Here is a 71,885-nt window from a genome sequence, read left to right on the forward strand (position 1 = left end):
CACTTTTAGAGGTTGGTACTCCCGCAAACTAGTATTTGGAGCCAGTGGATGCCCTCCCAGTTATCAGGGCACTTCTTCTAAGCAGGAGAAGACAACATGGGCAATGCTCAGGTCTCCCACCCATTTACACGAGAGCGGTGTTTCTGAAGAATAATGACCAAGGAAAATAAATCAGGATCTGTCCAACTGCCCTTTTTTAGAAGGCATTTGTGTTATTCGCCATTCAAGCGTGAAATTGAATTTATCCTTTCCCCCAAGGGTACATTGCAGCCATCCCACAGAGAGACCCTGGAGCTCTTGGGACACCAGATGTGCTGTGCTCAACCTACTCCGAAGTACCCTCTTCCTACACTCCTCATCCTGACTTTCTGGCTTGGATAGCTGGGGTGATGGGTTTGTGCTTTCACGGGGGTGTGCAGTTTGCTGGCTGGGACTATGACCCCAAAAGGGACCTGTCTTGCTTCTGTGTCCCTGCGGGTGTGCATCCCAGCTCAGTCCTCACAATTCACCCCAGCCCTGGGGTACCTGGGGGTCTGTGCTGCTCAAAGCTCACGTTCCCATCTGTGGGACAGGCACGGCGAACTTCAGAGGCAGTACATGTCACCCAAGTCTGTGCGGAGGGGGTTTTTGTGGTATTCACAGACCGTTTCATGTGTCAATGTGAGAGGAGCGTAATTACCAGCTGAGAAACTGCAGGAAATAAGCCAAGGTTGAGCGAACGAAATGGAAAATAAAGAGAAGTGCAGAGGACACACACATTTTAAAACTATTACGGAGGTATGCATTCACGTGCTCATGGGAGCCTGGGAATATATAAGAGCTCATGACTGCGAAGGAATGAATTCAAGGACCGGTCTATGGGGAGTATTTTTTTTTCCTGTGACTTCAAACTTCTCTCCGAGCTCGCAGAGTTTTAGTCAGCTGGCATGCAACAGAGGTACGACTTCCCCAAGGAAACTCTTCCTCGGCTCGCACTGGAAAGGCTGCTGGGAGAGTCCGGGAGGCAGAAGGCTGCAGGCAGAGGCGAAACCACCTCCTCCTCCTCCTCCTCCTCTTCCTCCTCCTCCTCCAGCCACAGAGCAGGTACGTGGAGCAGCGCGTGAAGCCAGCTGGAAAGTTGAGCCGGGTGCCTTTCGGCTGCGGGAGAGACGCGGGCTTCGGTGGCTTAGGGCAGCAGACTTTAAAAATATCGCAGATGAGGAAGGTACTGTATAAATAAAATGGGCTGTGTTTATGAATAGGCTGAGGAACTGGCTAAGCACACTGTGTAAATGGCTCTATCCACACAGCTGTATATTTAATCCATTGGGGACTTGCGCTGCAGAGAGTTAGACCCTTTAAGTTAAGGAGGCACTGCTTAGTTTATAACAATACAGTTGTCATACTCCTGCTTTGTTTTTATTCTCCGCGTTAGCAGCGACAGAAGATGGGGAGATATTTTTTTTTTTTTCTTTCTTCATAGGACTTTAGTCTATTTATGGTGTTACTGCATTGTAGCGCTCCGAACCAGGAATGCTGCAGAGATCAGCATCGTGTGCTGATTAAATGCCACTCACCCAGCTCTCCGACACTGCGTCCTATAACAGCCTTGGGCAAATCACACCGTCCCGGGGTGACATGAAATGCTGCTTAGCTCGTCTGCTCCTCTTCCTATCGGTGCTGTCATTGGGCTCTCCCTGTTGGAGCACGAGGTGCAGGATGGCAGGGCTGTTTTTCTGCTCTGAAGATCCCGACAGCTTGAATGTCACCTTGGGTGAACGGGGACTTACAGAGAGTAGCTGCTTTGCTGCATCTGGGCTGTTATTACGAGGAATTGATGGTTAGACAATGTTTGGAAATGAAGAAGTTCTAGAAAATCCTGGTTTATATAAAAGTCATAGAAAATATTCTGAAGACAAACTCAGTTGTATTTTTGATTAAAGTACACATATGTTTCCTGTAAATAGAAGCCAAAGTTTTGGCTTTCCACAACAGTGGAAATTTTATTTATTTATTTATTTTTTACTAAGATGTAGTCTTTTCAGATTTAAAATCGTCTTGTTATTCTAAAATGCTGAAATTATTTGGTTTTAATAGCAAAATAAATATCATTCATCTCTCTTTAAAGCAGATAGTTACAGCTCAGTGACTAGATCAGTGCTTGGCCTTTTATTAATACAATGATGAATGAATTCACAGGGGGGTATCAGTACCATGCAAGTCAAATATATCAGAAGTAATTTTCCTCACTTTATTTTATCTCCTGTTGGACCCTATAAATTCAGTATGTCTTTTTCTCGAAGACTGACTCCACTGTCATTAAAAGAAAAATTGCTGAATTAAAAACTGATTTCTCTCTCTCTTTGCTGTGCTTAAATTAAGGCTTGTGAGAAAAAGTTCTGTTTGGGTTCCTGGATTTCAGTTTCTCCAGGAATTTTGTTCCCCAGGGAAAGAATTTCACATTTGAATACTTTCACCTTCAAGTGCCGGTTCGTTTCACTTTTTGTAGATGGAAGTGTTTGCATTTTCCCACCTTCTGCTGTCCCTTTGCCCAACCCCTCTCTTCCAAGAATCTCTGGACTGAAGGGTTTCATGCAATTCTCATTCACTTTCATTTAGTCTCCTGGAGAGAGAAATAAAACTGAAGATGAATGAAGAGGGGGAACTGGTTAAACCCCGTGTGAATTTGCTGTCTGATTGAAGGCTGATGTTCCCCTGAAAATTTTTGGTGGGCAAATGCTGTTGGCTGCCTGACCTGATCAAGGCACACACAGAGAGAGGAAAGTGTGGGAGAGAACAAGGGCAGGCAGCAGCTTCAAAAGCCAGGGGAAAAGACATGATTTAAGTCTTGCAGGTGATGAAGGAGACTTGATTTGTGGACTTGGCTCTGGGGAGACGGGAGGTCGAATGCAGATGGCACCAGCGAGCTGAAGCAGGAGACACTTCTCCTGGAGATGTTGTAGGGTCTCAGGAACTGGAGCTATGCCTTCTTCTCAAAGGCTGTGGCTGAGGTTGGCATGGGCTATTTATTTTTTAATAGGGGTAATATTTATGTTGCCCCCAGCTCCCAAGTGGGATGAATCACCGGGGAGCTATTCCAGCCGAAGGGAGCAAGATTTGTCCGACTCCTGCCCTTGTAGTTCAGACCCACTTTCTAAGGCGGGAGTTTGTTTTGTTTACTTCTCTGGAGAGTTTGATTCATGCGGCTTGACACAGGACTCAACCCAAAAGCAGTGCCTTAGAAAGCAGCAGCGTTCTGGATGGACAGACTCCAAAGGGTCTGGGAGTTCAAGACACATAATCGTCAAGACATATTCTTGTTTATCTGAAACCCTTGGGAACCTGCAACAAATTACGGACGGGCTCATGAGAGCCAAAAGACTGGGATTTGCTTTTCCTTCCCACTCTGGGCCATGCTGGGAAGAGGCTTTGGAGGAGAGGAATGGTCCAAAGAGGCCCCCATCAGATCTCCATGTTGGAGCCCTATTCCCCGAGCCACATAGCCAGCTTTGGCTGATGTTGGGTCAAATCCAGTTGACATCTGGAAGCCGAGCAGGCAGCAATTTGTGAGGAGAACATAAGGAAATCAGGAATGGCCCAGTTTCACAGTCACAGGTGCAAAGCCTTGGGCACCAGTGGGATGGGACAGCGCTTATAATCTTGTGCAGGAGGGCAAAAGAGCTTGATTTTCCAATCTGTTCAATGGAGATGACCCAATCCATCTGATACAGGTGACTATTGTTCTGCAGACATGACTACCAAGCACATATTGAAAATGGGAAGTCAACCAGACTTCAGGCTCTGAAATTATTTGTTTTCGGATCTCCTTTAGGAAAGGGGGCAGAGAGAATAAGGACACAGCAGATAATTTACAGAGTGGTTGGTGTGCCTCTAAGGCTGTGGTTTTAATGAAACAAAGCCCTGGGCAACAGAATCAGTGCATGCCCTTCCCTCCTGCTTTGGCATTTGTTTCTGTCCAGGCTGATCTTCACAGTTCGGATGGCACAGCTGCTTGGCCACTCAGTAAATCAGTCCAAGGAACAGAGCCAGCTTTTTAAAAAAGCATCACAAAACCCAAAAAATCTGCTATTTTCCAAGCTTCGCAAAGTGATCTGAATATCCAGGTGTAGGAGAATGGGATACTGCAGCCATCCAGGACACTCTTTGTTGCTGGCTTATTTGTATTCCATCTCCAAATCCCAATCAAATCGAAATACGCTCTTTCCAAAAGTAAAGAAAGGGATTATTTTTTCTTAAAGATCTCAAATATTTGAGGTTTTTCATTGTAAAAGTGGTTGAATGCTGCTGAGGAGGCAAGGGGTGCCCAGGGGTGCCCAGGGCCAGGCCCAGAGGCCCCGGGCCCAGCCTGGAGCCCAGGAGGTGCCCTCTGCCCCTCAGGAAGCACTGCTGGGCTGGGCGGGTGCCGGAGCCCTGGCACAGGCTGCCCAGAGAGGGGCTGGGGGCTCCTCCTTGGGGATCTCCAGCAGCCGCCTGGACGTGGGGCTGGGCCCCCTGCTCGGGGTGGCCCTGCTGGAGCAGGGCTGGCACCACAGGGACCCGCAGCTGCCCCACACCACCAGCCATTCCAGGATCCTGTGACAACGGAATGTGATCAAAAGTGGTCCATGGAGAGCCCAGCCAAGAGGAACCTGCCCAGGATGGTGACAACCTCACTGGCAAAAAGTTCTGCTCAGAGCTAAACCTGAATTTTTCTATCCATCGCACCCAATCATGCCCTTTCCCACCCACACGCTCACCACCACCTCTTCATAGCCTTTACACCTCCCCATGCAAAGCAAAGAAGATGATAAGAACCCAGCTCTGTTGTATTATTTCAGCCACAGGAAAAGTGCATTGCAACAGTCCAGGCTCCGGCACTTGGGAGGCAGGAATGGGGAAATCTCTGTTAAAGCAGGTTTTCTAGAAGCAGGTCTTAATTAGGCAAAGGAATTGTGGAAACCAGCAATTAGACAGCTGCTCCAGCCCTAGAGGGCAGCACAAAATAATAAATAAAAAAGCAGAGCTCACAGGCAATCTGAAATCATCTTCTGCACGACAAAAGCGTCCCTTTTGCAATGGGAATTTTTACAAGCACGACTGAGCACAGTGTACTTACTGCCAGAAATTTGGAGATGTCCAGATGCTTGGACCTGTCTGCCTTTACCAAACTCCCTAATTCCTGCCTTGTGCCAGGGAAACCCCTGAAAAGCCTTTAAGTCAGGTGTGTTGTAGCTGGCTCTGAACCCTGCCCTGCCATCAGAGCATAGCACACCGAGCAGTGGGGCTGCCACTAAGAGAAGGAGATACGTCTTCCAGGACAGGTTTCAAGATGACAGGCTTCACGTTTAACAGCCGTGATTTTTAAACCTTTAACCCACAAGCTCTTGTTTCCCTAAAGATGCAGAACACAGTTTAGGTGCAGGGGTAGGAGGCTGCAACCCCTCAGGAATGCAACTCGCAGACACAAAACCCTAAAGTAAACATGCCGCCCGCACCGCGCACGCAGCTAAGCAATGGCATCGGCAATGATAAGTCACTTATTCCCCGGGGCCTGATCCCGACAGCTTCTCTGGCAAAAATCCCCCCGTTTCTCAACGCCTGCGAGGACCTCAGGATGCCGCACAGTAGCTGACTCCGCTCCGAGTGCACAGCGGTGGCTAGGACCCAGCAAGAGCCCGGAGAGGAGTCCGGAGGAAGACGAGCAACTTAATTTAAAGCAGACACTGTCCCAAACAAGGTTGTTTCCCTGAAAATGCCTTCGGTCTGAAGTTACGAGTAAACCTCTTGGTGTCCTGAATGGGTGAACATGAAGCTGAAGAATAATTACCTTGGTACCAGGACTGAATTGCTGTTGGAGGGCTGGCTATGGTTTTTAAAGACATGACAAGCAGCATATGGGGATACGAGAAAACCTTTAAACAAGGTAAATGTGGGATATTCACTTTTTTTTAACCCTGAGGGCTCTAACATGGCAGCAAAGTGTCTTGTGTAAAAAAGCATCGGACGGCAGGGAGTTCGGTTTGTGCTTTGTGTCTTCTCTCATATTTTTCTCGTATTTCTCCTCTTTGGCACAGGAGAACATCGCTGTTAATTGCCTAAGCAGTAACAAAAAATATATTTCGGGGAGATTTAGAAGGTGCTGCTGTTTTTAGCTATTAACAGGCTTAGTGTTGTAAAAGAGATGGAGGCATATGTTGCTCTGCAGTGGGAAATGGACAAACTGTGATTAAATCCTAGCTCTTCCCTGCTTTTCAAATGTGTTTTGGGGGCAAATCACTGCCTTTGCCCTCCCATCTGTTAAATGGGTGTGCTGAACCTTTAACTCTGCACCGGGTGAGGGTGGTGAACAGCTGAGACCTGCAAAGAGAGCAGAGCCAAGGGGTACACAGCTCTGTGTCATGCTCTGTGGGCTGAGGAGGGTCTAAAGGAGAAAACCTGGGTAAGAAAAGGGCTCCTCAGCTGGACAGACAAACAATGAAAACCACGTTGGGAAGGGAATCTCCATGAGCATGGCTGTGGTGCTGTACCACGAGGAGCGGCTTAACCTCCTCTGGACTCGGTCCATGTGGTTTCATATTTGGAGGGAGACAGCACCAAGTCCTGGAGCTTGGGGGCTCCAGGGTGACAGCCACCTTAGGAACACCTTGAAGGACACCATCCTCACTTGCTACAGCTCTGTCTCCCATAGCAAGACTTTAAATCATGTTCTTGTGCTCAAATGCATCCATTTCCCATTTGCTTTTTAAATTTATAGCTTAGGAAGTTTCAAAACATGTTAAGACCCTGGGTTGCGTCGGGATCATCATTTAGGATGAAAAGGGATGACTTTTAGCAGTATGACAAGAAGAGTGCAGACTGCATGGGACACACGCTGTCCAGCAGGGTGGTGCCCTGTTGTGGGTAATATCCATGGAGATTTCATCGCTTAATTCATCAGACCTAAACAGAAATAATTTCCATTTGAAGGCTCTGAGTAAAGTCCGGTAATACGCACATCATCGGTATGAATGTCTTTTCTCAGTTTCAGCAAACCAGTACCCAAACAACAAACATAATTTTCTCCCCTAACCCCCCAGGCTACTCCCCTTGCACAGAGTCCCCAAGCAACCAACCTCAGAAACCTGGGCAATGAGAAAGAGAGGGGGAATGTCAGAGAAATTATAGATGTTGGTATCATCAATTCCTTATTCCATTGGGTGATTTTGGAGTATTTTGCAAACAGTAATTTAAAAGGTTGAGAATGAGCATCTTTGGTCTTGTTTTAGAGGTGAAGAACAGGGTTCTGATCCTGCTGCAGAACCCCAAAGACAAACTCCAAGCTCTTTCACCTTGGGCTCCCGGGTCATTATCTGTCACTGGTCATCTCTCTAAACTGGAAGGAATATGCAATCTGAAAATAAAGCATAAATTAAAGGTCTAGACTTCTCCAGTTTCTCCCTTCCTAGTACACACCTCTTTTCTCTGGCGGGGAGGAGGAGGGATGTGCATTGCTTCACTCAGAAGTTTATAGAAACATGCCCAACTATGACACGGTGCTGTAACCTCAGGGGAAATCAGCAGAGGGTGTGAGCATCCTGCTCATCAGGTCTTGGTGAGCATCTCCTGGGCTGAACTGGATGTCCTGGGGTGGCAGAGGCTGACCTGGTGGAACCCCCAGGAGACTTTATCTCATAGAGAACCCGTTGGCGTTCCTGTTCGGCAGCTGCCAGTGCCGGCGATCAGCTGCATCCCTCAAACAGTGACTAAGCGGAGGGATCTCCACCAGCTGGGAGTGATCCCATCTCCTTCCAGCCTCATGATGCTCTGTGGGTGGAAGCCGCTGAGTAACGGTACGTGGACGCCGTCTTTCGGCGCATGGGAGAATGAAATTGGGAAAACACTTTGGCCTTGCTGGATGCAGGTTTGCTCCTAGAAAGGTTTAGGAGCAGGGCTAGAGAAGCACTGCTGCATGGCTTCCAGCTGGGAGCTGGTGAGTGTCTCACTGGCTCAGGACATGGGCAGGACCAGCTTCGATCTGCCTGCAAGAGGTTGTACAAATACAGAAAAATTTGGCATTTTTGCAACAAATGGTGAGAGAAAGAGGTGATATCTGGAGCTCACATCAGTGGTGAATACAGCGTTGATAAAATCTATTCATTTTAAATGAAATACAGCCTATAATTTCTCAATTTGCAAAGCAGAACTGCAACCACTTTGCCAGGGTCTGGGAGTCTGAGTCCCTGCCAGATTTCTTTGGTTTGTCTTTGCCAGCTCCAGCTGCACAGAGCTGTGCTTTGCATAACCTAAGCATTATGTTGCTAATTCTTTTCTCTCTGGAAGCATCGTATATTAAAAAGTAAATGACTCTTCAAGATTCTTGGGGCTGAACCTTAGTGGCTCATACTACTTGTTTGTAGCCTGAGACATACAGGTCTCCATCTCTTCCTGAAAAACTCTTTAATTTCTGAATTAGCTGGTGTGATGCTGAAGTCTCATGTTTGAACTCAGAGATTTCATTAGGGACCATTGACATCTCAGGCCAGACCTCTCAGAACTCATTAGTGTCCTTCTAGAAACGTGCTGTCAGGAACGCTTTCCCTTGGCCCTGTTTCCATTTTTCTCCCATTGCCCACTTAATTCCTTTTACTGTTATTTCTATGCTCTTTTCTGGAGTGCGTTCAAAGCAGTTAAACTCTGATGAATCCTTTGTTTCATGCAAATTTTGTGTCTGTCTCTCTTTAAGGCATCGGCTTTCAAATGTATTTAAAAGCCTGCCCATACCTGGGACGTGTAAAATGGAAGACTAACATTTGGACAAAAAGGTCTCACTCCATTATTTATTTAAACTGTTTATATTAACACAACAAATCTGGATGCACGGTGACTAATGAGTGTGTAAAAGCTCTCTGACAGTGCTGGGATAAGAGGAGTGGAAACTGTTGTGGATGGAAATGGAAACTGTTCCCAAATCTTGTTTCTGATTGGCACCCCTTCACTTCCATCACGCCTTGGCACCCAAAACTCCAGCCCAATTAAAAGCACCTGAGCTGCCTCTCTGGGGAGAGACAGGTGTCTCTAGGAGGTCACTTGGTCTTTCTCCATGTAATCAGTCACTCTGCCCAGCTTGGGCATCTGTATTTCTGTGGGTGACCTGGGTATCATCAAGCTGAAATCACATCAGGGCAATCCTATGAGATTCCGTGGATCTTCCTTTCATGTCCTTGTGTAGATCTCTCTTTTTCCCACTTGGCTCAAAGAGACGCAAATGTACATTTGTGGAATGTGCAAAATGTAGGCTCAAAGATGGGTTATTTTATTGTGATGCATGAGTGCCTTCCCGTGTTGGGTGACGTTCTGGTGCCAGCTGTCACATGCATGCACGAGATGACTGTGGGGTCGTGTCTGACACCTAACAGAGTTACTTTTCCCTGCAGAACCATGAAACTGTACATCGTCTTCCTCCTGGCAGTGGTGAACAGAGGGATCTCTAACTATCGGCCTGCAGAGGGGATGCCCTGTGAAACGGTAAGGATGCCTCCCTGCCCGGCACCATGAGGTCCTGGTGAGGTTGGGACCCCGTAGTCAGAGGCACTGAACAAATAATGATGCTTTCTGTGAAGGGTCCTCCCCCAAAGACCAGTTGGCAGAGGTGGGCTTTGCTGGGTTAATGAATGCTCTGCAGGCTGTTCTTGTTCTTGTTCCCTTCCTCACTGTGGCGACAGCACATAAAGAGAAAAAAGGGAAGGGTCATTGTCTCTATTTTGTTCTATGGAGGAGCTGGTTGAAAGAAATGTGATCTGATTTCCCCAAGGCTGAACAGGGATCCTATGACTGAGACAGAGAGGAACTTAGACCTCAGATCTACTCCTTTATACCAGGCCTGAGTTCTTTGTACTTTAAATAAAGCTTCTTCTGAGAAACACATCTATAGCAGCTTTTGTAATAATGGTGAGTCTGACCTCTGCCCTGACACAGCATTGCTGCCAGGGGTGTTGCACCTGACTTCTGCTGGAGCTAAAAAAAGGTGACAAAGCCTCTGGCTCTTGTACAAAATTTGCTCCTTGGATTTTTGCAAGCACCTGGTGCAATATTATAAATGTTATTCATAGCTGAACTTGCTCCTTTCCCTATTCAAGTGCTGCTGACAGTAACAGGCCATTTAAAAATACTTATCTTCCTTCTCTTTTTTTTTTTCTTTTTTTTTTTTTTTTTTTAATGTTGACGCTGTTTAGTACAAATCCTTGAGAATTTCCAAAATAGGGAAAAAAAAATAATTTGCGAGCTGTACACATCTCCCTTATGGGACTCATTCCATTCCTGCCCACCCTGCTGTATTGCTGCACTTCCTGAATTCCAGAGAAATTAAGACCTAGTATATATAAAAAGATCTTGGGAAGGTGACTGGATAGCTCAATTCATTGGCTGTCAAGGGGAGACTGATGAAACCACTGTAAACATGACGACTTGGGTCCCATGTATCATAGTCACATGAATGCCGGGCGAGACATGCAATAATCCGAGCAGATTTCGCCCCATCCCATTTCTTGATGGGTCACAGATCAGGCTGATTGCTGAGAAGTAAACACATGCTTGTTTCCACCACTCCACTGTAAACTGCTTCCAGCAGGCCCATTGCGCAGGCCAAAAACCCCAGGCTGTACGCAACGAGGCTGGGATAAATTCGGCCCCAACTGAAAACACGCTGCAGCTGGGGGCTGGGATGCTCATCTGGTATAAATTAACAGCTCAGCATCGCTAAAGTCAGTAGGGTTTTGCTAGTCCTCATTTGCTGAGCGTTTGGTCCAATGGAAGGAGGAGGGTGTAAATCCAAACACATTTCCACGCAGCTTAAAGAAGCTGCTGGGTTAGTTGATGGGTCCACTGGGACTCCTACTTAGTTCACAGGATGATTTTTCATCACAGCCTCGCTGTTTTACACGTTACTTTCCCTCTGGTGTCACCTTTAAATTAACAAAGGCTCAGAAATGGAAACTTTCATCCCAGGTCTGCTGGAAGTGGCACGGGTGAGAAACCTGTACCCTTTGTTGCTGGTGTCCTTGTTGGTGAACTAGTCTTGTAGAAGAGGTTTTAGGGGGTAAAATGTCCCTACTGGGCTCTGACACCAAAGTGAGCTGCACCAACTAAACAAGTCATTACCTATTTACTGAGCCAGGGCAACTGCTGGCCAACTGTTTGCAAGACAAGAAGGCACATGCAAGGGAAAGGTTTTCAGAAAATTGTACAATACCTTGTGTCAAGGTCATTCAAGAATATATGCATAATGCTTATCCTGGGTCAGTCCATATGAGATACCTGGGGAAATTACTCAGACTTTATTGCACAGCCAAGCCTCCACCTGGGCAGCTCTTCTAGTGAACGGACACGGAAACCTTGCAAGTGCAAGCTCTCCCCAGGTATCTCCAGCCCAAATTCTTTGGTTCATAAAACTGCTGATATGGGAGAAGAAGGGCTTGGATCCAGCTGCTTTGTTTGCAGAGCTGTTAGTAAGGTGGGTGACAACTTCCACCCAGTGCTGAGCTGGGAAGAACTGGAGGCAGAATTCAGACGATGCTCGGCTTTTGAGTTGTTGGGTCGTATTTCCACCAGCACCTGAATGGAGCCAGACACATTATGAACCAAATGCTCCTGCCAACGGTCTTTAATCAAACCGGTGACAGCACTGATCGAGCTGATGAGGTGGGAACATGAGACCAGCAAAAACTTCGTTTCCAGCCTCAGGCTGCCAGCCCATTGAGCTGTGGGGGGAGAAGCAGAGATGCATACACAAACAAATGCTGTTTGCTCAGTCCCACTGAGAAGTGCTTCATCTTCCCTTCCTGGTGCTGATGAGAACGAAATTCATGCAGTTTGAGCCTGGAGGGAGAAAAGATGGTGCAGAACAGACTCGATAAGAAATTCAGCGATTATCAAAACAGTCAGTGAAAAGGAATGAAAGTTATAAAAAAAATGGGAAGGGAAATGTTGTGGGAACAAATGACAGACAGTGGGAGGTATGGATTTTATCAGACTCTTTTATCGCTGGGAGGGTTTGGTGCACGCAGGCTGAAGGCCCAATCCTGCAAGATACGTGGTGGATTGGGACTGACCTCTCTTTCATGAACTTCAATAGAAATGGGCCAACTGGTGCTGATGGGTGTTGGACCAGGCTTCTGCTATGGTGCAGGGTGCTCAGAGGTAGCAGAGGGAGCTCAGTGCTTCTTGAGATCTGGCTCGAGGTGTGGGAAGAGACCTGGCATCTGCCTTGGGATGCAGAGGCTGCTTCTTTTTCACTCTGGATGTGTGCATCTTTTTGGCTTCTCCCTCTTCCACAAACGGAACAAGAAGACAAGTCCTTATCCATTCTATGGGGCTCTGGGCTTAGCCCAGCTCTGTATGTGTTTTAGCTCAAAATGAGCAGTTTGACACTGGTTTTGCAGGCAAGAAATAATGGCTGGAAGAAGTCAGAATATTCCCTTCTCTCTTTTTCTAATTTGTTTATTTTTGGGAGATCTGAAAGAGATGGTTAGAAAAAAAAAAAAGAAAGAAAAAAAAAAAGCGTGGGTTCAACTTTTAATAAGCCATTTATTTCAGCTCTTTGGGAAACTGTGGAGCTGCCTGGGTATATCTAGAGTTTAGATGAGCGCTAATATTTTTCTGTCACATTTTTATGTGCTTTCAAAAACTCACATGATGCAAACGAGAGTTACAAAATGCTATCACCCCACTTCTCACAAACAGACCTGCCACTTCATTCACCTAGAAGTTCATATGAAGCAGATGGTTTATAATATATATATTTTATTTTAATGTTTCTGCAATGTCTGAAAAGCTAATACAAAGCTTTGCGTCATGGAATCCGGATTCTGCTTCTTTGCAAAAGTTAAGATTCAGCCAATTTTTTTCTCCCTTTTCTTTCTGATCTTTCTGCAAACAGTACATGACCCGGTCACCCATATACATTCATAACAAGAGTTTCCCTTCAGTAAATTAAGTGCTGCCTAAGCCTTTCACATTCCACGTCTTCCTGCTGCTGTAAGTTCTTCCTAACAACAAAATACAGCTTGACATTTATGCAAGGATGATTATCTTGATGTTTCCAGTGTTTCTTATGAACACACACTCCAAATTTTGCTTTGGACACAGACTCAGTCCAAGCTGCAATTAAACAGACATGCATCGAGGAGACAAATTTGATAAATAGATGAGTTTTTCTTCATCCTAGTGCTTAGAAGTGGACAGAAAAAGTGTGACCCTCATTTTACATCACAGCCTTTTCCCCCTCAAAAGCTGGCTTTATATGATATGTCTTCTCTGTTGCACTGGGAATGTCTTGTATGGATGGCATAGGGGGATGGATCATATGGATGGAGCACAAATCATGTGAGAAGATGGGAAATGCTGCCTTGGGAAAAGGATAAATATAGATGGTAAAAGCAGGAAGAGTTTAGAGGTTTGCATCAGAAGTGTTTGAGTAGTTGAATGACACATTTGGTTGAGGATGCATTGCTTACCTCTGCCATGGCTAAAGGAAGGCACAATCAAATACCTGAGAGGTGTGACTAATGAGGAGAGATCCCATGGTTTGTAGTATAGGATCCTTATCTTTCCAGGTCCCTGCTTTGGGAACTACACTGCCGACAGAGAGGAGCCCTTCAAAGCACTTGTTACTATTGCAAGTAGAGTTTGCAGAATCTAATTGAGTGATTTAGGAGGAAGCTGAGAAAAGCAAATATCAGGAAAAAAGAGTGTTTGATTGCAATGGAAAGAGGGGAAACACCTTCACCTGGGACTATTAAAATAAGCTTGGGAGAAAGGTATAAAAAGGAGAATGTATAGTAGGTGTCACATGCAGTTAGCAGATACAACTCTACTGGTCTTTAAAAAGAAATGAGTGCTAGCTGTTTTAGCTGTAAAGAAGCATTAGGAGGGCTGTGCTTGCTGTCTGAATGCTCAAAAAAAATAATAATATGATCAGTGTTTCAGGAGAAGGATCTGATTGACTGCTGAATGTTATTTTCTTTACATTTAATGCAAATATATTTTTCCTTTGTCAGGTGACAACCTCTTTTCTCTCTTCCTTTTTCTGGCAGACAAACTTGCAGGCATTTTGCCACAACAAAGACCTTCGCCAAATCCCTCATGAGTTCCACCCGAACGTAAACAAAATAGATCTGTCTGGAAATCTGATACAAAGGATCCCTGAAATGCCATTACCCTTCTATACTTCTCTCCAGTGCCTGGATTTAAGCTCTAACCAGATAAGCTTCATCGTGCCTGGAGTCTTTGCACACATGACAAGTTTGCTGGAAATAAATTTAGCTAACAACCACTTATACGAGCTCGCTCAGAATGGGACAGAAGGGATCGGACTTTTACCAAAGGTGGAAATACTGGACTTGTCTCACAACAGCCTCTACAACGGGATGGCCGAGTATTTCATAAAGCAGGCTCCAGCACTGCGGTATCTTTCCCTGGCAGACAACAGTATTATAATGATATCACACAAGATGTTTCAGGGTTCTCCTGGTCTTGTGGAGATAGACCTTCAGAGCAATATCATCATGGAAATAGAGGAAGGTGCTTTTGAGACTCTAGTGAATCTTTCCAAACTCAATCTCTCCATGAATTCAATTACTTGCATCTCTGATTTCAACCTCAGGCAGTTGGAGATACTCGACCTTAGCAGAAATAGCATCGAGTCCTTCCACACCACAGAGTCAGATGATGAGTATAGCTTAAGAATTTTGGATCTGAGTGAAAACAAACTGCTTCGCTTCCCTGTCTTCCCCCTGGTGAACAAGCTGGTAACTCTGAATTTATCAAAGAATTTAATTCAGCTCAGTGCTGAATCCTCTCATAATAAAATGGACTATATGGAGAATGACTGGCTAGATGCCTCTTTTCTTCTTCTTGATCAGAAGCAAAGTAGAAACAAAAGTTCTCTTAATTTATCCCAACTTGTGTATTTAGACTTAAGCTATAATGAAATCAAATCAATTCCAAATGAATTCTTTGAATCAATGTTGTCCCTTCACACCCTTAATCTCAGTAAAAACTGTCTTCAGGCTTTTGCAGTAACTTATGACAGTACGTTGAGCTCCCTAACCGTCCTTGACTTGAGCTACAACTCTTTGCAGAACCTTCTCCTGGACGCTGGCACGCTGTCGAATTTGAGGGAGCTTTACATTCAAAACAACCATCTTCAGACCCTGCAATTTGATATCTTCTCAAGCCTTCCTAGCCTCAAACTGCTTAATCTACAGAGCAACAATATCAGTCTTTGCAGCATGTACTCAGGATTAGCTAAGCAAAGACTTGCCGGGGAGGAAAGTGGTTGTGTGTCATTTGTTGATTCTCCTGCTCTTCAGTACTTGTACCTCGCTGATAACATGCTGAGCATCCTGCCAGCGTACACTTTCTACAAGACTTCTCTGATTGCTTTGGATATCTCCATGAACCCGGGCCTGAAAATTGAAGTTAAAGCACTATCAGGACTGGAACGGTCTCTTGAATACTTGCATTTACATGGCAATAGCCTGATAGAATTAAATATTGACTTGCCTTGTTTCAGTCACCTGAAACATTTAAACCTCTCTGAAAATCAGCTGAATTGGCTGCCTAGGTGGGGTAGCGACTCTCCACTGGAAGTTCTGGACCTACGGAACAATAGGTTTAGTTCATTACAGAACAGCAATATTTTAGCATTAGAGAATTCTCTTAAAAACTTGTATCTCACTGGTAACCCACTCAACTGCTGTGGAAATATCTGGCTTTCATCGATGATCCAGAACAAAAACGTCCACATCCCCAACGTAGAGCACTTAACGTGCCAGCACACTCAGAACTTCGGGTACCAGGAAGAAATGCACATTGGGAACATTAGACCAGAAGACTGTGAAAAAGAGGATCTAAAGAAGATCAACTTCCTTATTATATTAACATTTGTACTGGTTTTATCCGTGATCATCATTGGAGTGGGTTCATTTTTTTGCTTCCGCAGGCAGAACTTCAGCCATCAGTTTAAAGCATAGCACGCAGATTGCCTTGAAAACCGAAGAAATCAGGTGCTACACTGTCGGTGTGTAGAAATGAAGGGTAAAATTCTCGTCTTTGATTTTTAACTGTGGATTTTAAGACAGTTTCAAAGCGCCCCTGAACTATACCACTATAACGTTCTGGGTTGCAGGGACTAAAAGGAGAATTTGCCATGTTTTGTTCTTGCTTTATTCACAAGCTGATCTGCCTAAAATGTTTATAGAGTGGTAGAAGAGACCCCCTGTAAAGCCCTGTTTTTGTGAGGGAGGTGAAATTTAAGATACTTTGCTGATGTCATCTTCATAAAAAGGCTTCATGTAAATTGAGTGATGTAACTGAATCACTTTTTTATGACAGTCGTTGACGACATCAGCTGAGTAGAAAAGTGCTGCACCTCCATGAGATATTTATCCTTGCACTGAGATTTATTTCTTTCCTATCAGGTTAGAAATGACAGCTCCCAAACATTGAACTGAAATCATAAAAACTGGCACCAGGGCAGGCTAAAACATGATCTTGCACTGTTTGAAACTGATTGAAAATCACCCTGGAGTTCCAAAGCAACGAGAATTCAGCTAAGTGAGCAAAACACATTTCGTGTCTGTTGTGCTCATGGCAATAATTCTGAAAAATCATGGTTGACCATAGGAACCACAGACCCACAGACCTTAGTGGTAGCAAACTCTGTGGACATCTCCCTTTGCTTGTAGTATGTTGCTGCAGCCACTGGGGCAAGACACGAGGGGGAAGATGAGATTAATTATACTAGTCTTGGCACTTAACACCCACCAGGGGTGTAACAGAAATCTCAGGTGTGAAGCAGCTGCACTATACGTTACCCAGACCTGCTCACAAGGTCACAGGTCCACAGTTCAACTCAAAGAGGAGAAATTTGCCCCTCACGTGCAATACATATTTAACTGGGTTTAATGTGAAGAAATTCATCTCTGGGGTGAACGCTTTCTAAAAGAAGTCTTAGAGAATGAATTTCAACCAGCTAACATTGGACTGAAATGTTTATATTTCTAAGGAAAACTGTTGGGAATTCACTGCATACAGATGCATTTCAATGCAAAAAGATAACATATCTATTTCTAAAGTTCACAGAAGGTTAGACAGGCAAAACATGTTTTAAAGATACAAGCATGAAGCGATAAAGGGAACCGAGTCCTGGGCCATTATTCAGATCAGAGGTCCACTATCTCTCCCTAAAAAAGAGATTATGGTGTAGACGACTGGTTGCAAGAAAAAGTCTGTAAATCCTCTTTCTGTGATGGGTTTAACACGGATGGCCCATTGAGTTGCTAAAAGCAGGCACTGACATATGTTATGTCCCGTATCTGATAGCAGTTTCACCCTTTTGAAGTGAAGAGACGCTCACCAACAGTGGGAACCTGACCTACTGACAGCATCCAGTGGCTTTGAAAGGAGCTGTGTCAGGTTTTCCAATAATGCCAGGAACTGTACATTTAGGCACATAAGAGAAATAGAAGTCAAACCCAAACCTGTCCAGGTAAATAACTCAGAGTCAAATTGCTGCTCCACTTCTGTTTCTTCCAGCTAGTGAATGTCAAAATTAACACACTACAAAAAGATGTATAATTCTATTTTTCAAGCAGATATGTAAGAAACTGGCTGGTAGATTTTGTTGTGGGATTTTGTACAATAAAAACACCTTCAGATTTTGTAAAATACACAGGGGTGTGAATATATTAAAGCACCAGCTTGGAATACTCCACAGATGAAAGCGATGTCTTCCAATTTTTTCTATGGTGTTCAGACTCCACCTTAGGTCTATAATGTCTTGTCCCAAAGCAGGGACAGCTGGCATATACTTCGGAGGGCAACCAGTGAACTTCAAGGAGATCTACTGAAGAGGCAGGCAAGTGGTGTTGAAATAATTCATTTGCACGACCAGTCAGCAGCACCAGGACCTGGTATAACATTTGAATATGAATCAGAGAATAAAAAACATATGAATCAGAGAATCACAGGCTGGTTGAGGTTGGAAGGGGCTTGTAGAGCTCATCTGGTCCAACCCCCTTGCTCAAGCAGGGCCACTTAGAGTGGGCTGCCCAGGACAATGTTCAGACGATGAAAAGCCAATGGAAGCACCCACTGCATTGGATCAAGCTCTGTCTCTTCTAGGAGAAAGTTTGCACAAGCAGCTATCTTGAGGCTTATTTGGAAGCCAGATGCTGAAGTCTGTGAGCTTTTCCTTTGGTATGAAAGCAAGCTTTGCTGTGTGCCCAGATGTGGGCTAATTGAGCCATACACTGAATTCATGCCTTTTGTGTCAAGCACAGAAAGATTATATCTCCTTCTGAGAGCCAGCATTAGCTTGGCTGCCATGACTAGAATTAGTTAATAATCTGACGACAGAGCCAAACCTATTTAATTAACAGTTTTAACACTGCTTTTGTTTGGCTCTACCAAAAGGAAGTGCTTGTTATTACTAAACATCTGGGACTAATTAGACTTCTATTGACTTCCATGGGAGCAGAAACAGCTTTCTCGAGGAATAGGTCCCAGGAGTAACATGCAGCATGGCTCATTTGGATTTCTCTGTTAGCAGCATAAGCAGCCGAGAAGTGACATGAGCCTGCTCTGGCCAGCTTGGTTATTTTAAACAGGATGAGGAGCATGAGGGAAAGGAAATATGAATAAAGGAATGAGGAGAGGGAAAACAATGAGAAATGAAAAACTTCCATGCTCTTATTCCTCAGAATAGGGGGTGCACTACATTAGCCCCAAATGTTGAAGCCCAAACACCAAAGTACCTGATCCTACATCAAATGTAGCCGTTACTCACACCTTACACATCTTCCCACCACTTAGCCACATCGTCCTAAAAGGTTGGGAGGATACGAGCAGTTTGGGCTTTGATTTTGTAACCTCAGTTTACACCCTCGTGCATTGCTCTTTCATAAAGTCCCTGCAACAACATCTGCTAACTCAAAAGACGTTTGTGCTACTCAGCCAAGAAATTTCCTTCTGGGATTCTGAGATGTGTAGCACAGCATGTGCAGTACGTGGAATTTATACAACCAATGCTGTATAAATTTTATATATATTATTTTTCATGCAACAAGTAGCTTCCTCTCTGCAGCTGTTTGCATGGGGCAGAACAACAGATCCAACAGCTCTCCTTCAAATAATTCCTATCACAGCTTGCTACACACGAGACACTAAGCAGTTCCTGTGGTTTGTTCCCAGAAGTGATTCTTTGCAGCGGGGTCAGACAGACATATGCACTGGAAGCACTGGAAAACTCCCGGAGAGGGTCCCTGAAAGTTCAGCAAGTTGTGACTCATTTGGGCAGCCACGGAAAGTCGAGTCCCAGTTTCCAAAGGCGTGAGCTCTTCCTGCAAAGCCAAGCCAAAATAATACCCTAGCAGGGTCCAGCACCTCTGCTTCCAGAGCTCTCCTCAAGGACCCCTATCAGCCCTGAATAAGCCATGTACCATCTAAAACAGTACATCCCTCCTAATATTTCAGGAGACCAGAGCATTTTCTTTCCTGTTCCTACCTATTCCCCAATCTATTCAGTACCCTTTCGCTTGCCTGAGGAGAAACAACCCAAAACCACAACCTGAACCCCCTCTATCTCCATAGGAGAGATAAAAATATATTTTACCTTGCCTGGCGAAGTATCCTCTGGTCATATCTATTATTTTCTATAAACAACTGCTGATTCTGTGCACACTTGTGCAAAGGCACAGACGCACGCAGGTCAGTATAAGCAATGGATCACTTAAGGATTAACATTGCTTAATCTGAACTAAAACAGCCTGTATTAAATGATTTTCTATAATAGAAACCAGCTTGTGGTACCGGTGCCTGTATACTCCTGTTTCATGCCTGTCTGAGTGAAGCAATTTGATCAAGACTTTCAAAAGCGATCAGTGATTTCTTTCAGATGCCTACATTTTCAGTCTGCATCTGGCCAGTCCTGAAAGAAGCCTGATTTTCCAAAAGTCTGGGTCCATCTCCTCTCAAAACCAGACCTCTGAAGTATGTCTTATGCATTCCCCTGCAAAATTGAGACCAGACAGGCTCATACATCCTTCTATCACTTGAGGCTTTCCTTGCTAGTGATAGTTGCCCACCATGTCAGAGTAGCGATGAGCATTTGAAGAGCTGAAATGCAGCAAAGCTGCTCATTGACAGCTCCTCTGCCTTGTAGTCTGCTCCCTGTAGGACCACATTAAATACCTCATTACCCACAGAGTAACCATTCACCTATAGTTCTGGCTTCTTTTGGGGGAAAAAGGAGAATTATCCCTAAGGAATGGAAAAAAAAAAATGAAGTTGAGGGTGTTCAGCTTTCTGGCAATGTCACAGCTATCCAGCTGGAGCATGGAGCAGATTTTGGTCTCATGGTCATGGCTTGGTGAGGGAACAAACAGAGTTGGACAAGAAATGGGAGGAAATGGGGATGAGCAGAGAGCCTTTGGAGAGCTCAGGGGGGAAAAATGGGAAAGAGGGAAAATAAAGTCTTAGTGTAATCCTCTCCAAGCCAAAAAGCATCGTGTAGAGCTGAAAATCCCCCAGAGGAATGGGTGGTAAGTGGCACATACGCACCGCTCCCCAGCCCAAGAGGTTAGAGCAGATCTGTGAAGTTTCAACCCATCTCTTGTAGCCGGAAAAGTGAGGAGAGAGCCCAGGGCGTGGATAATAGAGCAGAAGTAAGGGATGATAAATAAGTGAAAGATGGGAGAGTGAAATGGAATAGAAAGAGGTTTTTAGAACAAATCAGATCTCCACAATGGGTAACCGAGAAGTATAAGAGGAAACTGAAGAGCAACCAAGGGAGAGGGGTGGGAAGAGGCTAGCGTGGAGGACGTCAGGGCTGAGCTATGCGGAACAGAGGGAGACCCGGGTACCTCGGCCAGGCGACGTGCTAGCTGCCCACAAATATGTGGTGCATGTAAACAGAGGTCATCAGCTCACGAGGGGTGACAAACGGGAGCATAGAGTAACCAGGGAAATGGGCTGAAACTGAAACGGAGGGGAAAAGAGACTGATTAAGCAAAGAGAAGGAAGGCCCATCAAGCTGTGCAACATTCTTTTGAAAGCAAAGGCATTTGGCGGCTGACGCAACGTGATATTAAACAGATTTTTGGCAAATATCAGGGAACAGTCCTGCAGAACTGGGAAGGAGGGTTCAATTTTTTTCCCAAGCTATTGATCATGGCTGCTCTGTTGTATTGCAGAGCCAGGTTAGTTCCATGGATTTTCTCCTCCTGTCCATTTCTAGCAGTCGTTACATCAAAGACATACACTTTCCAGGCTCAAAAAGGGGTATCAAGGGTTGCTTTGATGTCATGACCGTCTCCAGAAAGGTGAATGAATTTTGCAGACAACAAAGGTGGCATCAGGAAATGTCCCTTTATGAAGAAACATTCTGGAATGTGACATCAGAAGAGATTCCTCCCTAATATTTCCTACTTCCCTGTAAAATGGAGCAGAGAGGAGGGTTCAGGGTCCTGAAGACAAGATCAGAGAATGAGAGAAATCCATTTTTGTGAAGGAAACCCACCAAGGAGAAGAAATTTTGGAACAGGTAACTGAACAGGAGGCATAAGGTGGGGAGAACAGAAGGGGAATGACCACAGCTAAATCAGGTGTTGGAAGGTTAACAAGGAAGGTTAGGATGAAATCGTGAATCAGAAGTAGAGAGTGCAGCATTACAGAGCAGAATTAAAGCAAGGGAAGCTGCACATTGCTTTAAGCTAAATTTCTGTATTTAAGGTATATTTCTTAACTATGGGGCCAGTACTGAGAGGTGACATTGTTTAACCCCTTCATTTGTGATCTGGATGATGGGACAGAGCCTTCAGCATGTTTGTGGATGACACCAAGTGGAGCAGCGGTTTCCTGCTGGGGCAGAGCGGCTATTCAAAGGGATACCCCATAGCAGAGAAATGGTTCTACAGAAACTTCATGAAATTCAGCAAAATAAGAGCAAAGACCTGCACCTTGGGCAGAACAAGCTTGTGCAAACCTCCACCCTGGGCACAAGCTGACCAGAAAAAAGCTTTGCAGAAGAAGACCTGAGGGTCCTGGTTGACAATTTGTCCTTGGATCAGCATCATGCCCTGGTGACAATGAGACCTAGCTGCGTGCAGAGCTGTATTTGCAAAAGCTTAGTAAGGAATTTAATGTATGCTGTTATTCTCCCCTATTTGGCACTTTTAACACCACATCTGGATACTGTGTCCAGCTGTGGGCCTCCCAGTGTAGAGGAGATACTGACAAACTGGAGCGAGTCCAGCAGAGGCCACCAAGGTGGCTGGGGAGCTGGGGCATATGATAGCTGAGAAAGAGACAGAACGAATAAGTTTTGTTCAGCATGAAGAAGATGTGACCCTGGGGGGAAATCTTAGCAAAACTGGAAGGGCAGTTAGAAAGAAGACAGCACTGGATGTTACTCAATAGCTGACACGGAAGTTGGTCCTTTTCTGATCAGGGAGCTGCACTGGAGCACTCCAGAGGCTCCTTCCAACCTGAATTATTCTATGAGTCTCTGAAAAACAAGGAGAATGGGTCATAATTTTAGGTGGGGAATAGATGAATAGAGAAAATTTTGAGCAACAGAGTCCATTGGTGGGTCCTGCCTCCTGCACTGGAGCTGAAGAAGGGATTTGGCAGCACAAGTGTCCAGAGAGATGGTACAAGTGGTTGACGATGTCAGAAGCAAGTGGAGCTAGTCAGAACATGCAAATCTGAATTCACATAATATTTGCTTTAAAATATGTATACAGCTCGAGATTAAAATTAATGGTTTCAATTTTTTTTTCATGAAAATCCTGAAAAATGTAGAATTGGGAATTGTTTGCTTCGTAAGGCCAGAGCTTCAGTTTGAATTCAGTTCTTCTTACTGCAGTAAGCACATTCTCGTACAACAACAAATCACTGCAACATTCAGTTCAGTTTTATTATCTTTGTTCTGGAGAAGAAGAGGATGTTTCAATCGGCTAATGCTAAATAATATCCCCCCCAGTTTTCACTAAAACAAAACAAATCAAAAGTAAATTTTTTAGGCTGTTGAAACTAATAAATCCTTTATGTTTTGGCACATCAAGTAGTGCTGGTGCACAGGAAGGAAATAAGATAAAATAACGTCATTAACTTTTTGAAATTCCAGAAGACAAATATGAGGTAAGATTTCATTTATTTATTTATTTATGTAGGTCGTAAAATGTTCTTCCATCTTAAGCAATAATTGGTACATGTTAATAATATCTACAGTTTTTATGACTCCTCTGTTTTTCACTTTAAAATGTTGTAGCAGAAACTTCTGATAGGAGTTGTAGATTGAAGAATTTCAAAACCCCAGCTTCATTAGCTGGTGCTTAGTCTTTGAAAAAACTCCTTTTAACAGACCTCGGCAGATGTTTCTAGGTTTATGTATGTCATTCAAGACTATGTTTCCTCTAACCTGTCCTGCATGCTTTGCCACAGACAGCAGATAAGTTATAACATTGCTGAACTGGACCCATCACCCCTAAATCAAGCTCCTTTCCTATTTGGGAGCAATGTTGCCCAGCGAGATGAAGAGCCAGAAAGGTATTTCGGTACTTTAATTGCCACTCTGGGTATTTAAGTTCACAATCTAAATCTTTACAGTCCTTGTTCACAGAAAGGTTGGGCTTGGAAGGGACACTGGGGGGCCACCGGGTCCAATGCAGGGCCACCCAGACCAATTTACCTAGCACCATGTCCAGAAAGCTTTTGATAATCTCCAAAACTGGAGAGTCCACAACCTCTCTGGGCAACCTGTTCCAGTAATGTCCATCTTCCAGATGATGTCTGAAGTGTGTAGAAAACTACTGTGCTTGATGTCAAAATTCCCCCTGCATTTAATGTTCTGCTTCTTGGCGTAACCACAAATGCCCCAGACAGCACAAAGATGCTCATACCTGTGTAAGCCCCAACAGGGCTCATGTGCTGAGCATTTATCTGTCTGCCAAGGCTCCTAAGCTGGTACATGCTGTTGAAGCATTCATGTACAGCTAGATAAAGTTCTGATAAAGTTTTAGCTAGATAAAGTTCTGTACAAAGTGCAGCTGGAAATAAAGCTGCCATGATAGCTCCATGCCTAGACTGCCAATTCAATTATCTTCTGTACACAGGGACTAAAAACTCTTTCTGTTTCTCAGTGTCCTCCTTGCCAGGACAAGGGATTGCTTAGTGGACCCTATCAATTGATCCTATTTTTTGTTATTTTTTTCTCAATTTGTAGCTAGTTGCACCCCTAAAGGAGTAATCCCCAAAGAAGGGATCAGTGCCCTCAACACAATGAACTGGCCACTGGGACTACAGAAGGCAGCAGGAAAGGACTGGACGAGACAGTTGGGAAGCACCGTGCTCCCATATTGCCCAATGTGCTGATCGAAGCAATCCCCCTCCTGCAGAGGAGGAAATGGAGCTGGGTGTGTCATACTTTATGTGGCGCTCTGAACTCTGTGTTATAGGAGCACAAGGAAAGAAAAGCCACCACATTTTCCTACTACCATGTCTCATAAGGAGGGGGTGTTTCTGAAGAAGCTCTAGAGATGTGAATCACCAGTAGCCAATGCTGTCTCCCTCTCCAGCCCAGATAAAGGCATTTAAAACAAAAAGAGAGATTAAAATGCAGGTGTCATCATGAAGGATTATGACACCTGAATCCCCCAATGCACACCTTAACTCCCCTAGGTCATCTACACCTACATGAGCTGGAGGCTGGGACTTGAGTCATCTGGGACACCCGCAGTCCTGCTACCCAGTGAGCTGACCCTCTCTTCATCCATCAGCTGTATTTGCTGTATCTCCACCAGCTCTCATGGTGATGTCTACCTCCAGGGGCCCACATTTGAGTATCTTAACCCAGAGCTAAATGCCTGAGTCATTCACCTAAACATAGGCGGCCAGTTCAGTCTCTGGCAAGAAACTGGTGTAATTTGGGATGTTCCTGGGGTTTGGGCTACATAAATACAGATTTTTTGGATGTGAATACAGCAACCAGAGGAAACCTAGCTATTCTTGATTACCAGCTGGAGGCCAGACAGCATATCCCATGGTACCTCAAAGGCCACCAAACACCAGTTTGTGGGCATCCAGTTGGATATCCCCACTGGATAAGATAGCCCAAGTCTGTTGGACAAGAAGTCAGAATTAATCTGAAGAACAGGCACTCCAAGTCCTTTCTGTATGTATGTGGTTGTTATGTTAGGTCTGCTCTCCGGTGTCAGTTTACCCTCAAAACCAGAAATCATGACCAATTTTCAACCAGGCATGCTTTGCACAACCCTCTGTCTGTGTACATTCCAAGTTACATTATCTGCTTCTCTTCTTTTCCCATGGTGTAATTGTTTTTCCAGCCTCCTGCTTCCTTGCACAGCTCATGAGGAAGCTTTCTAGTGGCTACAACAGAAGTTTAATGACATCACATGTTTGTGTGCTGCAGAACGTGTCACTTCATTTGGTCTGCACCACGCACTTCCTACCCGTCTTCAGCAGACCTCTGGCCTCACCCACACGAGGTATCCTCAGATGCCTCCTCGCAGAGCACCTGAGTGCCACAGAGTTAAACAAACCCCTTGCTGTGCTCTACGGGGCAATGCTGTCAGCATCTCATGGCCTAAATGTTGCTGTTTTTTTTTTTTTTTCTTACTACCTCTTATTTCACAATTTGCCTGTTGGGATTTTGGTCTTGTGCAAGAGTTGTTATGGGAATAAAGTCTTATCTCAAAGAAAGATCTTGCTTTATTTGGATCAAATAAAATGAGCTGATCTCCCCAAACTTCCCTCCCCCTATCCCTTCCCCCTCTCCCAAATAAATAAATAAATAAATATCAATTAAGAAAGATCTAAAAGACATAACTAAGGCACAGATAAGTCTGGGATACAAGCATCCCAAACTCCCTCGCTTTTCCCCTGCACTGCTTCAGACCCCCCCCACAGATTAGAAGCACAGACACTACAAGATACTATCTGAATTTATCGTTTTGCTGGTTAAGTCAGTGCAGATTTTAAAGACGTCTCAGCTGTAGCTGAGTGAGCTCAAGTTACAATCTGTTCACCAGCCAGATCCTCTTAACTCCCCGTACCTCTCCCTGCCTGTGAAGTCATTTAAACCATCATCATGTTTTACTTGACAACTGGGACAGGCTAAGGCTACATCCACTATCATTTCCACCCTGCCTGGGGATAATTTATTACACCCAACTCCGTGGAAGCTGCTGCTATCCCCCCTCCTGTCTTGCTTTGCAGATCTCCCAAATGTGCTCCTCAAGTTGCCTGGTCCCAGGAATGAGGTTACAAAACCTGGCAAAGTTTTCCAGGCAGACACTGTGAGAGAGTTCAGAGGGGATGCAGCAGCAACTGGGAAAGGTGTGAAAAATGGGACCCTTGCAGAAAGGTTATGAGAAAAGGTTTGCTGTGGAAGGGGGAGAATTAAAGCACATAAACAGAAAGGGATGTTTTAAACATTCTGAATCGGCAGGGAAGAGGGGAAAAAAAATATAAAATATAAGTCAAATGCTGTGTGGATTTTTAGTCTTGGTGGTGGCGTAGAAGGTAATTGTAAGGGTATTTTGGGATCAATCCTGAACCCCGGAGACTTGGTGGAGACTGCCTCCTGGAAGGGGCTGTGTTCATGGGGAAGGAGCAGATGCTTTCCCATCAGTTTGGACTCACAGATGTTGGAATGTGAATTATTCAGGACTTCTGAGATGACTCTAGCTATTCTAAAGGGTTTTCAGATCAGTTTTGAGTGCCCAAATCCTGCTTGTTCAAGTGAATAAAAAAATGTGCTTATTTCTCCAGGGACAATTCAACTGGAATATCCACGCTCCTGCTTTGGAGCAACCCCTACGTGGGATAGCTTCGTTAATACCAGCAGAGGCACTGCTGCTGTGGAGGCTCATTTTTTGCTCTAGGAATGGTACCAACAACACATATGTTTCAAGCTGTTTCATCTGTTTCAAGCTGTCTGTCCCCAACAGGACATAAACCCAAAGAAGTCTGAGCCCGAGCTGAACTTTTGAACCGTATTATATTTGAATGGACTAGAGATTAGGTCAAGGGAATTTACAACCCATCTTTCATCGAGAGATGAGGCCTCTCTTCCTTGTTTGTTATTCCTACAGCATTTAAATTTTTAGAAATAATATTGATTAAAAAAAAAAAATCTGCTGTAATTGGAACTGTCATTTCAACGCACCAAAATATTATAATATCAGCCAAGTCTGTGCTCTAAGGAACACAGGCAAGCATGAATTATGGGCTGGCACTATGTCAAAAATGCAGCTATTGTTCTCAAAAACAGGATGCAGACCAAGGGGAAATGGTGTCTAGTCTTGACTGTTCATAGTATAGGCATAAAAAAAGACCAAAAAAAAATCCTATTGAAAAAGTAAAAGGTCAGATTTTCATGGGAGAACTTTTTCTTTTCATTTTCCTGAATTGTTGGTTTCCACCACGTAAGGGTCTGGATCGCCAAGCATAGCTAGCATTGTTTGTTTCATCAATCAGCATGTGGATTGTGTTATCCACAGCACATGGGGAAGCCTTCAAAACAGCAACTGATATTTCATACACCTGGAAAGCAAGTTTTTTCACCCAAATTTATATAAAGTGCACTTAAAAATCTACTTGCTCTTTAGACCTAGGTGGAAGAAGTCGAAAAATTGCCCACGTTACAGACACAGTAAGAGTCCTGCAGGTGTCAAGGCTGCCTCGTGCTAGGTGTGAACTGAAATATGTCAGAAGAGTTTCCAGTCAAACAACTAAAAATGGCTCAGGAGAAGGAGAAGTGAAGCCTGGCTCTCTCCATGGATGGCGAGGACCTGCGTAAATTTCTCCAAGCACACTCCAAGAGCACTCCAAGCTCTGCCAGGTGACTGCATTGGAGTATCCTCACCCAGAAAATACCTGCTTGCACCTAGCCCTCACTCTGCAGTGTGTGATGGTCACTCACACCCCTTTTTTTTTGCAACAAAACACATTTTGCATTGGCTGAGGGTGAAAATATAGACAAAGCAGAGGCCCTGTACTAAACCCCTGGGGCTGGAGCTCAAACTGAGGTTTCCAGTTTAGCAACCAGACTGTTGGCTCCTCGGCCAAAGCCCAGCTGAATGGGGCTTCTCTGTATTGTTCTGCCAGTGGGATCCTGCCCTCCTCCCTCCCCCAGGTCAGAAGAACCCATGTGTGGCTCCCAGAATGGGGCTGCACCCCTGAGATGTGTGAAACCACCTTTCTGGGATTTAGCAGTGCTGGGATAGCGTTTAAGAGCAGCACCTCATTGCAACGGAGGGAGGGAGAGAAGAATGATGCTGAGCAGTGAAAGCAGCCCCAGGGGGCCCAGCAGCAGACTTGCTGCCTCCCCGGGAGGCACTTGGATACAGCAGTAGGGAATAAATCATGCTTTCCCCGGGCTACTCGGTGCTACTGTTTTCCTTTCCTGCAGTAACACGTGCCACAAATCACGTCTTTATAACTCAGCCCTATATCAGGCTGCGAGTGCATTCCTCCATTAAAAGGCAGCTCCCTGAGGAAGGCTGCTCCAGACACGTCCTCTGCCAGGGAAACGCTTCTGGGGAAAGGCACTGGAAAACCCTCCCCGTCAGCATCTTCCTTCTCTTTGACCTCTCCACGGGTGCATCTCCATGCAGACAGATGTATATTTGCTCTGCTGGTCGGCCACAAGCCAGCTTTGGCTGGGATCCTCATGGCTTCATGGGTCTGAGCTCGCAGCCTCCACCGAGGCGCTTCCGCGGGCACATTTGGCTCATGCCCTCCCAGCGCCTCGTAAGGTTGACAAGCCCAAAGTGAAGTCAAGGGCTTGAGAGCCAGGAGGTGACGTAGCTGTCCCTAAGCGCTCCCCGCTTTTAAATTAAGGGAACGCCTAATGACACGGGAACAAGCCGACCCAACTGGGCTGGCAGCAATGACTCAGTGGGCAGACAGCTCGCTCTGATGCTTTGTGTTGCTTTCATCCAACAAGAAAAAAAATAAAAAACACATTACAGAAAGGGCAGTGCAGCATGGCTCACCGCATCTAGTCTGGGGAGTGATCCAAGCATCGTAGCTAACACCACAAACCCAAAATAGTTGGTCCGATGGACAGCTGGGATGTGATGGTTGAGTCTTAGCTACATAAACTCTGTGGTTAGTCAACACTAGCAGCCCCGTTTCCTTATTTTCACATCTCACAGGTTCCTGGAGGAAGCCATGGCTTTGGCGGGATAACAATGCTAAGGAGAGGAAATATGTTTGGAGGACAAAGGAACAAGCAACTAGGATCTAGTTTTGCAGTCAATCCCTATAAACCAGTGGGTGTCCCAATTGAGCAGGACTGCACTGGGTGCGGCCTGTTCCCTCCCAGTGAAGATGAGAGATCTGGGCCTCGCCAGGCTTTTCATTGCCTCTCTGCAGTATTTGGCCTCCAGCAAAGCCAGGAGGCACACAGGACAGGGCTGAGGCTCAAGTACTGTGGAAGCAGCCCACAGCCCTTTGCTCACCATTTCCTGGAGAGGGGAGATGGGTTGGTAGGGCGTCGAGAGGCCGTAGAGCAGCCCAGGGGAGGGGTTTTGTCTGATTCAGCAACGTTACTCATGAAGGCTCTTTGGCTGCCCGCTCCCAACTGGGGCTGCTAACAGATAAGCAGTTCCCTGATTATCGGCTGCTTAAACGACAGTCAATGCAATGAGCCAAATATTGCATTTTTCTCACTGTGGGAGGATCGTCCCCATTGGGGAGGCTTGGAAAACAGCCAAAGGGGCATGAGAAAATCAGCCAGGATGTGGGCAGAGGTCATGCAAAGTAGCAGACACCCTTTTCCTGGGGCGCTTTGAGGCCTCAGCCTCCATTTTTGAGGTAGCACAGGGGCAATCTGATCAGTCTGAGGTGCACGTGGACGTGGGGTACAGGACAGTGGTTTCCATTCTTTTTGCTGTTGTCATTGTTTTTTTCTCTACCCACTTATCAATGGTGATTGCAAAGGAAAATAAACAGCTTTCCTTTGGCTGTGTCCTCACCTCTTTTTCAGGTGGCTCTTGCTTGATGCAGAGCTAGTGGGATCTGTGTTGTTCAATTATTGCATAAATTCTGTTTTCAATAAGAGCTCACATGAACTGTATTTACAGGAGGGCAGAGGTCTGGAGGAGTACAAGTAGCTGTCATCACTAGTCAGAAACGGCAATCACAGTCAATTAATCATTGTTATTTGCTGATTTACAGTGTTCAAATTAATTACCACTGTTTGAATATCCAAGCCTCTTTCACCAAAGGTTGCCCAAAACTCTGCAGTCCTCTGTAATTACTGGACTCCTGTAAAATATTGAAGCTGAGCCTTGGAGGAGTTAATTGAGTGTACAAGTGTAGGTGGAAATTGAATATAGAAGTTGTGACTCACAGTCACTTGCTCGTATCCCTGCATTGTTTGCAGTGCTAGTACTGTTTGTAGAGCTCTGATTTCTGAAAACTGGCAGCTTTAACCAGCCCGGTAGAAATAAACAACAATTTAGAATTAACATCAGAGAAATATATACCCCAAAGACTAACCAATACATATAAATAACAGCTACCCACCATCCCGAGGATGAAAAGTTGTGCATGTTGGAGAGGTTGCTCCCTGCAATAAGGTTAATTGATGGCACAACCAGAAAAGGGCCACTGGGGGTTTCGGTCACGTATCCAAACAGAGGGTGGTGAAATTCCAGACAGGGCACCACTGCCAAGTCAGACGGGAAATCTGAGAACCCGTTAAGGAAGCTAAAGGAGCACAAGGGGAACTATAAATTAAAACCAGACAATAGGACACTGTGTGCAGAAAAAATTTAAAAAGTGCTTGCATATACACAGTGTTTATTTAAGATCTGTTATGCACAAAAATATCTGACAAACTGTTATGGAGTCCAGGCAGGACAGATAGGATTTTTCAGCCCATTCTACCTGAGACATAAAAAAAATATTCCAGTTTCAAAGGATTATCAGAATGAACTCCAACTGCAAAAGGTAATTTTCAGTGAGACACCCATAACTGCTATATAGAAGGTTTTTGAACAAGAAGTCATATAGATCTGAGTTACATATGGCCTTTGCTGAGGATCTTGCAGGTGAGTAAAATACAAATTGGTGAGAGGTTATCAAGGAAATGAGGAGAAACAGCCTCAGTCACCAGGTCTTGTTGACTTAGCTCAACCCACCTTGTCAATATGATCCCAGGATCACATTTGTGGCTCCCTCTTACCCCGTTCAGCAAAGCAAAGGGAAGGGGTTCTGTGCATTATCCCATATAGTGAACTTTGGTCTCAAACACCCTTGCCAACTCAGGAGGCCCTTGCTGCACAGACACGTGTCTCTAACAGTGTTGAGGAGATCTTTTCTTTTTCAAAAAAAAAAAAAAAAAATTAGGCTAACATGAAGTAATTTTTGGACCTGGTCCTCATTTCTGGGGCAGACTGTTCCAGACTTCCCATGCACAGGGAGGGCACAAGCAGGAAAATATAACATCCCATTGCCCATCTTCCACCTCCCAAAAGTGAGCCTTGACTGCTGTGTTAGCAGGCACTCTGGAAAACATTCAGTGAAGATGAGACAGGTTTCCTGTCCCAATTAATATTTTCTTAATTAAAGCAAAACTAACCAGTTTCATGATATTTGGAATAACTTGAAGAAATTCACCATGAACAGCACATGGGTCTCTTATCCAATGGGGAAGAAATGATGCTACCCGGGTCCTCTGTCTGTCTCATCACACTGAATTACACTTATCACCAAGGTCACAACTTTGGAGGGGGGCTCCTCTATTAGAAGACACCTGAAGGCATTTGACTATTTGATCTTTATTCCCGCGATGATCTGTTTCTGTAGGGGGAGTATTGGGCTGTTCTTACTCTTGAATTTCACGAGTGGCACATAAACCTAGCCTTGATTCCCATTCTTTTTTGATCCAAATACTTCACATTGCATTGTTCAGCCCAACCTCCCCAGCAGAAAATGGCTTGAAATTTTCATTTCAAGTAGATCTGACCTGTCTGTTTAGGTTCTTGTTTGGTGACTGAACCAGAAATATGTATGATGGGTTTAGTCTTCAAAAACCATAGCTCCACCAGCTCTGCACAAAGGTAGTTACCATTCAGAGCAATGCACACAGCCTTAGCTGGGCCTGGGAACTGTTCATTTGCTAGTGAGCTGCCACTTACGTGTTTCATCTTCTGAAAAAAAGTCACTGTGAATTTATAGCTGAAAGCAATTTGCAGTAGTCCCAGTGAAATACAAAGCAGATGCCTTCAAGAAGCAGAAACAGAGCAGAGCTGACTGATGCCTCCATTGTACAAACAACTTTGATCTGCATTTCAAAGACTGAACACTTCCAAACTTGGTTTGTGTTTCTCTCTTAAAGGAGTTATCCACATATATATATATATGTATGTATATATATATCATATTTAATGTTTGTTTTCTTATAAACAATGTTATAAACCCTAGTCTTTGTTCCTTATAATCTCTTTCCCGTATTTGGTCTGTTGTCTGTGTTTAGAAATGTCTGTCCCTGCTTTTCACCCTTAGCAGATATGTCTGTGATACTTTGCTAAATTATTTCAGATTTATTACGTTCTATACCTGGGATTCCAGTCTCAAGATGTGCCATTTGACATTTGAAATATTTCATTTACTTCTATAGCATGACTTGAGAACTGAAAGAGATCTGGGGCCCACGTAAGTCCAGATAAAGCTTAAGTACATCTGGCCGAACACATCAAAAGCACTGAGTCTTAAAAGGATCCAGTATAAACCATTGCATCATCACTATCGGAAAATGTGCAGTTTAGGTCTCAGAATTTCCAGAACACATAGATGGTGTTCTGACATCAAGAGAGATTACAAACATGTGTTGGGACTTCGACAGAAAATGGGAAAGTATCAGAAAATGTTATTGGGAAAATTAGTTAGATTCCCAAAATTATACTTCCCATTACTGTAAACTGTTGCCTGTTTCATGATGCGTTGACCTGGGAAAGACATGAGAAAGGAAAAAATGACATAGGTCGTTAATGAGTGCAATAACAGCAAGAGTAATGATGCACTGACACTGGTAATCAGAAACACTGCCAAGCGTAATAAAATGGACTAGCATCAAAGGAGTCATATATTAGAAAAATATGCAGATTGCAAAGGGAGACTGTTAATGATATATAGAAATTGCATAATAATGTAATGATTAACAAACAGTCATCTGAAATCCTGTCTTTGACACTTAAGTAATTACATTATTTACGTAACGGTTGTCCTCTTGTTCCCTTCCATAATATTTACTTCCCTACTTCCATATGCGCTTTGCCAAGTTAGTGATATAACCTAGAGGTTTTAGACTGGATGTCACGTTTCTGTGTACCTCTGTCATTGAAAAATCATGTGAAAAACGGGGTGTTGTTTGACCTGGGAGCTCTGAAGGGATCAGAACAGGTCATTTACAGCACTGGGACTGAGAAAAAAAAAAAAGAAATTATAGGAAGTATCTGACTATCTGACTGTTGTAGAAAGTTGTTTATTTTTTTCTGCTTGTTTGTTTGTGGTTTTGTTTGTTTGTTTCGTCCTGTTTTTGTTTTGTCTTGTCTTTTGTTTTGTTTCCTGCAACTTCACTTCTTACCAGAACTCAGAAATACATTTTGAACACAGACAATTCAGCCCACCCAAGTAGCCCCCTTAAATGCCCATTAAAAGTGGTGATATGACAGTAGAAGCACTTTTAATCTTCCAGCATCTAGAAAATACTCTGGTGTCAACTGCAAATGACAGAAACACTCCTCTTATTGCCGTCAAAGTGGAGTGCTGAATCTTCAAGATGTACTTTATCCATCAGGACCTGATAGACGGATAATAACAGCAGGTGGGAGAGAAGACATGGTCTTCTGGACATTTCCCTCTTCCCATATGGTTTCCACTTTTTAGTAATTTTCATGTCACTTCTGAATCAAATTTTATATTTAATGAGGTCAGATTGTCAGTGGCAGATATTTTTATCTATATCTAGTCTCTTCCAAGTAACCTTTGCAGGCTCACATTTTTTAAAAAAGCCCTTACTAAAGGCCTATTAAAGCTTCATTTTGGTAGAAGCTATTTTTTCTCCTGATTTTTTGAGGTAGTGAAAGTAATCAATTAATAGGATGCAACTCATTTACATAATGGTATTAAGTTTTGTCCTGCTCATTGCCTTTCTTTAAGAAATAAAGATAGAAATATAGAAGTCTCAAATAAATTGGTTTGCACTTGACAGCTAAGTCTATAATGCAGCTTGAATGGAAGATAGACAGATAAACATTTGCTGAGGAAGACCCAGAAATGCTCGATCCAGCCTAGTAGACTGGATGGGGACACAGGGAGCCTCTTCAGGACCTTCCCAACCTGTATCTCTATAAGACTGTGTGTAATTAATAGCAGTTGCTGAATTAGGCTCTTCAAAAAACAATTTCTTCCCTTTGTCTACAACCAGTCTTTAAAGTGTCCATTTCTCTCTGTTGGCTATAAGGGGAGCTCAGAGCTCTACATCGCGTAGTCACATTTAATCTGGCAAATCCCACTAATACACTTCAAATAGAAACCACATCTTGTGCAATTCAGTCTCAATAATTAGCAAAAGGTACAGTCTCAATGGTGCAGCAGAATATCCCCCACTTACTGGCAAAGTAGAAAGATCTCCAAAGCCATTGCAATGCATGTGATGTTTATTAGAAGTAAAGCGTCTCTGATATCTGCTCTTGAGTGATAATGTGCAAGGTTGAAGAGCATCCTCACAGTTTATAATTCAGTACACTTTCTGGTTGCCTAAAGACCAGATGCTTCAGCAAGAAGATGATGAACACTGAGTGGATGGAAGGTTGGAAGACAGGGCGATAACGCAGAACTAGAAACTGCACATTCTCCACAATCTTACTTGACTATAAATCATGGTGGGCTCCTTCAAACGGCATCAGGAGCCAAATTCCACTTATGCCCTCCATCAAAATGAAGATTTATAACGGTGAGAATAGCAACAGTCTGGCTTCGAACAAGCAGGAGTTAATCTTGTAGTGGGATGAAAGCAAAGGTATTTGCATTTCAAGGTAGCATGAATTAAAAGAAAATACCTGAAGATCACCTTCTGCCATTCTGTTACATTGAAGTCGAAAGGATAATTGAATACAGTGCATAATATTCAAAGCAGTTCACAGGATTAGTCTCTGAGGAAGGCAAAGATTTCTTCTTGTGTGTATGGCAAGGAGTGAAACATCTGACTACCCATTCATCAAAATGTCAAATCAGGGATTAATAGAGACAGACTCTTCTCTTTCTCTCCTCCACAATGTTATGCTAAATGGGCCTCTCCAGCCAGAACAGAGATAGGACACATCAGTCTCCAGAAACCAGATGACTGCTCTCCCAGTTTCAGGTGGATGGTACTTGGGTTACAAATCTCAGCCATTTCTGGGAACAGCACTCTTCACTTCAACATAGATCAGCAGAAATCTATCCCCTATTCAACCATATTTCTAAGTTTAATGCCATGTTCACTTTACTCTAGAAGAGAAATTGGCATGTAGACATATTTTTTCTAAAAAGCTCAAAGCCAAATGCCAGTGGTGAAATTCTGGCATCAATAAAGGCAAGTTTTTTTGGTTTTGGTTTTATTATTTGAATGTGGCAAAAGTTTCCCCCAGTGACTGAACTCTGGACTCTTCTCCCCTACCCTGGACGTTTTTGATCCAGATTTATAGGTTGTGGCTGGAACTTTACTCAGGACTGGCTGGATCAAGCCCTCACATGGTGTCCTCCAGCAGAGGTCTTGTCCCACAGGAACAATAGTATAGTTGGCCAATAGTAAAATGATGTGACAAGATGAGTTTTACATAGAGGCTGGATTTACAGACTATGAATATTTTTTTTTCCTTAAAGATATGAAAGATATAAACAGGATCAAAGCTTCCTTCCTGCAAACATTTACATACATCCTAAGCTTCGTTTATCAGAGTGAGTTAATTGATATCAGACTTGTGTACATACAGTTAAAAATGTGTATAAACACTATCAGTGTGGGGGGTCAAAAAGTAAAAGAAAGCTCTTAGGCAAACAAACAAGTGGGTGGTTAAGAAGTTACGGCTTGTCAGCTCAGCTCTGGCACTTGGCTTGCTCACGTCCTTAATGCTCTCAAACGCAAGAGCTCTGCTCAGGTTGGACACGGGTGGTGGAGGAGAAGTTTAAGCCCAGGCATTTCGCTGCCCGGGTAAGACTGAGAGCAGGCACATGCACAGTGACAGCAGCAAGCAGCATTTTGGTAAAGGTCAGCGGAGATGTGCTGCCAAACCTCTGAGCCACTCTTCAAAGCAGCCTCCGTAAAGGTCAGCTCCTGCGAGAGGGGTCAGGCAGGGTTAGGGTTAGGGTAACACGATACCTTTCGAGCCTGGGGAGCTGCACGAGCCTTGCGAGGAGGGGTATTGTGCAAGTGAAAGGGTCTGCAGCACCCCTTAAAAAAATAAATCTTTGCTTTATCTCTCTTTCAAGAAGGAGCAATACTCAAAGATTTGCACAGCCAAAGTAAATTCTGACGTTGCTCAGAAGCATTTACCCCAAACACACTGGTTCTTTACCAGCAGGAAAATCTAAAAGAGACGTTTTAAGAACTTTTTCTTTATAAATCAAGTTTTTTGTTGTTTCTTCTCTGCATTCCCAAAATTGAGAAATTGCAGGAAAAAGATCAAATCCGTGTGCAGGCCACGTTACAAAAATGTGTCAGCTCGTCTGGGTCTCCTTCATCTTTTCAGATGAAGCCAGCTAGCTTCAAAAATTAGAGTAAGCCATGTGGATTTTTATAAGATAGGCTGTCACGCAGAGGAAGGAGGGCTGTATTACTCAGCGGTTTGTTAATATGAGAGGTGTACATGGTGAAATAGCGGCTTTCTGTGATTTCCTATAAAAGGCCTGGAAGGACATAAAACCAATAAACAAATCTGACAGCTCTCCAGGTCTGACAGCATGCTGAATAAACGTGAGTCACGTGAATTGCAATAGCTCATTCGTCAGAAGTACAGGAGAGTGCTGGGAGAAAGGAAACAAAAACACTCACAGTTCTTGGCACCATCAAGAACCGCACACCAGTCCACGTCAGGATAAATTTAATAACATTTCTGTAAAAGTGCATTGCAAAGGACAGGAGATTTAGGAAGAAATATGGCTCCAGAATGCTTTTAATGGGTCTGACTTCCTTGTTCTGAACTGCACCAGAGGTTTATTTCAAATGAGCCACAGCTCTCTCCCTTCCCTGAAAACCATCACACTCTCTATGTCCCTGAGATGAACTCTCTCTCTGTTTCCCATAGGAAATAACCATCTTAGAATCATAGAATCATTCAGGTTGGAAAACACCTCTAAGATCATCTAGTCCAAGCTTTAACCTAGTCCTTAAGTTCACGACTAAACCATGCTGCCAAGTTCTACACCTACATGTTTCTTGAAGACCTCCAGGGATGGTGACTCAACCACTTCCCTGGGCAGCCTGTTCCAATGCTGCACAACACTTTCAGGAAAGAAATTTCTCCTAAAATCCACCCTAAACCTTCCCTGGTGCAATTTGAGGCCATTTCCCCTCATCACTTGGTGCTTGGAAGGATGTGACGCTCAAGGCTTGGACCTTATCTGTTGGTCTATGCTCCTTCTTAAACTTGCTAGAATCAGTTCTCTAATCCAACCTGCTTCCTAAAAGATGCAAAATCATGAATGGTTGAGCACTCTTAAAATGTTATCAAATAGAGCTGAGCACCCCTAACTGCAGTTGGTTTCAGCGGGACTGGGACATATTGGAAATCCTGCAGCCCCAAACCAGTGTCTTAACAAATTGCCAAATCCAAGTGGGAGCTTGTACTTTTTCCTTGGTCATTCTTAGCAAAACCTATTCTTCAAGAACTGAATGGTTCTGGTAAGGGGGGTTAAAAGTACTTGTAAAGAATGAGTTCATCAAAGTGTATAAGCTCTGGGAAGAGGCTGGTATTTTGCCATTCAATCGAAGGAAATGAGATTTCCTCTTTCTTGTGAAGTTTTGCAGTGATAAAGCTCAAAAGACCTTGGTTCTAATCTTGATTCCTTCTCCTCATACTGAATAATTCATTTCACCCTGTCTATGCTCTCAGCCTCTATATACCCTACCAGTAATGAGAGCAAGATGTTTAGAGAAAGCCTTTTACTGTATGCATGAATAACACCTGGAGGAAAATGATGATTTTGCTATGCCACAGACATAATGAACCACTGCTCAGCTTGGTGAGTAACTTCTGCCTGTTTGTGGCCACAGGAACCATCAAAGCCTTGAGGGTTAGGTTGTTCAGCAGGAAGCTGAAATTTAAACCCTATGCCTTGAATTGCAAATGATGCCAATGATGCTCACTGCCTATCTATTTTTACTGTTGGACATCAAAAGAAGAAACTCAAGTCTAAAATAAGAATCAGAACTTACTCCAAATTCAGGCTTGTTAGCTTTTCTGCTCTGGTTCAAATAAATTACAAAGCCTCCATAACAGAAAGCTTGAGGTCCTATTAAGAAAAATAGTCCAGCAGTTGATGTGTACAGGCTGGGATGAATGAACAGGTGTTATATTCCTTCCTCTGGCTTTGGACCAGTTAGTTGTGGTCAAACCTGAAAAGGAGCCTAGACACCTAAGATCTTAATGTTTTCAGATGACTGAGGCACCAGACTCCTTTTGTGCATGTGGTGTCTCTTCTCTTAGCATGTAAAATAATGAACAACTCTCTCCTTAGTTCAGTGGTCTGTTGTGCTGCAAATGGAGCGAAGATAATGCTTTGCTCAAAACTATAGCATAGGTCTGCTGTATATTTGCAATATTATGCTCCCCCTTCTTTTTACTGTTTCCTGATTTGAGCACAGATTGACCATGTCGCAGAAGAAACCGACAGCCAGGCTGGTATTGTGCACTCTGTTAAGCACTGTCAAGAGATGTCATTTTAAAGTCAGAATAAAAGCTGTTGTCCCAGAAAAAATATTTTTCCCCTAAAAAAATAATTTTGATTAGTCACATTTTGGATATCAGAGAGTGCAATAGTTATCTTTGGCTGATTTCAAGTGATATTATGAGCTATCTTCATATTTCAGAAGTGACTCAGAAGCCCTGGACGCTCATCCTTGAACCTTTGACACAGTTCATAGGGCCGGCATTATCTCCTCAGATAGCATTCCTAGGTCAAATATCGCCCATTTTCTACAAAAGAAAGGCTGTGGAAGAGCAGAAGAGCCATGCAGGTCTTTCAAACCATCAGTGTTTTACCTTTCCATGGGGCCCAAAGCACCAGAGCAAGTCACATCAGACACAGAAGCACGCACTGTCTCTCCTGTGCACAGTAGTTTTCTGCAGCTCAGTGTCATAACCTTGCTCCTTAAGAGTTTAGTAGCTCTGGCAAAAGATCATCCACAGCTCCAGGACTGGGAACAACTCCTTCTGGCACCGTGACACTTTCTACCAGAAGAGCGACAAAATACAGAGTGTTCTCAGGGACCAGAATGGGACAAGCTCCCACAGGAACAAAGAACCCCCACAAATATTGCAACGTCCTGGTCCAAATGCAACACACATTTCTGACCTCCCTTCTCTAAAATAAGTTCAGAGGAACATGTATACTAAAAAAAAAATAATAATTAAAAAAGGCAATAAAAAAACAACAATAATCCTTCCAAAACAAAACACTCCACTGCATCCCCTTTGCCCCCAGAGACAATGAGAGAACAAACACATGATACATTAGTCATAGACTGTAAGACCAGAGGAGACCGTGGTGATCGTCTTGTCTGACTTCTTGCGTAAGAGGCCGTTAGGCTTCTGGAAATTAATTCATGCTTGAAATGGAAAAGAAATGTACTTTGGTGATTTAGAGAATTGCTATCAATGGAAACTCAGCCACATTCCCTGCTCCAAGCTATTCCAATGTCTTGTCTCATGCCTTTGTTTAAATATGAATTTATTAAACTACAACCTCTAGCCTTTAGGGATCATTCTACATTTTCTCTAAGAATGAAAATCCTCCAAAATTAATTTCTGTGATAAGTACTGTAAAAATCTGATGAAATCACTTTTTTCCCCTTCTAGCTTTGACAGCTACACAGTCTGAGTACCCAGTGACATTTGCTACAAGGCAAGTTCTTTAACACCTCATTTGTTCTTGGTTGTTTTATCTGAAACTTTCCAAGTTTGTTCATTTGTTTTTAAGTGTATACACCAATAATTGTTGCCCCTTTCTAGATACAGTCATTGTTGAATGTCAGCGGGTGCCGGAGCCCTGGCACAGGCTGCCCAGAGAGGGGCTGGGGGCTCCTCCTTGGGGATCTCCAGCAGCCACCTGGACGTGGGGCTGGGCCCCCTGCTTGGGGTGGTCCTGCTGGAGCAGGGTGAGTGGTTATGATTTTTGGTGACACCAAGGCTTAGATGGGATTGTCAGACTGCATGTGGTCAAGAACATCTCTCCCCAAAATCAGGTATTCGGCAAGAAAATGAGCTTGGAAAGAAAACAGAAGTAGCAGAATATGGAAAGGCTTGTTTCTGTTAAGTTTGTTTATTTCTGAGTATTTATCTCTGGAAACTGATGTTATTCTTCAAACGCAGACAGAGGTTCATAGTTTAACTTCACGTTATGTGGAATATCAGTGCTGTTTAGTGTCAGTATGTTTTCACATCATTCTTGCATCAACTACTTTATTTCAGTCTTGGAAGGCCACTTGAAACACAATGTATTTCCTTCTCTGTGCAAAAAAAAAAAACACAATGGTTCATAGTCCACTCTTTGCACAAGGGATGGTCTTGTGCTAGCCCTGTTGGTTTGGTTACCCTTGGAAAAGGCAACGAGGGAGGCTCTTCTGCTGGCCGTGCAGAGGTGTTGGAGATGATTCAGTGCTGCCCCTTCATTCCCTGCTGATTCTGGATCCCTCCATGGATGAGAAGGAGTTTATGGCTGATCTAAATCTAAGCATGAGAAAAAAGTTGCTTAAACCAGACTCATCTTCTGGAATGTGGAAGAGGATAGCCACCAAGAGCATGTTCCCAGGGGCACCAGCTCAGACAGTGTGGGAGCACCACCACAAGCTTGCTTCTGCAGGTACGTGAGTAAAGCCATCACACCAAGGGTCCCCCAACCCCACTGATAACTTAGTCCACCCTGTCCCATGTGGGGACACAACTTTGGCACCCCATCAGTGGTAGGAGGAGGCAGTCTTTTGGATATGTAACCCCCTCCTACGGGGAGGGGGGTTTGACCACGCCACAGCAGAAGCCAATCCTTCTCCAGGTCCCTGAAACATTTAGGTGACTACCAAGGTCTTGCCTCTGCCCCAACAGCCACACCAGCAGCTGCTAGCTCCACCCAAAGCAAAGCAGGACCTCTCCTTCTGCTACGGGATCTGACTCAGCTATTCCAGACACATGGTTTTATCATCCTGCAGCCTTATTTAATGTGTTTATCAAGTTCAGCTGGCACAAAGCAAGCCATTAACACTTACAGCATTGATTAGAAGGAAGCAAAAGTAAGGAGTAAATCAAATACAGGAGCCTCAAACTCCTCGCAAGCTCGTTTCCAGCAAATGTTGTCCTTAGGTCTTTCTCCAAATTATTACAAGCAATACCATTTTGTTTGATCCCAAACCACCAGAGATTTTGATATGAGGAGGCTCACCACAAAGCTCTTACACATATGTTGCTCTGACCTCAAAACCAACCCACTGGCTTGGTTAATGAAGAGACAGATAATGTCAGCCCCATCAAGTAGGCAACCACATGGGAATGTCCCAAAACAAACTCTTTCATACTCTGAGTCTGGGGTCTGACCCAGCAGGGAAGCTGAACAGAACCCAGATTACCAGCCTGCCTGAAACAAACACGCAGGGAAATCTCAAATTGAGAACAATGTCATTGCTTTCAAGAAAAAGGACAAAGCTTATTAAAGAAATCAGCTTCAAGTGCAGATAGTGACCTGCTGCTCTTTGCATTCCTCAGTGGTTATAAATTAATTAACCAAGGATGTGGTATATATGTATACATACCAATGACCCAGGCAGATAGCAGAATTCTGATAAAAACTTAACAACAGTTCCCAGCTGAGAAAGAATTACAGGGAGCTTGAGTGGTGGCCCTGAGGGTCTAGGATGTGAATCGCTTCTATGAGCCAAGGTAGCGGCAGTGCTTTCACATTTGGAAACCAGATGGTTGTAGAACTCGATCCAGAATATTTAACTATTCTTGGCTTTAATTCCAAATTTGCCTCATTACAAGGGGAGACATATCAGAACCATGCAGGTCAAATTTTATTCTCGTTTATCCCAGTTCAACCCAAACGAGCTCAGCAGCACTCTCCAGTAGCTCCTCCATGGGCTTGCTAGGGCGTTGAGAACCATTGACCCCTACAGCCCAGGCCTGTCTGACTCATTTGCCCTTTCGGTTCCTTGAAATCCCAGACACCGTGCCTAATGCCAAGAGGAAGCCCGTTGTGTAGTGCTCTTCCTCACACTTACTTGTCTTTGCTATCACAGCTTTTTCCCCTCTGCTCCTTGTAGGATGGTGTGTTCCTGCGGAAGTTTTACTTCGAAAACACCTTCTGTGAGACCATGGACTTTACCAGCAACGCCAGAAATTGATGTTTCTACAGAATTTCACCTTTGAATCACTGGCCTACATTTGTAAGCATTTTATTAGCTATGGTAAGCAACAGTCTCAAGCAGCTGAGCCAACACGACTTTGCCTGGAAGAGCAAGTCTCTGTCTGCTCATCCAAGACAATCAAATGAGGGTGCAGGAAAAAGGACAAACGTCTATGCTCTGGTGATTCTTGCTCCCCAGATATGGCTCACTGGGAGACAGACTTCTTTGTCAGTCACACTAGTAATATTGAGCTTGATTCACAGATTATTAGACCAGTTTGATTTTTTGGCCTGATTGCCTGTATTGGGCAGGGGACAGGCTCCTTTGGATGAACTTGCATTTGCATGCAAGAGTATTTGCAAAGAAATACATTCAATTTTGTCATAAACATGGCCTTGATGGAATTTGTTACAATACATTTGTTTTTTTCCTTTTTTTTCTTTTTTCTTTTTTTTTCTGCATGCTATTAATAGTAGGTAGTTTAATTAGTGCTATCACTGATTAAAAAAAAAAAGTTTAATAAAGAATGTTCAGATCAAAGATTATAACTTATGTTTTGTTCCTTCTGGGGAAAAACATGCTGCTAGCTCATGCTCTGGGTCAAAATGTTTATCCTGTTTGAAACCCTAGAGAACTCAAGAATTTCAGAAGCAAGAACATATTGCTCCATCTCACCCCTGAGTTTGTGGTGACCTTCCTACAGGACCAGTAGCGAAGATCAGAAGGGATTCAGTTCCCCTTCCCTGCTTTATGAATATGATTCCCAGCATGAGATGTTTGCACTGCACATTTATCTGCCCTAGTTATTTGTGAGTTCAATGTGAGTCAAGCAATGTATTTTAAAGTCCTCAGGATAGAAGAATTGGGAGGGTTTTGTGTTGTTTTTATTACCTTCAAGCATTTCCTTTGTACTTTATGTCATGTATTTCATCTGGAGGTGAATATACTGCACATCAAATTCTAAGTGCCATGAAAGTATTAAAAAAAAAAAATAAATCTGCTGCAATGAAATTCACAGAGCAAGGGGAGGACATCCCCTTGAAAAGCTGGAGCATCCAGGGACAGCACCAAGAAAAAACATGGTGTCAGAGGAGCCTGTAGGGAACTGAGACCCTCGGACAGAACAGAGACTGCATCTTCATTCTCACATCCTGACCAACTTACGTCTGTCCTTGGCAGGGCTGTTGTGGGACTGCCTTCTTGTTGTTGCCTTCATCCCCTGCCTCAACGCTTCCTGCTGAAACTATCTGGCAAATTCTGCCGAAATTCAGGATAAGTTTGGAGGCAAACAAAGCCATTTTGTCTGGAGTTTAAAATTACTGAGAATAATTTAATTTTAATTGGTAGTAACTCACCCTACAGCTTGCCATCATGACCCAAGCTCAGGTTTCCTGTTTGGTGTAAGGGACAGCTGTCTTACAGGCCACCAAGAACTGCATTTAGCCTTGAATGGCCTTTCAGTAGATGACATGACATACCCTACTATATTTATACTCATATATACTCATATACTCATATATATATATATATACTCATATATATATATATACTCACCTCGAGTACTGCGTGCAGTTCTGGGCACCACAGTACAAAAAGGACGTTAAACTGTTGGAGAGTGTCCAGAGGAGGGTGACGAAGATGGTTAAGGGCCTAGAGGGGAAGACATATGAGGAGCAGCTGAGGTCACTTGGCCTGTTCAGCCTGGAGAAGAGGAGGCTGAGGGGGGGACCTCATCGCAGTCTACAACTTCCTCGCGAGGGGGAGTGGACAGGCAGGTGACCTATTCTCCGTTATCACCACTGACAGGACCCACAGGAACAGTGTTAAGCTGAGGAAGGGGAAGTTTAGGCTAGACATCAGGAAGAGGTTCTTCACCGAGAGGGTGGTTGCACACTGGAACAGGCTCCCCAGTGAAGTAGTCACTGCACCAAGCCTGTCTGAATTTAAGAAGAGACTGGACTGTGCACTTAGTCACATGGTCTAAACTTTTGGGCAGACCTGTGTGGTGCTAGGAGTTGGACTTGGTGATCCTTATGGGTCCCTTCCAACTCCGGATATTCTATGATTCTATGATTCTATGATTTGCTGATCATTGTATCTCCTCTCAATCTACAATGTACTTATTTATTTGTCTCATTGGTCTGTTGCAACTGTTGTAATCTTTGTGAGTGAAAGACAGTCACTGCTTACATTTTTCTGCAGCACCTAGTATAGCAAGGTCCAATTTGACCATGTCTCTATACAATGTTATTATATTGTAATATTAAAGGCAATTTTATATTGTATTTATATTATATTTATTTATTTTATTGCCAATATTATATTGCAATATTATTGCAGCTCTGCCAGCAGGTTATACCCACAGGCACGCACAAATCAAAGGAAACATCAAATTTTGTCCTATCATCTGCCATTTAAGGCTTGCAAAAAATTAGGAATAACACCTGTGGGAGAGAAATTCAGAGCAGGGAGACTGCACGCAAGAAGGTTGCATTGAAGCCTACAAATACCATTTGAAAGCAAATCATAGTTCGGGGAGTTTTTATATGTGCTTTGAACTGCAGAGCCAACGGTATTTCCCCTTCGTGTTCCATATTCTCTGGGGATTATTGGGATATTCTGCCAAACTTGAGACTTTCTCAGCTTAATTTCCCAAAGAGCAAATATTTTATGTGAATTGTGGTTACCCAATAATGCTGTTCTGAAAGCTCCTCTGGAAGGAAAAAGGACTCATCTCTTTGCCAGATGAGCTTCTGTCTTTATCTCTTGGAGCTCATCAGCTCGGAAATATTTCACCTGCTTGGTCCCTGCCAGCAAACGTCTCAGTGGGCATTGTGAAGGCAAAGTTCCCAGCAGAGCAGCATTGCTGTGAGAGGAAGAAAGCACTGTTGTATTTATTGCTATTATCACATCCATGCTCTTGTTTCAGTTTTAATTTCTTTATGAAATTTCCCAATTCATTGGGAAATTTCTTTTAACATGCTGTAAGGTCATTACCCTGTTAGGCCTCAAAGAAAAAGGAAAAAGAAACTTTCAATGTTTAAACGCTAAATTCCACCAAAAGAGTAAAGTGTCTAGTTGTGTAATGCCAAAACCCCCCAGTTAGTTGTTCACTAAGAACAGAGATCCCTAAAATTTAATTTGTCTGTGTTCCCAGTAGCAGCACTCCATAGCAGCTTACAGTAGTCTTTTGGTGGTATGAAATGACAGTCTAAGTCTTGGTATCAGCCTTTCAACACTTAGCTCACTCCTAAAATCCAACGGAGCTCCTAAAGCAAATGTTTCTTCATCTTCTCTTCAGGGTCTGGCCTGGTAAATATAATCACGTGCCGCCTTTCCCCACAAAAAGTAGTAGGGGATGTGGTGCTGGAAAGTCCTTTAGCATGTCTTCAGGGCACTCTTTGAGGAAGTCTTTAAGTCACCTGAGGGTGAAGAGAGACTTGGATCCAGCCTTTTGTGTCTTCCACAAATAGCTTAAGGACATCTTGTGCTACCAACAAAGGACACCTTGTGGTTGAGGCCTACCACAGGCCGCCTGACCAAGGGGAGCCTGTTGATGAGGCCTTCTTGCTCCAACTACAAGAAGCATCGTTTGCACAGTCTCTCATTCTCCTGGGGGATTTCAACCACCCAGGTTTTTGCTGGGAAAGCCATGTGGAAGGCAGTAAGCAATCCAGGAGACTCCTGGAGTTCATTGAGGACAATTTCCTTGTCCAGGCACTAGACAAACCAACCAGAGGAGAAGCGTTACTGGACCTGGTGCTCACCAGTGCAGAAGAGCTCATTAAAGAGGTTAAGATTGGAGGAAGCCTGGGTCGCAGTGACTACGGCCTGCTTGAATTTGTGATCTCAAGGGATATGGGCCTGGCTACGAGCAAAGTCAGGATCCTGAACTTTAGAAAAGTGAACTTCCAGCTGTTCATAGAATTAGCAGACGAGATCCCATGGGACACCCTCCTTAGGGACAGAGGATCTGATCAGAGCTAGCAATTCTTTAAGGATATTTTTCTTAGAATGCAAGAGCTCTCTATTCCCATACGTAATAAATCAAGCAGGGAAGGGAGGAAACCAGCATGGTTGAATGAGGACCTGCTGGTCAAACTTAGGCAAAAGAAGAAAATGCACAGACAGTGAAAACAGTGCCATGTGCTTGGGGAAGAGCACAGAAATGCTGTCCATATGTGCAGGGATGAGATGAGGAAAGCCAAGGCACTGACAGAACTAAACTTGGTGAGGGATGCAAAGGATAACAAGAAGGGGTTCTACAGGTACATTGGCCACAAAAGAAAGACTAGGGAGAGTGTAACGCCTCTGACAAATGAAGATAGAGAACTGGTAAAAACAGACATGGAGAAGGCTGAGGTACTTAACAACTTCTTTGCTTAGGTCTTCACTAGTGGTCAGGCTTCCCATGTCTCTCGAGTCACCAAACCTCTAGGTAGGGGCTGGGGAGCAGAGTCCCTCCCAGTGTAAGAGAAAAGCAAGTTCAGGACCTCCTGATGCAACTTAACAACTACAGGTCTGTGGGACCTGATGCCATTCATCCCAGTGTCCTGAGGGGAAATGACTGATGGAGTTGCCGAGCCACTCTCCATCATATCTGAAAAGTCCTGGCAGTCAGGTGAAGTCCCCAGTGTCTGGAAAAAGACAAGGGTCCAGAGGAGGGCTACAAAGATGATCAGAGGGCTGGAGTTCCTCTCCTATGAAGAAAGGCTGAGAGAGCCTAGAGAAGAGAAAGCTCAGGGGAGACCTCATTACAGCATTTCAGTACTTAAAGGGGGCTTATAAAAAGGATGGAGAGGGACTCTTTACTTGGGTAGATAATGATAGGACAAGGGGAAATGGTCTTAAACTAAAAGAGGATAGATTTAGATTAGATATTAGGAAGAAATTCTTCATTGTTAGGATAGTGAGGCACTGGAACAGGTTGCCTAGAGAAGTTGTGGGTGCTCCATCCTTGGATGTGTTCAAGGCCAGGTTGGATGAGGCCTTGGCCAACTTGATCTAGTGGGTGGCATCCCAATGGCAGTGGGGTTGGAGTTAGAAGATCTTTAAGGTCTCTTCCAACCCAAGCCATTCTATGGTTCTATGGTTCTATGAAAAGGAAGAACCTTTTGTCCTTCAGCACATTGTGTGAGAAAGAATTCAAGAAGCACAAGAAGAAAGCTGAGGAGTCCTGACAAGTGCAGTCTACTAGGTCAGTATTGGGTGGACTGGTCCTATTCAGGGCCATGTCCTCCCTTTACATTTTCTGTTTGCTAACTTAGGTAGCAGCGGAAATCCTATCTTTGGAGCAAGATCTCACATCTTCAAAATCCTACATAAGCTACCCAAAAGACCTTTGGTACCTAAAACACTATTACACTGAGCAAACTTGGCCCTGGAGGAGACTGGTGCCATAAAAATAGCACCCTGAAAGCAAGGCCCTCAAGGTGAGCACTGCAAAATAAAACAAGTCCCAGAAGTCTCTTTCCAAAGTCATTGCTGCTTAATGAGATGACGATTGAAGGAGACAAAGAAAAAAGTAGTTTTCCCAAGGTTGTCAAACAGATGGAAAAGCCAAGGAAGAGGACCTTGGCACCCAGCTGCTGTGCTAGGGCTCCCCTCCATGTTTTACTGTGACTATCTTGCACGATTCAGGATCTTATCTGAAAATGCACTGCTCATTTAATCCCCACTCGGGGCATCTGAAAAATGCATCCAGTTTCCCGAAAGCCAGGCTGACGTTTTCTTTTGGGCCTCATCCCATTTTACTATTTCCTCTTGGCAAAGCTCAGTAAATAATCTCTTGTTTCCTTTTATGTTCACATCTCAACTGAATCCTATCCTATGATCCTCCTCAGTCCTCTCCGTGCCAATCTTTACATATCAACCTGTTTAATCCTTCCTCACACGCCTTTAAGTATCCAGGAACATGGTTCCCATAAATGAATGACACAAGCATGTGGAGACATACCACAGCTGTGGAGCACACCCATGTCTGCAGCTTGGGAAATGGGTGCAAGTAAAGCTCTGCATAAGCCATCTCCATCCAACATTCCCCATGCCACACGAAGTATGAAAGACACCTGGAAAGCTTCCTTCCAGCCTTCTTTCAGAGGTAGGAACAGACTGAGGTCTTTCAGACAAACTTCCCTTGAAGTTTCAAGCAGATTTTAGAGCTGTTTCATAACAGTAGTGGCACAAAGTACCTCTGCCTTTAGTTAGGGTGGTTGTAATTCAAGAGAGCAGTTGTAATTGCTTAAAACAGAATAGGTCCTTCAGCGACAGTGGACAAGGAGTGGGAGGACTGATGGAGACCACGGTCTGCTCCTCAAAGAGCAGAGAGGATGTCAATCAATCTTGAATTAATTCATTTGACCTTTGAATTCAATGTAAATTGAATTTTCCATAAAGGTAGAAAGGGTGAGATTCAGCTGACCCAATGCACATGTCAGAGTTATCAGCTGAGCTGATGATATCCATCTAAAGAGAAATACACAGTGATAAGGTCAAATTCACATCTTCCTCAAAAGATACATAAAATAAGGCAGCTGAGCCTCCAAAGTGTTCCTTTCTCTCCACTGACTATAAAATGAACCTGGGCAACCAGAACTCCTTGGGATGTCTCCACTACATGTACATCATAATTAGAGGAGACGAATATCAGCTAAAATGTCTCAGAAGCAGCAAAATGTTAAACAGACAGTGGTCTATTGCTGAAGAGCAGCATGATGCCAATTGGTAGCCAGAGAGCAGAAAACTAATCTTAAACCAGAGTTATAAACATGTTCTTATATTAAAACTTGTATTTTGGTTCACTTTGACTTGCAAGATTTTGTTATTGGTTATCGGAGGGTTATGAGAGCATATGTGGGATCCTGAAATGAACTGTAACATATATTCACTTAAGAGTTTATCACTGGAACTGTAATTTGGAGTTGTCATCCTGCTATTTAAGTTGTGTACAACCAGAGAGCTTAACTGATACCATATGAGCTATATGTCAAAAAAACAAATAAAATAAAAATAACAGAAGCAGAGGGTAGTATAGACCCAGATGAACAGTACGAGAACAACCAAGCATCCACCAGCAGCTCCCAAGTGAAAGGTCACTGAAGTTATGAGCAGGGTTATGAGACTGGTGGAAATTCAATTATTTTTGAACTGGGAACATTAGACAGATTAAAATGGAGTTAAATTTCAAAACTGGAACCACAAAAGGAGAAATTGGGAACTTTTGCCACAGAATGAAAAAAAAATCTGTGAAAATCTTCTTACAAATAGTAACAGAGTCTCAGAAATTTTAACTGATTAAGGAGCAATATTTCAATCCACCCAAAGATTAGTTTGTAGCAACTAGATTTGATAAAAGTGCATAGTTCCCATTAGAAATAGCTAAATCCTCTTTTGGCAACACTTCGGTAGAAGCATCCATATTTTTTGCAACTCTAGATGAGTTAAATTAGAGCCTTCCTAAGAGTCAGACAGTGAACATCTGGTTTGCATCACTGAGATCTTAAGTGTGTGCATGCATGTGTGCAAAATAACTTCATTACTAACCTCCCCCTCTGTTGCTTCTCTCTCTGCTTTGAAACCAGAAAAAAATAAGAGGGAAAAAAATCACATGCCCTGTGATCTCAACACTTTACCAAGAACTAGACCTCAGTTTCTCACAGGTTTTCTCTGAAAACTATTCTAATAGAATCAGCAAAGAGGAAAAATGAGATAGTCATGAAATTAGTCATGGCCGTACATTTTCCATCTCCAAAAGATGTCAAGTTTGGAGAGTATTTTCCAGCTGAAGACTTGTTTCAGGGGGTTAAAAATTCCTATGTAAACTAAGGCTGTCTATTTCTCCCAGACTCCCCAGCTGTGTCCAGCTAAGCTGGTCTCAGAGGTCTCCAGACTGGCTGGGCTGTTTTCTGGTAGACGCCCCTTTGCTTCAGATGATTATCAGCTTTACCAAGAGGAGAGTCTATGAACTTAGTGCTTGGAAAAAAAAAAAAAAAAAACATTCAAGTCTCAGAAACTTTGACAAAAATGTCCAGGAATGGCTGACATAGGATAGAAAATAAACACTGGCATGGAGCCATTGCTGGTGGCCCATAGGCTACATATACTTTATATCCCTGATTCTGGATTCACTCCACGTATATGAAGTCTGTTGTATGAATAACAGATGTCCCAGGGATCTCCATGACTCCTCACCATCACCACCACCTTCTTTGGGGTGTATCCCAGCCTTGTAGGTGTGATGCTTGTGTTAGATGAGTGCTCTTAACGTTTTCTGAAAGCCTGCACAGGGACAGGACCATTTCCCCATCCATCTGAATTGAAAATGTCTTAATAACAGAGTGCTCAACTCAGCCAAGATACAACAGTTCACATAGAAAGAGGAATGGGACACAAAATCCAAATGTCCTGACACCACTTATTATCCCATTTATAATGCTCTGAGAAACTAACTGAAGAAAACAGGAACATTTATGAAAAATCACCTGCGTGTTGCTTTCCTCTCTGCTTTGGCTGCTCCGTGTTGTGTCAGGTCATGGCTCAAGATGGGAAGCACTGAGATCTGCTCTCAGAGTGTGAACTGATGATGGTGGATAGATGTAAACGTGGCACAATTTCTCATGCAGAATGTATGATCCCTCCTTTAATCCCAGACTGTCCTTTCCACCTCTAAGTGCCAAGGATTTCAAATGGGCAATCAAGCTGCCTTTGGTTTAGACTGCCAAGTCTGAAGCATGATAAACCTTGCTTTAAAGGTGACGCTCACACTTTTCCTGTGGACAATATCTCTGTCTGTGTGCTAAAAGCTTGTGGCATCTGCAATGCATCCCCTCCAGGGGATGTAGCTGTGATTACATTAGCATTTCCTACCAGGACTTTCGCACACTCTCAGGCCCATCACGCAGCTGCATGAACAAAGCGATCTCACCATCTGCATGCTCAGATGTCCGTGACATTGGGATAATTTAGCTGGAGAAGAAAGGGCATTAGTAAGAACTGCCCTGAAGTAGCACTTCAGTTTTTCAAGAGTGAAAAATCTTTGCTGGTAGGAGTACATAAAACCCAACAGATAAACAGCTCTGCTTTGGCTTTAAGTTTGGTGGAGATACACATGGTTCCAATTCATCTGTCCCAAATATTAGAATATTTTTCTGAATATGTGTCCTGGTATGCATAGTTATCAGTCTTATTTCTCCTACCACACCCATGGGGTGATCAGCTAGCCCCATGAGAAAAGGCAGTAGAAGAGCAAAGGGGGAAAAAATTAGTTTCTGAGCATGGTAATGTCCTTCTCCTAAAGGAGTCCCACTAAAGCCTGGCAAGGTAAGACTATGATCCCTTCACTGGCCTGGAGACCAAGGCAATGAAAAAATAATGTGCCAAAAGTAACACCCTAATTTGCGTTCTCTACTGACCTAGACAATGGCAAAACCAAAGATATTTGGAGACAAGAAACTACCAGATAATTAGCTATATGCGTTTGGTATGACTGACTCAGTCTAATCCCACTAGACTGAGCTCCCAGTGCAATGAGAAATAAAGCAGAACTGGGACTTGAACAACTAATAATTGTAATGGTATTCACTGGGTGACAAACCATGATAACTTGAAGATATACCAGATCCACCCAAGTGAGTAACACAAGCCTGTGATAAGAACAAAAATCAGGTAGGGAAACAAATGTGGAACTACAACTTACTCCCAGGCCAAGAGTTATAAAGTGTTACCCCCACCACCACCACCACCAATAAAATCATTCAAAGTGAAGGTTGGAGGAATCTTCCTCCTTTGTAGCTGACACATCAAAGACCTGGCAGAACTTTCCTTAGCACTGGTGAGATCCCATTCCTGGCAGTTTTGTTGTTGTCACTGCTGTTTGGTTTTGCTGCATGAAATAATGCGGATCATTCCTCCAGAGCATTGATGTCTGATGGCATTTATCTGTAGGTCCTTATGTTAAACTGACAGCTCACTCGACACGCCTCTTCAAGACAAAAATGTGGAGGGAGTAAACTATGTTCTCTGATTTAAAACTATTTTCAATTGACCAGTCTAACCTTTCTGGCTCCCTTATCTGAGTATTATTCATTTCTCCTTTAACTCAGCTTGAACCCTAGGAAATTCTAGCACTGAAACTTGAGACATTTCAGCTAAGAATTACTACATATTTTCTGTGCCCCTTCATAAGGTCAAGCTTTCTCAAGGAAATACAGGCAGAGGCTGAAGTTATTTTGAAGGTGTCTCATTCAGCAATGTAGACTTTTGGATTATAAATCACCTGCAAAAAGATTTATCAAACTCCTACAGTCCACAATTTTCTAAGCAACAAGGAGCTACATCTGGGTTTGCAGCTACTCTCTCTGATCAACTAACAGCGATGTAATTTTGACAGCCGTAGTCACAACAAATATCTGGGAGAGTTTTTTGAATTTTTAGCATGTGGTGATTTTTTTAGCTTTCTTTTTTTTTTTTTTTTTTTTTTGAGGGCACAGCTCTTTAAAGTCTGTCAAGGAGGTGAAACTACTCTTGGTTAAACCTCCAGGTTCATAATAATATTATGAGACTGACCACAATAGCAAAAAAAATTGTGTGGCAAAAATAACACCCTACCTTGCCTTCTCTAACTGACCTGGACAATGACAGCAACAAAGATTGGTTCAAAAAGTATTTCTTTTGATAACCACTGTGAACAGGAAAGAACAATATTTTACCCCATGTTCAGCCTATCTAATGAGGGCTGCTGATGCTGCTGTTTTGATCACTGCTGTGTGTCCCACCTTTTACATTCCCTGCATACCCTTGCAAGGCAACTTGTGATGCTGAAACAGGTTTGTTGACCTAGGCTTGATCTTCAATTTCTTATAATTATTGGTGGGGTTTTTTGTTTGTTTGTGGGTTTTTTTGGTGGTGGTGGTTTTGGTTTTGGTTGTTGATTTTTTTTGTTTGTTTGTTTTTGTTTGTTTGTTTTTGAGAGGGCAATTTTCTTTTCCAAAAAAAAATAAGCTGACGTAATTCCTACCATCAAGATTTGTGTTCGTGCAAAATTACTGTATGCTACATCAGATCACCTCCTTTCACTTGCAGTAAATATACAGTACTAAAATTACCCTGAGTGCTCCTCTAGCTCTAAGAGGAGGCTCTGCTCTTTCCTTACATCCACAGCAGCACAATTTACATGTATGGCTAAGTCTCAGGTAGAAGGACATCATGTTATACGATGAGTTACTCCATCTTTTGAGACACATGCCTGAGCCATTCCTGCTGGTGCACAGGTGTAAAATTTGAAAACCTAGGTAGAAATTTTCAAAAAAAAAAAAAAAAGATGATGAAAAGGTGATATTTCTTATCCCTTGGGAGATTTGCAGGACTTTAATGACAACATATGTAGAGGGTAACACAGAGCACTCTGGCCCAGAGGCAAAGTTCTTGCTAATCCAAATGTTTCCCCAAAGGACTGAGTAGGTCTCTAGGAAACAAGCAGCAAGAAACAAGACAGACCACATCACCTTTTACTCATTTCTCCCAAGAACTCACTCTGGTGTACAGATGCTGTAAGAGTCCTTTCACTTTTCAGCTGCGGCCAACGGAGCTTCCAACATTTTCTCCATTTTATCACAGAGATGACATTGTTCATTCCCTTTGATGAACATCTGGGGCCAATCATGAATGCATCCTCCAAGGAGTGCAGATCATGAATCAGCAAGCTGCTTGAAAATAAATCCAGCCCATCAAAACTGTCAAGTTTACAGCATGATCTACTGATATACTATCTTCTTTGATTCTTTGTCTCCAATAAATCTTAATTTCTGTCATCCAGATTTTGTCTCTATGGACATGACATTAAAACATAGTTTGTTATTTTCTGCCAGGGATAAAGAATTATTTCCTTTCTTATACCTGGAGACCCCAACAGGGCAGGCCAACCATGCCAAGATGGGTTTATTGAAGCATAATGCAAGAAGTCATGTAAGAATTTGGAGCATCTAGGAACACAACTTATTAAAGGAGGCTCTGTGTTGTATGAGCAGTGCTTTAGCTCCCATTAGGCTCCCATGTGAGGGCTCCTCTTCTCCTGGGGCCACAGCAACCAGTTTCCCTTTGCTACACTGTCCTGATGGGATGTGAGACTTTCTCTATGCCACACTTGTGCTGGGAGGGTGACCATGTGAGTAATCAGAAGGGGATGAGATGAGGTGATGACAGACACTATGCTGGTGTGTAGGGAAACCACTACTAAATCATGTTTATATGTGGTGTTATAGTAGCTATGAATGTGAACAGAAGTCCTTGGACATAAGGTCTTAGAGCATCTATCCAGGGATGTATAAATGCACTCCTAAATAAATATTTACTACATGCTGTAATGAATAAAAACATGACAGAGATGAGCTTGAGACCTCAACTCCTCCATGTCCACCCTTATTCAGTGTCCCCTAGCTCCCTGACTCCGTTCAGGCCTGAGCTTGATCCAAGACAAGAACCAGCCATGCAGTCCTCCAAAGCTGGTTCAGCAAGCTTTGCACCTCCCAACTCCTCCATACATCCTGATCCACCACCCAGAGCATTCATCACTTTTGTGGTTTCATCCCATCACCACACCACACTGGTAGGATCAGCACTGCCTACATTGTCTTGGGGCCACAGAGTTCAGGTTATGTAAATCAATGCAAACTGTTGACTCTAGAGAGTGGTAACTGTAAGCAATAAAGATGAGCCTTAGACCAGGTCTCAGTCCCTGTCTCTCTTTGGTTTAGCGGAGTAGAAAATACACACTTTCTATTAATTATAAAGTGAGCCTAGAGTGACGTCCTTGTAACATGGAAAGCACAGCTCATTGCCTATATTTAGGTAGGACGAATCTAGGCCCTTCTAAAATGTTTACAGTGCCTTTTATTTGTGGTTTGAACCGGAAGATAACAATTACACATATTCCAGATGGAGAAAGATGTTTAAAGGGAGGCTTGGCTGTAACAGGAACCCTGTTGATCACCTTTTCTATTTAGCTGTTTGGTCATTCTACAGAAGGAGCAGGAAATCTTTAGGGACTGTTTTTCCCTCCTCTGCTATTTCCAAGAAACTGCACCACTTTGATCTTTTTTAGTCTTGCAAAACCTGGGCCTGCCCTTGTTCCAACTGAAGTGAGTGGAAGACTCACAGAGTCAGATCTTGATCTTGATGTAGATAGGCACAACCTCTGCACTTCAAAGGAATTCTATTTTACACCTCTTGCGGGCCATAATCCTCAAGGTCTTCACAGGATACAGACCTCGTGTGGCTGACCTTGGTTAGTAAATTACTTCATTAAAAACAGTCATTAAATAATCTTTAGTCTAATGTTTATTTCTCCAGACTGAACTGTTTACACTACTTGTTGCTGCTCTGCATCGTGCCAGCACGATGGGAGGCCACAGTGAGGCCATTCCTGCGACACGGTTGATTTCAGTGCCTGGGCTGCAGCTGGAAGTCTTGGGTGCTTGTTCTCACAGAAAAAAAAAAGTGCTGTCTGTTGCTTAGATGGGGAGAGGGAAGGGAATCCTGGCATGGGGTAACCCTCAATATATGTACAGAGTGGGGGACACCTGTGTGGGGTAACCCTTGGTATATGCACAGACCAGATGAGAGCAGCCCTGCGGAAAGCAGTCTGGGGGTTCTGGCTGACAGCAAGTTGAACATGAGTAAACAGTGTGCTCTGGCAGCCAAAAGGGCCAACCGTATCCTGAGAAGCATTAGGCACGGCATTGCTAGCGGATTGAAGGAAGGGATTGTCCCTGCCTACTCAGTGCTGGTGTGGCCTCACCTCAAGCACTGTCTGTAGGTTTTGCAGTTTTGGGTGCTACAAGGTAAGAAGGACATAAAACTACTAGAAAGTGTCCAAAGGAGGGCTATGAAGACGGTGAAGGGTCTGGAGGGGAAGGATGTATGAGGACTGGCTGAGGTCCCTTGGTTTGTTCAGCCCAGAGCAGAGCAGGCCGAGGGGAGGCCTCATGGCGGCCTGCAGCTCCCTCACGAGGGGAGCGGAGGGGCAGGCACTGAGCTCTGCTCTCCAGGGACAGCGACAGGACCCACAGGAACAGTATGGACCTACAGGACCCACAGGAATGGTATGAACCTGGGACAGGGGAGGGTCAGGCTGGGTGTTAGGGATAAAGTTCTGCACCCAGAAGGTGGTCGGGCACTGGGACAGGCTGCCCAGGGCAGTGGTCACGGCACTGAGCCTGCCGGAGTTCAAGAAGTGTTTGGACAATGCTCTTAGAAGTATGGTTTGATTTTTGAGTGGTTCTGTGAAGATCCAGGTTCTGGATTTGATGTGGGATTTGATCCAGGTTCTGGATTTGATGTGAGACCTTGTGGGTCTCTTTCAACTCTGGATATTCTGTGATTTTATGATTCTATGATGCAAAACTTCGAAGTTGACACCTCTGATGAGCAGACTCTTCTCCTCTTCTCTCTTCCCTCATTCCCAGAGAGTAAATTCTACCTTGAATCTCAAATCCAAGAAAAAAACAAGCCCATGGTCTCCTCCAGACTGAGGCTGTGTAGGTGATTCCTGCTATCAAAGAAAGGCTAACCTCATGCTCCTGCTTTTCCCTCAGCTATATCCCTTACTGAGACTTTCTCTGAGCAGTCCATTTTCATGACTGTCTTGAAGCCCTCTGGATGACATTCACTATTGGGCTCATAAAGAAGGGCCTGGCAAACTGACCCTTCCTACTGCCAGCTCACGGAGCCACACCGTCCTAGGAAGCAGCCCAAAACCCAAGGCTGACCAGGCTGTACGGCTCACTCGCACTGAAGGGAGGGTGTTACCACCTCACAATTTGGAGGGCCAATGCTGTAAGCAAGGTTTTCCAGGGACTCTAGACTGAATTTTGGGGACCTGGTTTCTCAGAAAACTCCATTTCTGAGCTCCCCAGGAGCAGTGACTTGCAGAGGACTCTCTCCTATGGCCATTGGCCTTACGTGCTCAGGATAGAGACCGGGTCCTGCAGAGCAGCTCATCCAAAACTCATCTCTCTCTTCTCAGTTCTCTGTGCCATTCTTCACCTCTGATAAAGGGAATGGCAGGAAGACAGTCTCCTTAGCACATGTCATTTAATCTTCCAGCTTTTTTTTTTCTCCCAAATTATGTTTCTGGTGTTAAATCCCAGTTCCTCTCTGAAAGGCATCCTTCCAACCTCCTTATTACACAACAGAGGAGAAAGACTTGGATCATTCTCACATGTACAGACAATTCCTGGTCAATTTGTAATAAAGAATAGGAGCATTAACACATGTGTTTAGATATATTTTAGAAGAGCCACTTAAAAATGAAATTTGTGATGCAGATCTGCTACGGATGAGTTCTCAAATGCTGAGGTTACTCCTTCAGGCAGATCACGCTGTCATAACAAACATTTCACCAAAATAGAAACAATACCCTGGGAATCTGAATGTCAGAATGGAAAGTCAGCTTCCTGGCAGATATTTGAAAAGTGCTTTGAAGATGCAAAGAATGACATAGCTACTAAAAAAGTATTTATTCTCCTTTTTTGCACTATTATGTTGATGAGCCTATTTTTTTTGTGTGTGTAATATGACAGAGGAGACATCTTCTCCACACTTGGGGATAAAAACAAAATAAAAACCACTCTGTGATATCTCTGCTATCAGCAGAAATATAAACAGTGCTGATTTATGTATAGATTTTTCCGTGGCTCTCACCACTGTGGTATCTGAACGACTTTACAAGCATTTAACAGCTACAATACTTTTGTGAAACAGTGAAGTATTGTTATTTATATTTTGCCCAGAGGGAACTGAAGCACAGAATTAATTAAGCAACACAAACTGAAATATCAAATTACATACTGAATGCTGATCCCAGATTGCTGTTTCTTCTATTAGATGATGTCTTTTAGCTAAAAAAAATAAAATAAAAAAATAAAAGATAAGGGCTTTATGCAAAAGCTGTTTAGTGCATTTCATTGGCCTGAGTTGTACAACCCAGATAAGATTATTAGAAAGGTCCTGGCTAGTCCCAGAGCCTTGGAAATTATTAACTTTCTCTGATTCCTTTGTGTGCTTGGGTATAAGCCATTTTATCTATGTCTAATCCACCAAAAGAAAGTTTTAGTATGTTGTGAGCGGGTGTTTTTGTCTATCCCATGTCTCAGCTGTGTTGTGTTACCATCAACTGCATGAGGACAGGCAGCTAGCTGGGCAGGAGACCCTACAAATGCTGATCTGAGAACTCACACGGGGGAGGGAACAAGAGAATGAGACTTTATAAATGACTCCACAGCGAGAAATATATGCTAGAGTTCATAGGCTTTTTAGGCACCAAAGGCAATCAACCAAGAGCCACAGCTCAGTAGGAAACCTGGCTTCCCTATTTCCAGTGCTTGCAGGACTCCTGAAGATGCGCCTTTTACCCCATAAACCATGTCTTCCCTGGACAGGAGATTATCAGATCACTATTCATTTTTAGCATCAGTGGAGAGTGATAACAGAATCTGGCTGTAGATGAGACACCATCTGATGTTCAGTCAAGACTCAGCCCAATTAGTCATTCGGAAGACAGATTTGGGGCTGGTTTATGTTCTTCATCTCTGTTTTCACTTCCAGACAGGCTGAGACCTCTGTTCCACAGCCAGAGCTTTGCCTCACTTGGGTTGTACACCCCACATAATGTAGGTGCCTGCTGGGCTTTTTATCAGGGTGGGGGCAGCCACACCTTGGTATCTGCAGGGGTTCTTGAGAAGGCTCATATCTCTGAGGGGATGGGTGGGTCATCCCCACCCCATCCTCATAGATAAGCTCAGGAAATGTGGGATAGAGGAGTGGACAGTGAGGTGGTTTGAGAACTGACTGGATGGCAGAGCTCAGAGGGTTGTGAGCAGCAGAGCAGTCTAGAGATACAGTTCTAGAGAACTGTGAGACCTTCTCTGGAGATATTCAAGACCCACCTGGATGTGATCTTGTCTGATGTGCGATGGGTGTCCCTGCTTGCACAGGAGGGTCGGACCAGATGATCTCCGGAGATCCCTTCCAACCTCAACCATTCTGTGATTCTGTAATGCTGTGAAGTCTTAGCGCAACTCACCCTACTGCTCTGTGGCGATTTGCACCCCACAGGGCTCAAAGAGCAGCCATGGTGAGGGAAGACATTAACACACCCTTGATATGGACTGAATTATGTGTTTTAAGGTGATTCAAGTCAAGCTGATGAAACAGTTCCTATGATTATTGTGAATTCATGTTGTTGTTCCAAAAATAAAAAGGGAAAGACAAAGAAGTGAGATACCTATGTTGTACACACTGAAGAGAGGAGAGGAATGATAAATTATTCTGAGTCCCTGGATACATGGTTCAGGTCAGACCCCAATTTTTTATTTTTTATTTTTTGCTTTGGGTTCTTTTTCTAGGAAAAGAATAGTAATAAATCATCCTGTCCAGATATCTAGAAAAAGGTTTAACAGTTCCATTTAGGTAATGAGAGTTTCTATGAAGAACAGATGGAGGATTAGCTTTCTCATCCAGTGTTCCCCTTGTTAACCATCTGTTTACATGGTGGTTGTCATTGGAAGTGCTCTCGGTTTTGGTTACTGTTCACTCTCTGTTAAGCAGGATGGGTTAACCAAAAGCAAATATGTTAATGGTGTTTCCTAACAAGCTGCTCACAGCTGTTGCACATAGGAGCATGGACACGATGAGACAGAGTTTTGGCTGGTCGGTATTCTATTTTGTTGGGGTTTTTTTGGTTTTTTTTTGAGGTTTTTAAGAAGATTTCAAGTTTAGTAGAGCTAAAAGGAGACTCTTCTTTTGTTTTAAACCCACCTAGCAGGAAGACAATTTTCCTGGACTGTAACTAAGGAGGTTCTTAACCACTGAAGCAACCCACCCAAAGTGTTTATTTCCACACTTAGGAAAGAGTTATATTTGAACTCTTCCCAGAGATTCAATTTGGAAATGATCAGGCTCCCCCCTGCTGGGTAAGGTTTCTTTGTGGCGGCCATGGTTTGAAGCAGTCATAAAGGGGATGAGGTTTCTTCTTATGCCTGTGAAGAATATAGGTTAAACTCTGGGCAAGACAAAAGCATGACTGAAACATGTTATGCCTGCACTTTGGCATGTTGCAGTTGTGGAATCGCCCTAGTCCTAGTTGCTACAAGTTTGCTGGGAAAGGAATCCCTTACATTCTCCTTCTCTAAGTGCTTGCTGCTAACCACTGCCAGAGCTAGGAAAAAATAATAGAGGGACTGTCAGGTATCATATAAACTGGGATTTCTACTGTTTGTGCTTCTAACTCACTAGAGTGAGTTACTAATTTTAACTCACTAGAGTGAGTTACTAGTTCTAACTAACTAGAATGAGTTAGAATCCATCAAATTCACTTTCTTTTTTGTCTTGAAAATATACACCCAGAAACACTGATGACTGCAGAGGTATTGTGTCCTCTGTATGGTGTCTTCAAATCCCACCTCACAGGAGCTAAGGAAGATCCCTGTAATTCTCACAGTTTTCATTCCAGGCTGGATGACTGAATCTAATCTTACTTTATTTTTACATTTGAAAGCTACAGATCTACTAATGAAAATTATGAGCCTTCAAACATCTTGCCTGCAGCCCTTGTCTTTGATAAAATATCCATCAATATGTTCATTAATTTTCCTGTATTCATGATGTTACTTCAAAATTTAGTCTCTCTACAAGAGAGAAATGTTATGAGTCATCTCATGGTATGAATTACTCCAAAGGATGTTTCATTTTGCATTGCATAGTGATGACTAGAAATAAAAAAACTCTGCAGGGATACCTTGCATATTGCTGTGTGAAGAAGATGGTAAGTTCAATGAGAAAAATAGAGTGCATCATGTGTTCCTCGTCAATGCTTCATGTGTCTCTGTACAAAGACAGGGCTTGAAATTGTGTTCTCATTGTCCACAAGGCATAAAGCTACTTCTACAGTCAGGAATGCATTTTCCTCTTACTCACACAGTGGAAAAAGCTTGGGAGACTTCAAAGGCAGATGAGTGGACCTTGGTGAAAAATACCCTGAAAATAAATAAATTAGATGAATAGTAAAGACCTAGAAGACTGTTGACTATAACAGGAGCAGATACAAAATTTGTCATGAACCTCCGTTTTTACATAATTTAAGAGGGATAATGTATAAATCAATATATATATTTTTTTCATCCAGTTGCCAATATACTGTGGCAGTGGAGGAAAACGAAAGGGTCTCAGTACTGATACCAGGGGAGTGAAGTCACCTTGTTCTTGCTGGTGAAAATTCAGGACTTTTGCTGAAGTTTCAGTGGAAATACTGAAGGTCTCTGATGCTGCAGGTGTGTGCAGAGTTTAACCCCAGTGCTTAGCCTGGATTGTGAAAGGATAACTCTCTTGAGAAAGAGGTTGCAAGGCAGGAGCTAGGACTAAAAGAGAGTTGTTTTTTTTCACTCTCAGCAGAATAGATGGGAAACACAGTTCAATTCTCTTGTGAACCAGAAAATATTTTCCAGTGCCACTTAGTACACTAATGTTGTCAAACTGTCAAGACAATGGATTAGTGGAGTGGTGAGGTCTCAGGGGCCTGGTGGCAGGGCTGGAGGCCTTCCTCCATTCTCTAATCCCTCATTCTCTGGATAAGTTGATTTTACTGGGGTTTTAGGCTTCATTCTGGGGAGACTTCATAACATTTTCCCAATGCACAGAGACACCCTATTCCTCCTCCTCCAAGACATGTTCCGAGGAAGATGCCCCTTCCAAGAGGTGCCCGTTAGCTAGACAAGCAGGAGAGAGCTAGACAAGCAGTAGCTCCCCAGCTTTGGAAGTGATAGTGAGACAGAGCAAAGCCTGGAAGAACAAAAGAAGTCTTGGTCAGCATGCTGACAATTCAAAAGGGATCACAAGACCGGTATGGTTTGATCATACAGTGGCCGTTCCTTACCAATAAATAAATAAATAAATAAATAAAAATTAAAATAAAGAAAGAAATATGTATTGTCTGGTATTGTTGCATACTTGTAGAATTTCATGACTAGCCTAGTATCAGAACATTGCTTCTCATCAATAGTAGCTTGTCCACAGTAACAGCCAACTACAGCTGCATCAAGAGAAAACACAAAAAGACCCCTCAGGGGACCTAGGAGGACTGTAAGGTTATGTTCAACTGAGCATTTGCCCAAGTTCTTGTAAATTACATATAACTCCCATGATGGATACCTCAGTTCTAATGGGATTTCCTGCTGGATGGAAAACACAAAAAGAATGATATTTATCAGGGGTCTTTTCTTGAGAAGGTGGGAAGAGGAAAAAAATCATATGAGCCTTTAGTTAAACAGTAATTTCAGAAGATTTTCACGAAATAGAAGGTGAGGTTTCAGGGACTGATACCACTTGAGAAGTAGAGATACATGACTGGTTTTTGCAGTGGAAGTATAACACCAGGCGGCATCTGTAGGATCTGGGATACAGACTGGAACATGCAGTACATCCATAATTGTCTGAAAAAAGGGAGTGAAAAATGAGAGGACATTTATGTGAGGGACATTCAGTTACTAGGAATCCTAAAGAGGAAAGCAGCTGTAAAAAGTCATAGAAAGAGATCATCTTGCAGAGCAGTTGAGGGATAAAAGCCAAAGGCAGTAAATGTTATGTGTGGATTAACTTAAACAACCTTTTTTCTATAAAGTGAAACTTCCTGAACTACCCCTTGGCACTCAGAAAAGAGAGGTTGGTGCCATAAGAGTAAGTTCTATGAAAACATCAGTCGAACATTCAGTTGTGGTTAAAAACCATTTAGGAAAAGTTATCATGGGGAAGTTATTACTAGGGAAGGGATAGAAAACTACAGGATGTTATCAATAAAGAAACCACAGAGTACCCAAATTTTGAAAACTCTTCTGTCCTCCAAGCTTTGCTCTTCAACAAGTTTATATAAGAAAAGTATTAAAATGATCAGAGGTGGAAAGTGTTTTTGTCACAAAAAGTGCATAAAAAGATTAGGACTGTTCAGCCTGGTAAAAGATTATACAAGAGAGACACAACAAATGTCTTAACAAAGAGGTACGCTACTGCATAGAGAATAATTGTCCATTCTTTCCAATAAATGCAGAATCAGGGCCATCAAATGATGTTTTTAGGCAGAAGGATGAGGAGGACCTCAAGCTTCTGCCTCTTCACAAAGTCTGGAGATCAGTAATGGACCTTGTTGTTATCAGGCGTTATGAATACCAAACATTTGTACAGATCCCAAAGGCAATTGAATAGCTGAGGGGAGAAATGTCCATCAGAGGCTCTTCAACACAGATGTACAACCTGGAGCTTGGCAATCCCTAAGCTACACCCTGAAGGCACAGACGAGTTATGGGGCGTATCGCTACCCTCTGCTTTTATTCTCCTTTGCTAAGCTTCCACCCCAGGAGCAATGTGGAAAGGTCACAGAGATGTTCTGACTCAGCACAGCCACTCTTATGTCCTTACATGCTCCTGAAATAGCTTGAAGTTTTCTTGTCAACGCCAAGCCAGCAGCCTTGTCTGCACAATGACCCAAACCTCTGCTTTTGTTCAGCACATCCAGACATTGCAAACTCAATGGTTTCCCAGGCACATTGGAGAGCTGGGAGAACCCAAGGCACTCCTTCATTCACTGTTGGCATGAAGAGCTTGTATCTTAGCAGACATGTCAGGCTGAAGGAGGGTTTTCTCTGATGTAAAGGAGCAAAGTCCCAGGCCCAGTTAAGCTGTCTAGCAAAATAAACAAATAAATAAATAAAAATTAAAAATTTTTAAAAAATGAGGCGGAGCAGTACAGGAAGGAGTTTGGCCTCAATTTCCCAAGTTCTGATCCCATTTCTTGTTGCCTGCAGCTCTATGAGACATCTGTGGTGCTCTGCAAGTAATAAATGCCAATTCTACTCTAAACTAAAAGCAGGAGTAGCTGAACAATGTAGACTTGGCCAGGAAATTCCTGTTCATTGACCTTCAGACACACTTGCATGTAAAACCTACAGCAGACAGTGAAGCTACATCTGCTTCAACCTCTCTTGCTCTGTGTCATCGTTGGCCATTGTCCTTTTAATATTTGTCTCTGCATCCCAGGAGTCTTCTTCTTGTTTACATATTGAAATATTCTCCCTTTTATCCCCTGTGGTGGCTTAATGTCTCATTCCCTCTGGGCTTAATAGTATTTCTGATTCAAACTTTCTCCATATGGGGCCATTCAAATATGAAACAGCTCTGACCGAGGCAGCTGCCACATTGCCAGTTTTCATTTATACAGACGATAACTAATGCTTCAGCTTATGATTTTGGTGGATTTTCATCCTTGACCCCAGCACTTGGATTGCTGGCATGGGATTCGCCGTCTACAAAGTTCTCAAAATGTTGGTCCTGCTAGGATTTCATCTGCATTTGGTGCCATCTCTGGAAATGTTTCTCTTCCCAGACAGCCAGTTTAATTCATGTCATTGCCTTCTGTTAGTGTGCCCTTGGTTTACCCTAGCAAATTGCTGGAATCGGCATCACGCCCTCCAGTCCTTGTGTGGGAACAGGCTACTGTCTGTCCTCTGGGATCTCCCCCAGCCCCACCCTTTCTCCTTTTATATCTTACAGTCATCTCTGGAGCTACATAATGATCATATTTTGCTGTGGTCCAGGAATGTTAGTGGTGGCTCCCCAGGAATACTCATCATGATGTGTGTGAAAGTTGATGGGTGGATGAAGACCCTTCTCCTGCCACTGACTCTTCAGACCCTCGTACATAACAGAAGCTTCAAGGCAAGGGAAAACACAAAATTTGCATCCAAGTAGCTCTCAGGGCAAGAATGCTCACTAAAAATCTGGAAAAAAAAATAGAAATGACAATGATATGGGGCCACCCAGCCAAGCCTTTCACAAAGCACCTCTGATTGCTCTTATGGATCTCCTTAAGGGCTTGTGGCGCTGACACAGACTTCTGCCAACTTCATCAGCTGCATTCCCAAGAGATACAAGGTCGTAGCTACAGCAGTCTGCTCCAAACACCCAGTAAAGATTTGGTAAGAGATTCCCCATTCCCAAAGAGCATCCCATGTACACCAACTGAAGGAGGGATGTGTCATCACCTCCATTCTGCAGCAGATAAGATGAGCAGATCATAAGAGCAGTCAGATCCTATGCAACTCAGTAGGAGCTGGACAGTTGTGTGCTTCTGACCACTTCTGGCTCTTTCAAAACAATTTGGGGACTGTTGTAGACCACATCTTTTTCTGTCCCTTGCCACGTGATGAAATCCTGAGGTCTGCAAGGGGTGAGGTCTCCCTGCAGAAAGTATTTGCAGTGGTAACCTGCTACAGAGATTTTCAAATTCAGGGGAACAGAGACCTTCCTCCATCAGTCAGACTGGAAGAAGGGAACTTGCCTTAACCACGTAACATCTTCTGCTCCTCCTTCTGCTTTAGCACCAGACTTTGTGTCCTTGCTACTAGATTTGATTGCTTAATATTTTTGTTTAGAGAACATTTCATGTCCCATGCAGTAAGGAGCTTCTTGGCTTGTGTCCTATGGAAGAGCAATAGCAGCTTTGGATATGTGGGGGACTGAAAGCAAGTGTCTTCTTCATATCCAGTGGAGCAAGACTGAGATCCTGTGTCACTGAGATCCGTGAGGGAGGACCTATGCAAACACATAGATTGCCACTGGCTGTATGTAGGATTTATCAAGCTGAGGCTCAGGGCTTTCCTGTAGCACCAGGTACCAAAAGGGACCAACCTAAGGCTCCTTCTTACAGCTTTAGCATAAAGTCTGATCAAGTTGTTGGCTACAGACGATACGAATGTGTTGGTGCCAACTAGCAGAAATGTAGCACCCTCAAGTCTAGACAGTGGCTGAGCAGCAGTTCTGCCTGCCATGCCCACCACGACAGCAGCAGACAATTACTAATATATTTAGTCCAGATCTGGCAAAGCATCTTAGGCGAGCTCACAGACTAGTCTGTGGCAGAGCTGGGAACACAATCTGATCCCTTGAGGTTCTGTCTAGTGCTTTAACCACATAAATAAATTTCTCATCTTATCTGCTCCCCTTTTCCTTGAACTCTACTTCACTGTATTTTTCATACTTGATTTGTTTCTGATCATAAGGAAAAAACCACTCCCTTTCAAATGCATCTTGCACCAAACGAAAAGCAGATTCATGGTCTGAGATCCTTGAAGCCTTCCCTGCTCTAAGCCTGTGTGAAATATGTTCTTCGGGTGTTCATTAATTACAAAGATTGTAAGATGGGAATTTTAAGTATAGTAATAAATCTACTCATAGCACTGTGGATTTCATCCAAGTGGGGGTTTATTCTATTAGGTTACAGAAAAAGTTTTCTGAGACAAGAGGAGCAAGTCAAGATGTCAGTGTCTTCGGTCATGAGGCAGTGAATGTGATGATCTCTTGTACAGCATGTAGGGAAATCTCTTGCACTTCCAATGTCCACAGAAGTGGTAAGTGGTCCAGAAACATTGCAACCTGGGCACCAAAGGACTGCAGGTTGACTGGGAAGGTCTTGGTGCTGGCAAGGAAACAACAGATCCCCTAAATTAAGCAGGGTTGGCCATGAGAAATTGGTAGGTAGAAAGGTAAGACAGTACCACAGCGACCTGAAGAACTGGAAAGTTATGGCAGTCAAATGACCAGCTCAGTCTTATGGGAGATACAGTTCTGCAGGCTAGACTTTTCATGCAGTCCACTACTCCAAGCCTTCAGGTATTGCGATATATTTGAGTTTGCACAGTTTGCAAAGAAACACACAGTTCATTGCTTGCTCTTGGAGCTAAATACCTTCTGCCAGCCATATAGATATTCACACAACTTTTTGCCACTACCCTGGTGGCTGTCATGATGTTCACTCTTACCCTTTCAGCCCCTCTATGAGGAACAAGCATCGTGATAGCCTTTTCCGTGACTTCCCTCCAGGCCATCTTCAAATTCCTCCTTAAACTAACTTGCCTACAGAGATCAGCATCTAACAAGGACAGCTGATACTCTTCATCTCTCCCAGGCCTTAATGTCTCTGAAGAAATGGAGACTTTGAAGCACAAAGTGTTTCATGTCCTGGCAGTATCCCATCTTAGAGACTCCCAGCCTGCACAAACGTGCTTGCTGTGCAAACTCCGAGCACCTTTTGCCTTCTCCTGGGAGCAAACCTCTCACAAGCGCTGTTTTAGATGCTCTCCCTGCTCCCTGTCCTCACTCTCTGACTCCTGGCATTTTCCATCTGTGCTATTTCAGCTGCTCTGCTGTGTGTCTTTCCAGCCGGGTGGGGCTAAGCTATAAAAGGGATCTGACTATCTTCCGTCCCTTGGCGCGAAGCCTTGGGTTATACACAGCTCAGCTCAATCATTCCATGCATTCCTTTCTCTCCCGGGGAAAAGCGTAATTCGTTGCAATGGGTTTTTTTTCACCATGCCCTCCCAAGACAGAAAATTCTCCCCTTCACAGCTGCCTTGACACATAGGTCTTGGGATGAGCTTATCTCAAGCATCTTGTGTGTAGAAAGGTTCCATGGCAGCCTCGAATAATAAACAGATCTTGAAAGAGTGTGCAGCATGCACACAGCCAAGAAAACGCTCTGTGTTCCTAGAGAGACATTTCCACCCTGATCTTCTTCCCGCTGCCATTATCCAGACAAAAATACATGGCTTGAACTAACTACCTACTGATGCTCAAATGTCAGTGTTTTTTTAAACCTGCTGCAGTTATCATTCAGTGGACTGTGATCCAGCTGCGTTTTAGAATCAGAGAATCATTAAGGTTGGAAAAGCCCTCCAAGATCATCTGGTCCAACCACCCCCCTACCACCAATGTCACCCACCAAACCATGTCCCTAAGCACCACGTCCAACCTGTCCTTGAACACCCCGAGGGATGGGGACTCCACCACCTCCCTGGGCAACCCAATGCCTGACCGCTCTTGCTGAGAAGAAATGTCTCCTCATTTCCAGCCCGAACCTCCCCTGGCACAACTTGAGGCCGTTCCCTCTGGTCCTATCACTGGTTACCTGTGAGCAGAGGCCGACCCCCAGCTCCCCAGCCCTTCCTTTCAGGCAGTTGCAGAGAGCAATAAGGCCTGCCCTGAGCCTCCTCTTCTCCAGCCCAAACCCCCCCAGGTCCCTCAGCCGCTCCTCACAGGACTTGTGTCCCAGGTCCTTCACCAGCTGTGGGTGCAGAGACAAAGGTATGGGACTAAGCAGGCCAGAGAAGCCTTCTGAGAGTTACTTCTCCTTCCTATGAGACTGTCATGTATATTTATCCAGCGCTTTTCTCTTGTCCAGAGTGGTAACTGAATGTGTTACAGAGCGAACGCACACCATCTCTGTGGTCTATGGAGTCGGTTTTGCTGGGAATTTGGAAAGGCCAGTAAACCATCGTGCCTTTAAGATCTTCTGCATTTCAAGCTCCAGACCGCTGGATAAATATTTGGCTTACGCTGTGGGCAGCTTCTGGAATGCGGCTGTGAGCTGTGCAGAGATGTGAATGCTTGGGCAGGGTGAGAGGGCACCGCCTCGCTCCGAGGGGGTCTCGTAACCGGAGAATTAACTTCTTGGAACAGCCTTGCCATTGTGGGTTGGCTGTGCTGGGCAGTCCCCAGAGGACGCCCTGGAGGAAATGGCTTTTCTCTAACACAGAAATATGACCGTGCATTCTGGGCTGTGGGTGATGCTCCCTCTGGAAAAAGGGCGATGGGATTTTGAACGAGAAGCTCATGCAAGGAAGGAATATTTTGTCCATTTTCTGGTCATCCGCTCCAGGGTTTGTGGGGCACATCCTGTTTGAAAAGTCCAGTTTTTGTAAGCAAAGAGCTTAATTTCCATTCGAATTGCGGAGGATTTAACGTGTCCCTCCCTGCTTTGCTAGATTTGACAGAAGATTGAGCACGTACTCAGTGTTTTGGTGACTTCAATGAGAAAAAACTTCTGGGGGTCTGCTCAAGTGGTGACTAATTAATTACAGACATACCAATCTAGATGTTTATTCCTGTAGTTTTGAGCCAAAAGTGACTGTCATATTTCTTGCTGCTGACTCTATCTCCACTTCTTTTCCAAATTGATCAAATTAAGTCTGTGAAATAGAACAGTTAAAGATTCAAAGTTTACTGTCTGAAGATAATACCACACTGATTTATTGCATTGCTACATGAAAATTCTAATATTTAGTATTGTGCAACAAACTTTTTAGTGTCAGGGGAAAAAGTGAGTGGCTGAAATGCTCAGAAAGTGCCTGGTTTTCTAGCTCTTTATCCAGGGACAGTGTCTGTGTTCGAAGGAACCGGAGCTCCAGGTAGTGCAGGATCTGTATTTAGCAGCTGTATTTCTTTATCATATCATTTATCACCATCACCTGGTCGATGGTCTAACTTTTATAGGAGTAGACATTTAAAATGAGTTAAATTCATCAGTGATAGAAGAGCACACAGGAATCTGACCACCTAAGTAGGCATTGGGTATCATGTCTTTCCACAAAGTGGTTACCAAATGTATGACCTATTATTCAAGACTGAAAACAAAAGAGGCAGCAAAAGAGGAAGAGTTGGGGACTTCTCCCTAATGGCAAGACTTTCTCCTTGCAACAGTCCTGTTAAAGGGATTGGTACAAGCATCGGAGGAAGCCTATTAATGAAGGAAATTCATCCTATATTGTAGCCCTGGCTCTGAATTGGTATTTATTGTAGCAACTGGTTGCAGACCTCCTCATTTAAGCAATATTCAGTATATACACTGGAATATGGCAAACAAGATGTCTTCTCACAGATTTTGTGGAGCACGCCACAGCTCAGGCTTTCCTCTGAACTTTCTCTTCTCAATTATGGCCTGTGCCACTGCTGATCTGTATCATGTACCTATCTGATCATCAGATAGGTACATTGTTCAGAACATAGGCTGTGAGAATAAAACAAGATATATTTGTCCCTTTAGTGAACCCGGATTAGAAAAACATACTGGGAATGGCTGAGTAAGCATTATCATGGAACACACATGTTGTTAATTTCCACATATTAGGATGCCATTTAGTTTAGATAAGAGAGCTTAGACCTGTGTAAAAGGCTGCTTATATTTTGTGGTCTGATACCACTTGCTAGAGCCTGCAGGGAAGAAGGGGGATGCCTGTAGGGTGCTCTCTAGGCTGTAGCCTCCTGAGACAGCAGCATGACAGGAGCAGGAGGAGGACAACACACATCAATGTGGAACCTGCGTTTTGCATCAGCAAATCTCAAAAACCTGCAAAAAATAAAAATAAAAAATAAAGACTCCTAATCGGCCACCCTTTACAGATGAGCAGGCCAATGAACAAGCACACAAAGAGATGTCCTGAGCATACCTAGCAGAGTACAGCATGGTACCCAATGCACAGTGATGAGCGCAAGCCACCCAGCTACCCTGCTCTGCGGTTCTGCAGACAAACAAGTGCTACGATCCCTCTCCCCACCAGCTCAGGACTGCGGCCAAAAGCCATAAAAGGCTTTTATTCCATTAAAGGAAATGGACATTTTTGAGGCTGTAAAAAAGCTGAGGTCAGGGTGACCTGAAAGCCTGGAAGACATCAGAGTTTTCCCATAGTGCTGTCTTCGGCTTCAGACTTTCTGAGTTTTTCCATCCAGGCTGTACGTCATTTTGCAGATTCTGTGTTACACACATTCACGATATGGCCCCTCCTAACTACCCACACAGGTATGATGCTCTCATTATCTTTGTGCTTCCATTACTGCAATTTACTCTCACCCTGACAAATACAAAGCAAAGATTTCTTGTCATTCATTAAATCATTTAAAATCATTTTATCCATCTTACCCAACTTTATATTCCTTCACGCATTTCTATTTTTTAGAGTATGATCAAACACAAGCTGGCTTTCTTACTTTAGATCTCCTCTCAAGTTATGCTTATATCTTATATTTTATATCTTCTTCCTTTTGGGGCTAAAAGTTCAGGTCCCATCTACAATGGATCTATTTGCTATGTTTGACCTCTAAAAAAAAATGATATTTTTAACTACTTTTACTAGTTATGCCTGTTTAGTCCATGTTTGTAGACTGTCTCATACAGCAAAGCCTTCAGATGAAAACCTTAGATGCAGTCTTCAAACACTACTGGAACCTAAAGATAAAGATTTCTCTTGGAAGATCAGTTCTAGATCATCAATAACGTGAGCTATTCTGCTGCAGAAAAGTGTTCAAAGGTACTTTCTGAAATGGAGGTAAGAGTAGATAAACTATAGCAAACAGAACATGGAGACCC

The 71,885-nt window shown here is 43.6% G+C and overlaps 1 protein-coding gene and 2 long non-coding RNA genes across 8 annotated transcripts in view; 2 read left to right on the forward strand and 1 right to left on the reverse strand.

The window, feature by feature from the left end:
* Positions 1 to 485: 485 nt before the first annotated feature.
* On the forward strand, positions 486 to 17,740 carry LRRC32 (leucine rich repeat containing 32). 6 transcript variants are annotated; one of them, XM_083816584.1, is made up of 3 exons: positions 486 to 1,083; positions 9,393 to 9,483; positions 14,013 to 17,740. In XM_083816584.1, exons 2-3 carry the CDS (start codon positions 9,397 to 9,399, stop codon positions 15,987 to 15,989), a joined length of 2,064 nt encoding a protein of 687 aa, XP_083672710.1. In that variant the 5' UTR covers positions 486 to 1,083; positions 9,393 to 9,396; the 3' UTR covers positions 15,990 to 17,740. The 6 variants fall into 6 exon arrangements, with proteins under 6 accessions (XP_083672710.1, XP_083672713.1, XP_083672712.1 ...); XM_083816587.1 differs by having other exon boundaries at positions 581 to 1,083; positions 14,049 to 17,740; XM_083816586.1 differs by having other exon boundaries at positions 1,074 to 1,204.
* A 21,240-nt stretch (positions 17,741 to 38,980) lies between these two features.
* On the reverse strand, positions 38,981 to 41,407 carry LOC310893170. Its single transcript, XR_014578774.1, has 3 exons — positions 41,330 to 41,407; positions 40,848 to 40,982; positions 38,981 to 40,762 (listed from the first exon to the last, which is right to left on the reverse strand). It is a non-coding gene; the product is annotated as an uncharacterized lncRNA (long non-coding RNA).
* Positions 41,408 to 70,427: 29,020 nt separating this feature from the next.
* LOC310885297 overlaps positions 70,428 to 71,885 on the forward strand; it is a 6,782-nt gene continuing 5,324 nt past the window's right edge. Inside the window, exon 1 of the long non-coding RNA XR_014574686.1 lies at positions 70,428 to 71,318. This is a non-coding gene — a long non-coding RNA (uncharacterized lncRNA). The remainder of the gene's footprint in view (positions 71,319 to 71,885) is intronic.

Source organism: Anser anser (genome assembly GCF_964211835.1).
Source record: "Anser anser genome assembly, chromosome: 1".
Taxonomy (NCBI): Eukaryota; Metazoa; Chordata; class Aves; order Anseriformes; family Anatidae; genus Anser; species Anser anser.

What these genes read in the sequence shown, in the direction of transcription:
- LRRC32 (XM_083816584.1), top strand. Translation starts at nt 9,397, where the DNA reads ATGAAACTGTACATCGTCTTCCTCCTGGCAGTGGTGAACAGAGGGATC. An exon ending in AGGGGATGCCCTGTGAAACG is followed by an intron (nt 9,484 to 14,012) that starts GTAAGGATGCCT and finishes TTCCTTTGTCAG; the next exon opens with GTGACAACCTCTTTTCTCTC.